The 72089-nt window shown below is 42.7% G+C and overlaps 2 protein-coding genes across 2 annotated transcripts in view; both read right to left on the bottom strand.

The window, feature by feature from the left end:
• Positions 1 to 20410: 20410 nt before the first annotated feature.
• On the bottom strand, positions 20411 to 49830 carry EDEM1 (ER degradation enhancing alpha-mannosidase like protein 1). The gene is given in 13 exon segments (XM_021695071.2): positions 20411 to 24354; positions 26945 to 27148; positions 29142 to 29238; positions 30083 to 30156; positions 31967 to 32137; positions 32603 to 32723; positions 34272 to 34446; positions 36282 to 36465; positions 37463 to 37634; positions 38893 to 38996; positions 41904 to 41976; positions 49155 to 49489; positions 49491 to 49830. Coding segments are annotated over 13 exon segments (1989 nt in total). The 5' UTR covers positions 49680 to 49830; the 3' UTR covers positions 20411 to 24264.
• Positions 49831 to 57721: 7891 nt separating this feature from the next.
• The window catches only part of ARL8B (ADP ribosylation factor like GTPase 8B), a 62842-nt gene continuing 48474 nt past the window's right edge, over positions 57722 to 72089 (bottom strand). The window contains exons 2-7 of the mRNA XM_021694913.2: positions 70088 to 70168; positions 69571 to 69644; positions 68941 to 69034; positions 65886 to 65953; positions 65211 to 65281; positions 57722 to 59988 (exon numbers count right to left, since the gene is read on the bottom strand). Of these exons, the coding sequence (XP_021550588.1) occupies positions 59939 to 59988; positions 65211 to 65281; positions 65886 to 65953; positions 68941 to 69034; positions 69571 to 69644; positions 70088 to 70168 (438 nt within the window). The 3' untranslated portion in view covers positions 57722 to 59938. The remainder of the gene's footprint in view (positions 59989 to 65210; positions 65282 to 65885; positions 65954 to 68940; positions 69035 to 69570; positions 69645 to 70087; positions 70169 to 72089) is intronic.

A 72089-nucleotide genomic window follows, 5' to 3' on the forward strand; every position in this document is an offset into this window, starting at 1 on the left:
GGCCGTGCGTGCGAACTGGGGGCAGCTGGCGGTTTTAGAAGTACAAAGGGCAGAGACGTGCCCCGACCTGAAGGAAAGGACTGGGAGTGCTGCTGAGGGGCGCAAAACCCAGGACGCTGCAATTTATAGCAGCACACACAGAAAAGAGACAGTGTGGCCTGGAGAGCTCACGGAAGAACAGACTGTAATCTCTCTGCTCTGAGGCAGAGGGTTGGATGTGGTCTCTTCTGCTCTGACTCTCAAAAGAGACATGGAAAGCTGCCAGGGAAAGCCGCCAAAGAACAAAATCCCCCCAAAAAACAGTTCCCGCTGAGCCCATCCCCCACCACAGGAGGGCACGGCAACTCTGCCCAAACAGGGTTGCCTGAGTAATAGTGTGGCAGGCCCCTCCCCCAGAAGACAGGCTGGGAAAACAAGAGGCCAGCAATTCTAAGGTCCCTAGAAAATAGGTGCATCTTGCTTGGGTTGTGGTCAATAATTTGGACTCTATACATTCCCTCAACCACCACTAACAGAATGACTAGGAGGAGGAACCCCCAAAATAGGAAAGATTCAGAGATTATGACTTATGCCGGAGATTTAAAAATGGATACAGATATAACCAAGTTGTCAGAGATGGAGTTCAGGGTAGCAATTGTGAAGACAATAGCTAGAATGGAGAAATCCATTAATGGCAACATAGAGTCTCTAAGGGCAGAAATGAAAGCTGAATTGGCAGAACTTAAAAATGCTATCAATGATATCCAATTTAATCTAGATAATCTAACAGCTAGGGTAAGCGAGGCAGAAAAATGAATTAGTGACCTGGAAGACTATTTAATAGATAAAAAGGGAAAAGAGGAGGCCAGGGAAAAACAACTCAGAATCCATGAAAATAGAATCAGAGAAATAAGTGACACCATGAAACGTTCCAATGTCAGAATTATTGGAATCCCGGAGGGGGTGGAGAGAGAGAGAGGACTAGAAGATGTATTTGAGCAAATCGTAACTGAGAACTTCCCTAATCTGGGGAATGAAACAAACATTCTTGTTCTAGAGGCAGAGAGGACCCCTCCCAAGATCAAGGAAAACAGGCCAATGCCCTGGCATGTAATAGTAAAACTCACAAATTTTAGAACCAAGGAAACCATCTTAAGGGCAGTTAGGGGGAAGAGATTCCTTACGTACAGAGGGAGGAACATCAGAATAACGTCAGACCTATCCACAGAGACCTGGCAAGCCAGAAAGGCCTGGCAAGACATTCAGGGTACTAAACAAGAAGAACATGCAGCCAAGAATACTTTATCCGGCAAGGCTGTCATTTAGAATGGATGGAGAGATGCAGAGCTTCCAAGACTGGCAGAAACTGAAAGAATATGTGACCACTAAGCCAGCCCTGTAAGAAATATTAAGGGGGGTTTTATAAAAGGAGAAAGACCCCAAGAGTGATATACAACATAAATTTACAGGGATAATCTATAAAAACAAGGTCTTCACAGGCAACATGATGATAATAAATTCATATCTTTCAATAATCATTCTCAATGTGAACAGCCTAAATGCTCCCATAACACGGCACAGGGTTGCAGATTGGATAAAAAGACAGGACCCATCCATATGCTGTCTACAAGAGACTCATTATGAACCTAAAGATACATCCAGACTGAAAGTGAAGGGATGGAGATCCATCTTCCATGCCAACGGACCTCAAAAGAAAGCTGGGGTAGCAATTCTTATATCAGACAAATTAGATTTTAAACTAAAGACTGTAGTTAGAGACACAGAAGGACACTATCATTCTTAAAGTGTCTATCCAACAAGAAGATCTAACAATTGTAAATATCTATGCCCCTAATATGGGAGCAGCCATCTACATAAGCCAGTTGTTAACCAAAATAAGAGTCATATTGATAACAATACATTAATTGTAGGAGACCTCAATACTCCACTCTCAGCAATAGACAGATCATCTAAGCAGAAAATCAACAAAGACACAAGAGCTTTGAATGACACACTGGGCCAGATAGACCTCATAAATATATACAGAACATTCCACCCTAAAACAACAGAATACTCATTCTTCTCAAGCACGCATGGAACTTTCTCCAGAATAGACCACATACTGGGTCACAAATCAGGTCTCAACCAATACCAAAAGATTGAGATGATTCCCTGCATATTCTCAGACCATAATGCTTTAAAACTGGAACTCAATCACAAGAAAAAATTTGGCAGAAATTCAAACACTTGAAAGCTAAAGACCACTCCGCTCAAGAATTTTGGGTCAACCAGGAAATCAAAAAAGAACTTAAACAATTCATGGAAACCAATGAGAATGAAAAAACATCGGTCCAAAACCTATGGGATACTGCAAAGGCAGTCTTAAGGGGGAATTAGGGAAATACATAGCCATCCAAGCCTCACTCAAAAAAATAGAAAATTCCTGAATTCACCAACTAACTCTACACCTTAAAGAACTGGAGAAAAAGCAACAAACAATGCCTAAGCTATGCATTAGAAGAGAAATAGTTAAGATTAGAGCAGAGATCAATGAATTAGAAACCAGAAACACAGTAGATCTGATCAACAAAACTAGAAGCTGGTTCTTTGAAAGAATTAATAAGATTGATAAACCACTGGCCAGACTTATCCAAAAGAAAAGGGAAAGAACCCAAATTAATAAAATTATGAATGAGGGGCGCCTGGGTGGCTCAGTTGGTTAAGCGACTGCCTTCGGCTCAGGTCATGATCCCAGGGTCCTGGGATCGAGTCCCACATCGGGCTCCCAGCTCGGCGGGGAGCCTGCTTCTCCCTCTGACTCTCTCCTCTCTCGTGCTGTTTCTCTCTCACTCGCTCTCTAATAAATAAATAAAATCTTAAAAAAAATAAAAAATAAAAAAATAAAATTATGAATGAAAGGGGAGAGATCACACCACAAAAATAGAAACAATTATTAGAAATTATTATCAACAACTATATGCCAATAAACTCAGCAATCTGGATGAAATGCAATGCCTTCCTAGAAACCTATAAACTGCTAAGACTGAAACAGGAAGAAATTGACAACCTGAATAGGCCAATAACCAGTAACAAGATTGAAGCAGTGATCAAAAACCTCCCAAAAAACAAGAGTCTAGGGCCTGATGGATTCCCTGGGGAATTCTACCAAACATTCAAAGAAGAAATAATACCTATTCTCCTGAAGCTATTTCAAAAAATAGAAGCTTCCAGGCTCATTCTATGAGGCCAGGATTACCTTAATCCCCAAACCAGGCAAAGACCCCATCAAAAAGGAGAATTTCAGACCAATATCCCTAATAAATATGGATTCCAAAATCCTCAATAAAATCCTAGCTAATAGAATCCAACAATACATTAAAAGGATCATCCACCATGACCAAGTGGGATTTATCCCCCGGATGCAAGGTGGTTCAACATTCACAAATCAATCAGTGTGATAGAATACATTAATAAGAGGAGAGATAAGAACCATATGGTCCTCTCAGTTGATGCAGAAAAAGCATTTGACAAAATACAGCATCCTTTCCTGATTAAAACTCTTCAGAGTATAGGGATAGAGGGAATATTCCTCAAGATCATAAAATCCATCTATGAAAAATCCACATCCAATATCATCCTCAATGGGGAAAAGCTGAGAGCCTTTCCCTTAAGATCAAGAATCTGTCAAGGATGCCCACTCTCACCACTATTGTTCAACATAGTACTAGAACTCCTAGCAACAGCAATCAGACAACAAAAAGAAATAAAAGGTATTCAAATTGTCAAAGAAGAAGTCAAACTCTCTCTCTTCACAGATGACATGATACTTTATGTGGAAAACCCAAAAGACTCCACCCCCAAATTCCTAGAACTCATACAGCAATTCAGTAATGTGGCAGGATACAAAATCAATGCACAGAAATCAGTTGCTTTCTTATACACTAACAACACAACCGTAGAAAGAGAAATTAGAGAAACGATTCCATTTACAATAGCACCAAAAACCATAAGATACCTCGGAATAAACCTAACCAAAGAGGTAAAGGATCTATACTCTAGGAACTACAGAACACTCATGAAAGAAATTGAAGAAGAGACAAAAGATGGAAAAATATTCCATGCTCATGGATCAGAAGAATAAACATTGTTAAAATGTCTATGCTACTCAGGCCAATCCATACCTTCAATACAATCCCGATCAAAATTCCAATGACATTTTTCAAAGTGCTAGAACAAACAATCCTAAAATTTGTATGGAATCAGAAAAGACCCCAAATTGCCGAGGAAATGTTGAAAAGAAAAACAAAGCTGGGGGCATCACGTTGCCTGATTTCAAGCTATATTACAAATCAGTGATCACCAAGATAGCATGGTACTGGCAGAAAAACAGACATATAGACCAATGGAAAAGAATAGAGAGCCCAGATATGGACCCTCAACTCTGTGGTCAAATAATCTTTGACAAAGCAGGAAAAAATATGCAATGGAAAAAAGACAGTATCTTCAATAAATGGTGCTGGGAAAATTGGACAGCCACATGCAGAAGATTGAAACTCAACCATTCTCTAACATCATACACAAAGATTAACTCAAAATGGATGAAAGAACTCAATGTGAGACAGGAATCCATCAAAATCCTAGAGGAGAACATAGGCAATAACCTCTTTGACATCAGCCACAGCAAATTCTTTCAAGATACATCTCCAAAAGCTAGTGAAACAAAAGCAAAAATGAACTTTTGGGACTTCATCAAGATAAAAAGCTTCTGCACAGCAAAGGAAACAGTCAACAAAACAAAGAGGCAACCCACAGAATGGGAGAAAAGACTTGCAAATGACATTACAGATAAAGGGCTGGTATCCAAGATCTATAAAGAACTTCTCAAACTCAACACCCAAAAAACACTCAAGTCAAAAATGGGCAGAAGACATGAACAGACACTTCTCTAAAGACATACAAATGGCTAACAGACACATGAAAAAATTTTCATCATCATTAGCCATCAGGGAAATCCAAATCAAAACCACATTGAGGGGTGCCTGGGTGGCTCAGTCATTAATCATCTGCCTTCTGCTCAGGTCATGATCCCAGGGTCCTGGGATTGATCCCCTCATTGGGCTCCCGGCTCCGCAGGAAGCCTCCTCCCTCTCCCACTCCCCCTGCTTGTGTTCCCTCTCTTGCTGTGTCTCTCTCTGTCAAATAAATAAAATCTTTAGAAAACAAAGAAAACAAAATAAACCACATTGAGATACCACCTTACACAAGTCAGAATGGCAAAAATTGACAGGGCAAGAAACAAATGTTGGAGAGGTTGTGGAGAAAGGGGAACCCTCTTACACTGTTGGTGAGAATGAAAGTTGGTACAGCCACTTTGGAAAACAGTGTGGCAGTGCCTCAAAAAGTAAAAAATAGAGCTACCCTATGACCCAGCAATTGCACTATTGGGTATTTACCCCAAAGACACAGATGTAGTGAAAAGAAGGGCCATATGCACCCCAATGTTCATAGCAGCAATGTCTGCAATAGCCAAACTGTGGAAAGAGCCGAGATGCCCTTCAACAGATTAATGCATAAAGAAGATGTGGTCCATATATACAATGGAATATTACTCAGCCATCAGAAAGGATGAATACCCAACTTTTACAACAACATGGATGGGACTGGAGGAGATTATGCTAAGTGAAATAAGTCAAGCAGAGAAAGTCAATTATCATATGGTTTCACTTATTTGTAGAACATAAGGAATAGCATGGAGGACATTAGGAGAAGGAAGGGAAAAACAAAAAGGGGGAAATCGGAGGGAGAGATGAACCATGAGAGACTATGGACTCTGAGAAACAAACCGAGGGATTTAGAGGGGAGGGAGGGGTGGGAGGATGGGTTAGCCCAGTGATGGGTATTAAGGAGGGCACATACTGCATGGAGCACTGGGTGTTTTATGAAAACAATGAGTCGTGGATCACCACATGAAAAACTAATGATGTATTGTATGGTGACTAACATAATAAAATAAAATTTTAAAAAGGGAAAAACAAAAAAACAAATCATGCCTTTGAACTTGAAAAGATCCACCTACTAATAAAAGACAGGCAACCAAGACTGGTGCTTGAGGCTGAGGCCATGTTTTATGGAAGACCACAGACCATATTAAAACCTGAAAAATAAAAACCCGACTAGTGAAGGCTACAGAGTGAGTGGCTATTTCCGTGTTTCTTGGGGGACACTTAGGTTTTTTTTTAATTTTTTTTTAATTTTTTTTATTAACATATAATGTATTATTTGTTTCAGGGGTACAGGTCTGTGATTCAACAGTCTTGCACAATTCACAGCACTCACCATAGCACATACCCTCCCCAATGTCCAGCACCCAACCACCCCATCCCTCCCACCCCCCCTCCACTCCAGCAACCTCACTTTGTTTCCTGAGATTAAAAGTCTCTTATGGTTTGTCTCCCTCTCTGGTTTCATCTTGTTTCATTTTTCCCTCCCTTCCCCTATGATCCTCTGTCTTGTTTCTCAAAATCCTCATATTAGTGAGATCATATGATACTTATTTTTCTCTGATTGACTTATTTCGCTTAGCATAATAGCCTCTAGTTCCATCCATGTCATTGCAAATGGCAAGATTTCATTTTTTTTTTGATGGCTGCATAATAGCCCATTGTACATATATGCCACAGCTTTTTTTTCTTCAGTTTTTTTTTTTTTGAATTTTATTTTGTTATGTTAGTCACCATACATTACATCCTTAGTTTTTGATGTACTGTTCCATGAGTCATTATTTGCGTATAACACCCAGTGCTCCATACAATATGTGCCCTCTTTAATACCTATCACTGGGCTAACCCATCCCCCTATCCCCCTCCCATCTAAAACCCTCAGGTTGTTTCTCAGAGTCCATAGTCTCTCATAGTCCATCCTGCCCTCCAATTCTGCCCCTCCTTTTTACCCGTCCTACTCTCTTATTTTTCTTTAACATATACTGTATTATTTGTTTCAGAGGTACAGGTCTGTGATTCATCAGACTTACACAATTCACAGTGCTTACCATAGCACATGCCCTCCCCAATGTCCATCATCCAGCGACCCCATCCCTCTTACCCCCCACCACTCCAGCAACCCTCAGTTTGTTTCCTGAGATTAAGAGTCTCTTGTGGTTTGTCTCCCTCTCTGGTTTCATCTTGTTTCATTTTTTCCCTCCCGTTCCCTATGATCCTCTGTCTTGTTTCTTAAATTACTCATATCAGTGAGATCATATGATACTTGTCTTTCTCTGACTGACTTATTATTTCGCTTAGCACAATAGCCTCTAGTTCCAACCACGTCATTGCAAATGGCAAGGTTTCATTTTTTGATGGCTGCATAGTATTCCATTGTGTATATATATATATATATATATATATATATATATATATATATATATATACCACATCTTCTTTATCCATTCATCTGTTAATGGACAGCTAGGCTCTTTCCATAGTTTGGCTATTGTGGACATTGCTGCTATAAACATTGGGGCGCATATGCCATTTTGGATCTCTACATTTGTATCTTTGATGTAAATACCCAGTAGTGCAATTGCTGGGTTGTAGAGTAGCTCTATTTTCAACTTTTTGAGGAACCTCCATATTGTTTTCCACAGTGGTTGCACCAGCTTGCATTCCCACCAACAGTATAGGAGGGTTCCCATTTCTGCACATCCTCGTGAACATCTGTCATTTCCTGACTTCTTAATTTTAGCCATTCTGACTCGTATGAGGTGGTATCTCACTGAGGTTTAGATATGCATTTTCCTGATGCTGAGCGATGTGGAGCACTTTTTCATGTGTCTCTTGGCCGTTTGGATGTCTTCTTTGCAGAAATGTCTGTTCATGTCTTCTGCCCATTTCTTGATTGGATTCTTTGTTCTCTGGGTGTTGAATTTGATAAGTTCTTTATAGATATTGGATACTAGCCCTTTACCTGATATGTCATTTCAAATATCTTTTCCCATTCTGTCAGTTGTCTTTTGGTTTTGTTGACTGTTTCCTTTGCTGTGCAAAAGCTTTTTACCTTCATGAAGTCCCAATAGTTCATTTTTGCCCTTGCTTCCCTTGCCTTTGGCGATATATCTAGGAAGAAGTTGCTGCGGCTGAGGTTGAAGAGGTTGCTGCCTGTGTTATCCTCAAGGATTTTGATGGACTCCTTCCTCACACTGAGGTCTTTCATCTATTTTGAGTCCGTTTTTGTGTGTGGTGTGAGAATGGTCCACTTTCATTCTTCTGCATGTGGCTGTCCAATTTTCCCAACACCATTTGTTGAAGAGACTGTCTTTTTTCCATTGGACATTCTTTCCTGCTTTGTTGAACATTAGTTGACCATAGACTTGAGGGTCCATTTCTGGGCTCTCTATTCTGTTCCACTGATCCATATGTCTGTTTTTCTGCCAGTACCATACTGTCTTGATGATGACAGCTTTGTAATAGAGCTTGAAGTCCAGAAGTGTGATGTCGCCAGCTTTGCTTTTCTTTTTCAACATTCCTCTGGCTATGCGGGGTCTTTTCTGGCTCCATACAAATTTTAGGATTATTTGTTCCATTTCTTTGAAAAAAGTGGATGGTATTTTGATGGGGATTGCATTGAACGTGTAGATTGTTCTAGGTAGCATTGACATCTTCACAAAATTTGTTCTTCCAATCCATGAGCATGGAACGTTTTCCCATTTCTTTGTGTCTTCCTCAATTTCTTTCATGAGTATTTTATAGTTTTATGAGTACAGATCCTTTGCCTCTTTGGTTAGATTTATTCCTAGGTATCTTATGGTTTTGGGTGCAATTGTAAATGGGATCAACTCCTTAATTTCTCTTTCTTCTGTCTTGTTGGTGGTGTATAGGAATGCCACTGACTTCTGTGCATTGATTTTATATCCTGCCACTTGACTGAATTCCTGTATGAGTTCTAGAAGTTTTGGGGTGGAGTCTTTTGGGTTTTCCACATAAAGTATCATATCATCCACAAAAAGTGAGAGTTTGACTTCTTCTTTGCTGATTCGGATGCCTCTTATTTCTTTTTGTTGTCTGATTGCTGAGGCTAGGACTTCTAGTACTATGTTGAATAGCAGTGGTGATAGTGGACATCCCTGCCGTGTTCCTGACCTGAGGGGAAAAGCTCTCAGTTTTTCCCCATTGAGTATGATATTCGCTGTGGGTTTTTTATAGAGGGCTTTTATGATATTGAGGTATGTACCCTCTATCCCTATACTGTGAAGAGTTTTAATCAAGAAAGGATGCTGTACTTTGTCAAATGCTTTTTCTGCATCTATTGAGAGGATCATATGGATCTTGTTCTTTATTTTTTTTTAAAGATTTTATTTATTTATTTGAGAGAGAGAATGAGATAGAGAGAGCATGAGAGGGGGGAGGGTCAGAGGGAGAAGCAGACCCCCCTCTGAGCAGGGAGCCCGATGCGGGACTCGATCCCGGGACTCCAGGATCATGACCTGAGCCGAAGGCAGTCGCTTAACCAACTGAGCCACCCAGGCGCCCTTGTTCTTTCTTTTATTAATGCATCACATTGATTGATTTGCAGATGTTGAACCAAACTTGCAGCCCAGGAATAAATCCCACTTGGTCGTGGTGAATAATCCGTTTAATGTACTGTTGGATCCTATTGGCTAGTATTTTGGTGAGAATTTATCATCCATGTTCATCAGGGATATCGGTCTATAGGTCTCCTCTTTGATGGGGTCTTTGTCTGGTTTTGGGATCAAGGTAATGCTGGCCTCATAAAATGAGTTTGGAAATTTTCCTGCCATTTCTATTTTTTTTGGAACAGTTTTAGAAGAATAGATATTAATTCTTCTTTAAATGTTTGGTAGAATTCCCCTGGGAAGCCATCTGGCCCTGGGCTTTTTTTGTGGGAGATTTTTGATGACTGCTTCAATTTCCTTAGTGGTTATGGGTCTGTTCAGGTTTTCTATTTCTTCCTGGTTCAGTTTTAGTAGTTTATACTTCTCTAGGAATGCATCCATTTCTTCCATACTGTCTAATTTGCTGGCAGATAGTTGCTCATAATATGTTCTTGTAATTGTTTGTATTTCATTGGTGTAGGTTGTGATCTCTCCCCTTTCATTCATGATTTTATTTATTGGGTCCTTTCTCTTTTGTTTTTGATAAGTGTGGCCAGGGTTTATCAATCTTATTCTTTCAAAGAAGCAGCTCCTAGTTTCGTTGATCTGTTCTACTGTTCTCTTGGTTTCTATTTCATTGATTTCTGCTCTGATCTTTGTCTTCTCCTGCTGGGTTTAGGTTTTATTTGTTGTTCTTTCTCCAGCTCCTTTAGTTGTAGGGTTAGGTTGTGTATTTGAGACGTTGCTCGTTTCTTGAGAAAGGCTTGTATTGCTATATACTTTCCTCTTAAGACCACCTTTGCTGCATCCCAAAGATTTTGAACAATTGTATTTTCATTTTCATTTGTTTCCATGAATTTTTTTATGTCTTCTTTAATTTCCTGGTTGACCCATTCATTCTTTAGTAGGATTCCCTTTAGCCTGCATGTATTTGAGTTCTTTCCAACTTTCCTCTTGTGATTGAGTTCTAGTTTCAAAGCACTGTGGCCTGAAAATATGCAGGGAATGATCCCAATCTTCTGGTACTAAGACCTGATTTGTGATCCAGGATGTGATCTGTTCTGGAGAATGTTCCATGGGCACTAGAGAAGAATGTGTATTCTGTTGCTTTGGGATGGAATGTTCTGAATACATCTGTGAAGTCCGTCTGGTCCAGTATGTCATTTAAAGCCTTTATTTCCTTGTTGATTTTTTGCTTAGATGATCTGTCCATTTCAGTGAGGGGCATGTTAAAGTCCCCTACTATTATTGTATTATTGTTGGTGTATTTCTTTGATTTTGTTATTAATTGGCTTATATAATTGGCTGCTCCCCTGTTAGGGGCATAGATATTTAAAACTGTTAGATCTTCTTGTTGGACAGACCCTTTAAGTATGATGCAGTGTCCTTCCTCATCTCTTATTATAGTCTTTGGTTTAAAATCTGATTTGTCGGGCGCCTGGGTGGCTCAGTTGGTTAAGCAACTGCCTTCAGCTCAGGTCATGATCCTGGAGTCCCGGGATCGAGTCCCACATGGGGCTCCCTGCTCGGCAGGGAGTCTGCTCCTCCCTCTCATGCTCTCTGTCTCTCATTCTCTCTGTCTCAAATAAATAAATAAAATCTTTAAAAAAAAAAATCTGATTTGTCTGATATAAGGATTGCCACCCCAGCTTTCTTTTGATGTCCATTAGCATAGTAAATGGTTTTCCACCCCCTCACTTTAAACCTGGAGGTGTCTTTGGGTCTAAAATGAGTCTCTTGCAGACAGCCTATCAATGGGTCTTGATTTTTTTTATCCAATCTGATACCCTGTGTCTTTTGATTGGGGCAATTAGCCCATTTACATTCAGGGTAACTATTGAAAATATGAATTTAACACCATTGTATTGCCTGTAAGGTGACTATTACTGTATATTGTCTCTGTTCCTTTCTGGTATATGTTACTTTTAGGCTCTTTCTTTGCTTAGAGGACCCTTTTCATTATTTCTTGTAGGGCTTGTTTTGTGTTTGCAAATTCCTTTAGTTTTTGTTTGTCCTGGAAGCTTTTTATCTCTCCTTCTATTTTCAATGACAGCCTAGCTGGATATAGTATTCTTGGCTGCATATTTTTCTCATTTAGTGCTCTGAAGATATCATGCCAGTCCTTTCTGGCCTGCCAGGTCTCTGTGGATCTGCTGCCAATCTAATGTTCCTACCATTGTAGGTTACAGACCTCTTGTCCCGAGCTGCTTTCAGGATTTTCTCTTTGTCTCTGAGACGTATGAGTTTTACTATTAGATGTCAGGGTGTTGACCTATTTTTATTGATTTTGAGGGGGGTTCTCTGTGCCTCCTGGATTTTGATGCTTCTTTCCTTCCCCAAATTAGGGGAGTTTTCTGCTATAATTTGCCCCAGTACACCTTCTGCCCCTCTCTCTCTTTCTTCTTCTTCTGTGATCCCAATTATTCTAATGTTGTTTCACTTTATGGTATCACTTATCTTTCAAATTCTCCCCTCGTGATCCAGTAGTTGTTTATCTATCTTTTTCTCAGCTCCTTTATTCTCCATCATTTGGTCTTCTATATCACTAATTCTCTCTTCTGCCTCATTTATCCTAGCAGTTAGAGCCTCCATTTTTTATTGCACCTCATTAATAGCCTTTTTGATTTCGACTTGGTTAGATTTTAGTTCTTTTATTTCTCCAGAAAGGTATTCTCTAGTATCTTCTATACTTTTTTCAAGCCCAGCTACTATCTTTATAATCGTCATTCTGAACTCTAGTTCTGACATCTTACTAATGTCTGTATTGATTAGGTCCCTGGCAGTCGGTACTGCCTCTTGTTCTTTTTTTTGAGGTGAGTTTTTCCATTTTGTCATTTTATCAAGAGGAGAATAGATGAATGAGAGAACAAAATGCTAAAGAAATGCTAAAAGGGTAACAATGACCCCAGAAAAATATACACTAAACAAATCAGAAGAGACCTGAAACCAGGAGGGGAAAGAAAGGGGAAAAAAAAAAAGGAAAAGAATATGATCAGGCTGGTGAATATAACAGAGCCACACACTAGATTTTGGGTGTATTTTGGTCTGGTAGAAGAAATTGCCTCCCAAAATTTTAAAGAAAGAAAAACTTATATATGTACAAAAATAAGGGTAAATACAATGAAGGGATGGAATATGACTGTAAAGATGAAAATTAAAAAAGATTTTAAAAAAGGAATTGATAAGAAGTTGGTTGAAAAAAGAATGAAAAAAAATTTTTTAAAAAGAGAATGTTATCAGGCAGGACAACATCATACACTAGATTTGGGGTATATTTTGGTCTGTTAGAAGAAACTGTATCCTGGGCGCCTGGGTGGCTCAGTTGTTAAGTATCTGCCTTTGGCTCAGGTCATGATCCCAGGGTTCTGGGATCGAGTCCCACATCAGGCTCCATGCTCAGTGGGAAACCTGCTTCTCCCTCTCCCACTACCCATGCTTGTGCTCCTGCTTTCACTATCTCTGTCTCTGTTAAGTAAATAAATAAAATCTTTAAAAAAAAGAAGAAACTATATCCCAAAATTTTAAAGAAAGAAAAACATATATACAAAAAAATAAGGTTAAATAAAATGAAATAGAATATGACTGTAAAAATGAAAAATTAAAAAACATTTTAACAAAGGAATTGGTAAGGGGTGCCTGGGTGGCTCAGTTGTTAAGCGTCTGCCTTCGGCTTAGGTCATGATGCCAGGGTCCTGGGATCGAGCCCTGCATCAGGCTCCCTGCTCGGCGGGAAGCCTGCTTCTCCCTCTCCCACTCCCCCTGCTTGTGTTCCCTTTCTCGCTGTGTCTCTCTCTGTCAAATAAATAAAAATCTTTAAAAAAAATTTAAAAATTTAAAAAAAGAATTGGTTAGATGTTGGTTGAGAAAGGAAAGAAGAAAACTTCAACTAAAAAAATAGAAAAAGAAAAAATAAAGAAACTTGTAAAATTAACTTTCAAAGACTAAAGAATCATGGGGAAAAAAAGTTATGGATTCTATGTGCATTGTTCCCCTAGTGCTGGAGTTCTGCCATTCTCATTGATCGGTAAACTTGGTTTTGGCTGGCTGTTCTCGCTGATCTTCTGGGGAGGGGCCTGTTGCTGTGGTTCCCAAATGTCTTTGCCGGAGGTGGAATTGCCCCGCCCTTGCCGGTCCGGGCTAAGTAATCTGCTCGGGTTTGCTCTCGGGAGCTTTTGTTCCCTGCCAGCTTTCTGTATAGCTTTGGAGGCCGAGAGTGAAAATGGCGGCCTCCCAATCTCCGCCCTGGAGGAGCCGAGAACTCGGGGCCCCGCTCCTCAGTGCGCCCCCAGAGAAAAGCAGTCAGTCACTCCCGTCTCCCCAGTCTCGAGCCGCACTCCGTGCTCACCCGGCCTGTGACCGAGCATTTCTATCTCTGGCCCCCGACCCTGTGTGGAGTCTCCAAACCCAGCAGATCCCTGCGGTGCACTCCCGCACTGCTCCTCCCTGGGGAGGAAGGGGAGTCTCCCTGGATCTGCCTCTTGTTGGGTCCCTGCTGGAGGAGCAGTGGCCCGACTGTGCCGCGGATCATGGTTTATGGCAACCCCGAGCTGAGAGCCCGCGCCTGGGCTCCGCCTCTGCAGCTGGCTTCCCTGCTCCGTTACCTGGGAGCTCTGCCACACTCAGGCACCCCCGGTCTTTCTGTGACCCGTGGGTCCTGAGACCACCCTGTCCCGGAGGGTTCCACCCCCCGCTTAGCCACCAGAGTGACGTCCCTCAGCGGAGCTGACTTTTAAAAGTTCCGATTTTGTGCTCCGCGGCTCTATCACTTGCCAGAAGCGGCCGCCGGAGGCCCCTCCCCCGCCGTCTATCCTCCCGAATATCGCCTCGGATTCACTTCTCCGCACGTCCTACCTTCCAGAAAGTGGTCGCTTTTCTGTTCAGAGAGCTACTTTTGTTCTTTTCTTCGATCTCCTGTTAAGTTAGTAGGTGTTCAGAATGGTTTGATCCCTATCCAGCTGAATTCCTGGGACCAGACAAAATCCAGGTCTCCTCCTCCTCCACCATCTTGCTCCGCCCCCATCCGGACGCTTAGTTCCTGTAAAGCAGAGCTGGGTGGAGGAGGTGGGAGGTTCAGGGTCCCCCAGTCCTTCCCATACTTAACCAGAGCTACAAGTTTGCAGTGTTGTTGTTGTTGTTTTTAATCTGTTTTATAAATTCAGCCACTACATAATATTTTATTTGAAGAATTTTATAAGCTCTTTAAAGAGGCTACAAACCACTGTTCAATATTAATTAACTTACAGAGAGCCAACACAAAAACTGCCCCACATGGAGCCTATATGATCCTGATATGATTTAGGTGCTGCAGGCAGATGTTCAAATCCTGGGCTCTGATTCTGACTCTCCCACTTACTGGCTGGTGATGCTGAGCTGATGCTACACTTCTCTGAATCTGTTTCCTCATGTGCAAAATGGGAGTAATGACTAAAACTCCCACCTCAGCTTAGTCCAAGTGTTAATAGAGGTAATGCCTGGGAAAGGCTTGCTATGGTACAGGCATGAAATTTAAGAAATGAACTCTAGCTATGGCGATCTTAGTTTTTTAAAAAGCTAATCAGGAATATAGTGGAATGTCCCTTCTGCAACTCTCCACAAACTCTTCAGGCTCAGAACCATTTGTCTTCTAGTGAAGAAGCAGGTTTGGTGTGGCTAGACAATGAGAGGCCAAGAACCCAGCTACTTTCTTTCTTTGCTGTCACTGCCAGAAGCTGAGGTTCCATAACCAGAGGGTTGAGGGTATATGTCAGGGAAGGGGCATACAAATGGGAGGCACAGAATATATAGATTCATAGGAGTATAGAGAATAATCAAAGCATATATAACCAAAAAAATGTAGGAAAAGAGTCAGGTAATTTTAACTAAACCATTATAATTTTTATGGAATGTGTGTTATTGTGGCATTTGTCAGCTTTTTAATATTTGTGATTTGTTGTGATTTTTTTCTCATCCTCCATATTTACTTTTGCATTTCTAATTTTGCATTCATAATTTTATTTTTCATAAAAACATCCCTCCAAAACCCAGATCACCCCCTACAAAACATGGAAAAGTTAAGAGTGTCCTTTGTACTGGAAGATGCTCCAAGGGGAAAGCTTTAAGCAAGATTTTCAAACTGTGGTCCCCAGATTGGCAGCAATCAGGCTCACGGAGTTTTGATGGCCAAGTAGTATCCCATTGTATATATATATACCACATCTTCTTTATCCATTCATCTGTCAATGAACATCTGGGCTTTTTCCACAGTTTGGCTATTCTGGACATTGCTGCTATGAACATTGGGGTGCAGGTGCCCCTTCTTTTCACTACATCTTTATCTTTGGGGTAAATACCCAGTAGTGCAATTGCTAGGTCATAGGGTAGCTCTATTTTCAACTTTTTGAGGAACCTCCATACTGTTTTCCAGAGTGGGTACAGCAGCTTGCATTCCTACCAGCAGTGTAAGAGGCTTCCCCTTTCTCTGCATCCCTGCCAACATCTTGCCATTTGCAACGACATGGATGGAACTAGAGGGTATTATGCTAAGTGAAATAAGTCAATCAGAGAAAGACAATTATCATATGATCTCACTCATACGTGGAATTTAAGAAACAATACAGAGGATCATAGGAGAAGGGAAGGAAAAATAAAACAAGACAAAATCAGAGAGGGAGTCGAACCATAAGAGACTCTTAATCATAGGGAACAAACTGAGAGTTGCTGGAGGGGAGGGGGGTGGGGGCATGGACTAACTGGGTGATAGACATTAAAGGAGGGCATGTGATGTAATGAGCACTGGCTATTATATAAGACTGATGAATCACTGAATTCTACCTATGAAACTAATAATACACTATATGTTAATTGAATTTAAGTTTTTAAAAAATGCTCTAAAAAAATAACCAGGCTCATCCAGGAACTGGTTAGCAATGCAATTCTCAAGCCCTGCCCCAGACCTGCTAAGTCAGAAGCTCTAGGGGGGAGCCCAGTGATTTTTGTTTCTACAAACACTCCAAGTGACTCCAAGGAACTTTAAAGTCTGAGAACCACTATCGTCAAAGGAATCAATTTCCAAATCCTCACCATACACAACATAAAAGTATGCATGTGTACTTTCATGGAAAATGGCTCAGCTTGAGGCTTGACCATGATCCCTCTCCATGATGGGAGGGCCTACCTCTCACAGACCCAGAATCTCACTGCTGTGTGTGTGCAGCCCTGGCATGTAGAAACCTCTGGAGCACCAAAGGATCCACGGGAAATATTTCTCAGGAAACAAACAGTCTCTTCCCTTCCCGGCTTGTTGGCAACAGTGCCTGGATCAGAGGCTCAAGTGCCTCCTTCTGTTCCTGTGGCAAACACAGCAAAACTTCGCGCTGCCTCGCTCCATGCTAGGATGCAGAAGAGAGAGGGCTCTCATGTTAATGAACACATTTATTAGGACTGAAAAATGAAATCAGACTTTTCCCATCAGCAAATAAGCCTGCTAGGGCTGAAAAGCTTGAAAACAAGGACTGGCTTAGCCAATTAGGTTACATGGTGGTTATTTCCTCCAAGTTGTGTTAAGATTACAGCTCCAGGGTCATGATGTAAATATATTTAAGGGAGGTGACAAGATGAAGGCATTTATTTTTTAAATGTATTATCAGAGATATGTCAAAGTTAATATGAATTTTATAGCACTTTCTGAGTATTTCAGTTTCTATCAGGTGCCTCTAAATTTAAAAATAATAGGTACGGGGCACCTGGGTGGCTCAGTCATTAAGCGTCTGCCTTCGGCTCAGGTCATGATCCCAGGGTCCTGGGATCGAGCCCCACATCGGGCTCCCTGCTCGGCGGGAAGCCTGCTTCTCCCTCTCCCGCTCCCCCTGCTTGTGTTCCTGCTCTCGCTGTGTCTCTCTCTGTCAAATAAATAAATAAAATCTTTAAAAAAAAAAAGTAATAGGTACAATGAATAATCATTTGATAAATGACTCTAACAACTGAATAACAAATCCTTTTTGCAAAGGGGCTTTCTATTGGTTGGAGGGAGGGCAGGCTCACTGCCTCTTTCACAGCCCCACACTGGCACAGAAAATATTCTGATTTGTGGAATGAGGTGCAGCTTCCAGAGGTCTTGATTCTCAGAAGCTGGGAGGGCCATGGTGCCTCAGGCTGGGGTCCCAGGAATCCAGAAGCAGGTTTCCTGCCCTGTCCCAACCCCCGACCTCTCCACCTGTGGAAGGGGCCACTGGGGTCTCAGACCAAGGATTGAGCAACATCCCTCTAGAAATGGCCCAGGGTATTCCCCACAGCAAAGACCCCCTTCTCTCCATCCTGGGACTAGAGCCAAACTATTCATTCTGGTACTTAAGAGAACTTGAGGTCACGGGTTCAGAGTGGTTCAACTGTGACCTAAGGCAGGGGGGCTTACCTCCCAGTGGCCTCAGCTGTAGAAATGGAATAATAGAACTGACCTCCCAGGATTTTGGTGAGGCTTAAATATGGTAGGCTTTAAGCCACATGTGCATGCACACGCACACACACACACACACACACACGCATGCTGGAGGCCTGTTTGTGTGATGTGCCAGTGAGGAGCAGACTGTGCCAGGCACTTGCCTACACCTCCCTGGGGATTGTGGGGCACAGACATCACTCCTAACCACCCTGCACCTCGTCCTGGCATCCTAAGAGGGACGGAACAGCAGTGTATTCTGTTGGTGGGAAGGCAAGCTGGTGCAGCCACTCTGGAAAACAGTATGGAGGTTCCTCAAAAAGTTGAAAATAGAACTACCATATGACCCAGCAATTGCATTACTGGTATTTAGCCCAAAGATACAAATGTAGTGATCCGAAGGGGTACGTGCACCCTGATGTTTATAGCAGCAATGTCCACAATAGCCAAACTGTGGAAAGAGCCCACATGTCCATTGACAGATGAATGGATAAAGAAGATGTGGTATATATCCATGTGGTATAATATTCCACTGTGTAATGGAATATATTACTCAGCCACCAAAAAAATGAAATCTTGCCATTTGCAACGATGTGGATGGAACTAGAGGGTATTATGCTAAGTGAAATAAGTCAGTCAGAGAAAGACAATTATCATGATTTCACTCATATGTGGAATTTAAGAAACAAAACAGAGGATCATAGGAGAAGAGAGGAAAAAATAAAACAAGACGAAATCAGAGAGGGAGACAAACCATAAGGGACTCTTAACCATAGGAAACAAACTGAGGGTTGCTGGAGGGGAGAGGGGTAACTGGGTGATGGGCACTAAGGAGGGCACTTGATGTTATGAGCACTGGGTGTGATATAAGACTGATGAATCACTGACCTCTACCTCTGAAACTATTAATTATTAACTATATTAATTTTAAAAAATTTAAAAAACAAATTAAAACAACAAAAAGAGGTAAGATACTACTTTAAAAAAAGGAGAAGAAAAAAGAACAGCAGTGTATTTCCCTGATTAAACTTTGATGTGAAGATATTCGCCAGCCGGCACCTAACGGGCTCCCTCTCCCACTCCCCCTGCTGTGTTCCTGTTCTCGCTCTCTCTCTGTCAAATAAATAAATAAAATCTTTAAAAATAAAAAAACAAAAAAACAAAAGGGGGAAAAATGTGAGACCCTGATCCAAGCTGCTGATCCAGAAGGGCAAGCCCTGGGTCCGGCCCAGGCCTCGTCGTGCCAGTCCAAGTTCTTATCCCTCCTCAGGGTCCCTGTGTAAAAATCCTACAGCTTATTCTAGGAATCAAATCCAACTTGATCCTAAGTATAGGAAATGTACCCACAGGGCTACTATGCACCAGGTGCCATTTTAAGCACTCTACACAGCTTAAGCCACTCCATCCACCCTATGCATATGGACTGCTGCTGTCATTCCATAGAATAGATGGGGAAAGTGAGGTCCCATGAGATTGTGTACCTTGTATAAACTGGCACAAGGCTCATCGGTGGAGTTAGGACTGTACCTCATACAGTGCGGGTCCAGAGTCCCCCTCTCAGCCCAGGCGCTCCCCTGCAATGTCTGGACAGGATGCTCCAGGACACTCGCCACGGCTGACCAAGGGCACTGGTGCTCCCACTCTCAAGGCTCTCCAGCTGACCCCATGGCACAAGGGCCCTGTGCCTACTTAAAAAAAAGCACACTGCCCCTCTGTAAGGGTTGGTGGCGGTTGTATCTATGAAGTCTCATGGGTTTGTAACCCTCTTGACAAGGCCAGGCTCATCGACTGAGCCACCCCGGTGCCCCAGGCCAGTGTGCTTTACGACCAGCAAGGTACTTCCGATCCCAGGGCTCCCTTCCTCTCCTTGTTGCAATTCACAGTTTTTTAAAAGCCCTGTCAGAATTGCCTAGAACACAAAGGTGGGACACCAAGGTGTCACAGGAGCAGAATCAGCCATCTCCTTCCAGACCCCATCATGACTCAGGTAGCAGTAGGGATGGAGGCCGTCCCGCTGAAACCCTCCTGGCTCATGCCTCCCCCAGACCAGTGCAACCCACACTGACCCCATGCGCTGTTACCCCTACCTTAGTCTGCAAGAGATCAGGAGAAATGAATCGCCTTGCTTAAGATAACGGAGAATGGGTCCCAGAACCTAGAGAGACTCAGATAAATGGCAACAACAACTGTGAATGAGTCAGTGCCCGGGAGAAAGGAGGCTGTTGCAGGGAGGAGGGCAGGGACAGGACAAAAACCGTTACATGTGGCTCTCAGCCACTTGCCGAGGACAGTTCAATGGAACATGTGACGGACAAAAATGGAGCAGTCTTACTCAGGGCTCAGCTGTAGAAAAAAACAAAAACAAAAACGCACAAGTTTTTATTTGTCTAGTTTTACAGTTTCCTTTAAAGAGTTTCCCCCCTTGCTTGTCCTGAATGTAATGTATATGTGTGAGTATATAAAGGAGAAACAAAATGACAATTCAAAAAAAAAGAATCTTTTAATAAAAATTACTCATAAAAATCCTAATAAATTTCAAAGAACAAGATATTTCTTAGTACATTTATAAAAGAACATTTGGTCCTTTTACAAAAAGCTCCCTCTTAATTTAAATACATTTCTTATTTACAGATTAAACATAAAATATCATCTATAGTTGCAAAGCATATTGCACATTACAGAGAGAGAAGCATGTGTATTATCTCAATAGGTTTTCCCAGAGTTTCCAACTCCAGATTTTTTTTTTGTAAAAACAGATTTACCTTTCTTGTGCATAATAAATAAAAATGCAGCTTGTGTTTTGCTATTTAAAACTAAAACAAAATACCTTTTAAAAATATTATTTCTCTGCCTCTCAGAAAGAGGGAAAGGGGGTAATGAATCAGGAAGGTCCACAGGTAGATTTTCCCGGATTCACATCCAAACTCCAGCAGGAACAGAATCCTAAGCCCTGCAAACCTGGGGACACACAGCCCAGCCAGCCCACCTTCCCTCTTTCACAAGGGTCCCTGCCCTGCAGGGAAGAGGCACTAGAGAAGGAGCTGGATGCCTGGGAATGGAAAAGGAAAGACCAAGATTTCCTTCAAAAGTCCCTGCTCAGGTACTCTGGTGAGAGCAATCATTCAGCCCTACCTTTTCACCAGCATTAAATTTGAAAGCCTCAAAAGAGGAAGACCTCTGGGGCCCTCCAGAGAGAAGAAAAAGATGCCTGATGTTCAGTCCACAAGATCTGAAGCCAAGGATTACAGTTTGCAATCACCCAGTAAACTGAGCTAAGGAAATAGCTAAGAGGGTATTTTTCTTGGGGGGGGGGGGGGGAGGGGAGAGAAGGAGGGGGAGCCACGTTCAGGCCCTCAGATTGCACACAGAGCCTCCTCTAAAATCCACCTGCACAGACACCACATAATCACTTTAGTGACCTGTGCATGCCCCCCGATCCGGGACAAGCTGGGAACCTGCGATTAGGAATTCGGGTAGAAGAGCTGGAACAAACTGCAGGCAAGATGTGAACACTGGAAGCTGGTTCTTCACAAAGGCCAGCACAGCTGGACGCCAGCCAACACTTCCCCTGTCACCTACTATTCCAGAAATGGAGCTCCTCGGTCACATCACCGAAGGCAGCAAAGCCTGCCCTGTACCGACTGAGAATTCTGTGGTAGGAGATTTACACTGCCTGGCCTAACTACAGGGCAGTTTTCTACAAGAGTTTTGCAAAACCACATTCCTCATGTCGACCAAAGCAGACTCCAGACACTAGCTATACAGGGGAACTAGAGGATGGCGCAGACTCACAGCTGTTCCAAAGGATGAGCTCTGTTCAGAATCAGGGCAGTCCTGGGGCAAAGCACTGAGCAAGGGAATCGCTTCAACACTCCCCTCCCTGACCCCTTCCTACCGGACATCCTGCAACACAGAATAGAAGAAAACAGCAAAAGCCCTGCAAGAGAGAACACAGTTGTTGACATTCTGATTTCCAAAAAGAAAACAAGCAAGCTTTGAACTTGGCTCTAAAGAACCTTCGTTTCATGACTGGCACTAGACGGTATTACTAGCCCCACAGATCACAGACTAGGCAGCATCGACTTTAGACCGGGGAGTCTGGAAGCTCAACCACCAGGATTGGTCTGCAGTAACGCCCTCACCTTCAGTCTCACCAACTGGTACAAGTCAGTGCCCACAAGTCAAGGGGGATTTGGACTTCATACAAAACACATCTCACGCCAGCCTGCGGCCCCTGGCGTGCGTCAGTGGCCCTGGGGCACAGGTCCTTATTCCTGAGCATGAGGGGGATGGAATGCCAGAGCAGGGGACAGGTTAAGGACCCAGACAAGAGGGTGGTGTTGGAATGCTACACATCGATGTTGTCCCAGAAGCTGGAGAGGGAACCCAGCAGGGCCACAAGACGGAACGGATGCCCGGAGGACCCATTTTCTTCCCTGACGTGCCTCATCCCCCAGATGGGACATTTATAGTCCCGCCTCGGCTTGCCTGGAGAAAAGGTATGGGGACTCTGCGCCTGGGTGCACATGCGTATGTCAAATGGAACATTTTGATTTTACCGAGTCGACGAAAACACCTAAAATATATTATATAGTGTTCTCAAAGGAAATGTTCTATTCAGGAGATGAGACAAGGTCGATAAAGAGAATGCTTCTGAAACGAAGAGAAAAGGTAAAACAGAAGCATTTGATTTTGTTTACTTAGAACAATTTGCATAGTAAATATTTAAAAGACAGAGGTGACACATTTATTACTGAAAATCCCTTTTTCAAAAATCTCCAAGAACTGAATTCTGTATCTATTTTTTAAAAAACAGTAACACTGAAATTTTCAAGAAGGAATAAAACTTCTCCCTTTGATTGGTATGCAATGGCTCAGACCACACTTCTGGTTTTAAAAAGATGAACAGGAAATCATTTGAAGTGTGCAAGCAGAGACAGGTGGGCAACAAGACAGGTAAGGTTGGAGGTTCTTAAGAGACTTCTACCCTTTGTACCAGGATTCATTTCAACCTCAGACGTTATACGGAAGTCAGGCTGAGGGTTCAAATCCACCTCTGCTCTGGAGGAATATTCAGCCTAAGTTCAAAGAGAGACGCTTCTGTTCTGGCTAAGAATATAACAACAAAGAAAGAAGGCAATGTAGCACAACTTCCTCCTAATGCAGGTTTGCTTAAAATACCATGCTGAAAGGCAAGGACTGGCCAAGAATTTTCCAGAATCTTATTAATACTCATCCCTTCCCCCTTTTCACTGTGGTCCCACCCTGTGACAATTCAAAACAAGGCTGCTAAAACCAGAGCAGCAGCTGTGACAAGCAGCGGCCCCAACCAAAATCCTCTAAGGCACTAAGCTAAAGCCTCTAGTACAGAGAAATGGCTCAGGGATGCCAGAGAGTCATCTGATCATTTCTTTCTCCCTGACTTAGCTAACTGGCACTAGACACAGAAAACAAAAACAAAACAAAATTCTAACCCAAACACGGTCAGAATTGAGAATCCTTGGTTAGTAAATATGAGATAGATGGAAGCTCAGACATTCTTAGGTATTTTTCTCTCCCTAAAAGGCACCTGGTTCTGGAACTATGGGAGTTCCTCAGGTAAGTTCAAATTAAATGTAATATACCATCCAAAAGATCTGTGTGACAATTTAAGAGACTGCCTTTTGAAATTCAGATAAAAATTATTCATAAGCAATTAACTTGTAACACTGTGAAGATTATGTGGGATGCAAATGAAAAACTGAATGATTATCCCCCCTGTGATCCAAAATCATGGGTGGGAGAGCCAATTATCTAATGAGAGAAAGGATAACAAAATGCAATAAATAGGGATGAACCTCAGGCCCTTTGCATGGAAATTTCATTCACAGTCCTCTAACAGAGAGGTAGCAATACTGCAGTCACGGCAAGTGCCGGAGACAGGAACACACTTGTCGGATTCCAAAGTGGGAAGCTATGAAGCTCCATCCAAAGATGCCCTATCCACACTGTGCTTATAAAATCAGCATGTCTTAAGAAGCCAACTTCTATGTACCTTCTTACTTCAAATTATATCCTTAAGAAAAATAGGGCATTTTATTGAACAGAAGAGAAACACTAATGTATGCAAGAATCTGCTAGATGTGTGTGAGGAGCTGGACAGGAATTCCTACACCATCACGGATGGCCAGACTTCCATCCTCTTCCGCTTCAGACTGGTCTCTGCACAGCATGGGTTCGGCTGTTTCCATCCGGTTTCAGATGAGGCCACACGGAGGAGAGTAGATCAAATCAAGCCAACCATCTGGTCAATCTGCCGCATGTAGATGCTCTTTAAGGGCAGGGAGTATCTCCTCTCGTCAGGAACACGATTGCACTAGAAAGAATACAAAGAGGAAAAATACAAACTTTGAATTAAAAATCCAAGTATTAATTGCTCAGGGAATAAATGGGGGTTTCTTCACCTGAGCACTGTTGACAGGTGGGGCCCTCCTGTGCACTGCAGGATGCTTAGCAGCATCCCTGGTCTCTCCCACTAGATGCCCCCTCAACCCCTACTCCCCCAGTCGTGACAACCAAGAGTGTTTCCACACATTGTTCAATGTTCTTTGAGGAGCAAACCACTCCCCCAGCTGAGGACCATTGACTTTTTTTTTACCACTGACATCATTTAATACCTTCACTTCACAGGTGAAGAAATGGAGACCCAGGCAGGCTAAAAGACATCCACTCAAGGGCAGAGTGATCAGGACAAGAAGCTCATCCTTCAGGTTCTTAACTTAATCCACCCGGAATTTCAGAAAACACCTTAGCTATTTGAAAATACAGCTGGCCTTTGAACAATGCAGGGGTTGGGGCACTGACCCCCAGTGCAGCTGAAAACCCACATATAATTCTGACTCCCTAAAAACTACTGATGGCCTGCTGCTGACCGGAACCCTTACCAAGAACATCAACAGCCGGTTAACTCGTATTTTGTATGCTGTATTTTTTTTTTTAAGGTTTTATTTATTTATTTGACAGAGAGAGAGATAGCGAGAGAGGGAACACAAGCAGGGGGAGTGGGAGAGAGAGAAAAGCAGGTTTCCCACTGAGCAGGAAGCCCAATGCGGGGCTCGATCCCAGGACCCTGGGATCATGACCTGAGCCGAAGGCAGATGCTTAACCGACTGAGCCACCCAGGCGCCCCTGTATGCTGTATGTATTATATACTGTATTCTTACAATAGAGTCAGCTAGAGAAAAGAAAATGTTATTAAGAAAATCATAAGGAAGAGAAAAATACATTTACAGGACTGCAATGTATTTATTAAAAAACATCCACATGCATCTCAGACCCGCATTGTTCAAGCGTCAACTATACTGTGGTTTTTCTGAGTTTATGGTTCTTTCCATCCACACCTAAAACCTAAATGCTTGACAGAGCTCTTTTTTTTTTTTTTTTTTTTTTAAAGAAAAGCCCCTTTCCCCCCTCAAGGGCTGCCCGAACGGCCTTTCCTGGGAAGCTCCTCCTCATCCCCTCACGCATCTTCTGAAAAGTGACCTTGGCAATGAAGCCCTTTATCTCCGCTGGCAGATTAACTCCTCGCTCCTCTGTGTTTCAGCAGCACTGCACGCAGCGCCTTACTAACAAATACCCGGCGAGGAGCCGGGTTCCCCACGAGACCCCTCTGATGGACCCACATCGCTAGAGCCCTAAGAGGAGTGTCTCCTTCCAGTCCACCTCCCGGCTTCAACACGGGACCGGAAGCTCTCTGCGCCTCCCTTTCCCCACGTGTAACATGAGGAGACCAAAGGCACCTACCCTCGCGGGGCCGCTGTGAGACGTTACTGCACATGACCAGTTGGAAAAGGGGCCTGGGCTGTGGGAGGTGTTATACACAAATGTTGACTGTAATTACTATTTCTCTGCCCCTAACTCTCCTCCTTCCCTTTTCATCTCAATTAGGCTGTGTTCACCTAGTCTACACTGCATGGCCTTATGGAGATTTGGGGGACCGATCTCTGCTCCGGTCTGTCAACGTAGTTCACAGACTGACGGTAAAGACCTTCAATGGGACACTGACAGTCAAGTACAGAAGCACAGCCGGGGACCACGGGGCGTCCCCTAGCCACGGCAGTTTGGAAGTGGGTGGCAGGCATCTCGACAACAGAGGCTTTTTCTGAGCAGAGAGATGGCATTCAATGCATGGTGGGATAACCCGGTTTAATATTTCAACTGATGCGGGGTCTCTTTCCCCATCCTCACTTCCAAACCGTCCTATTTGACTCAAATCAATACAACTACCTAGGACTCCTACCAGAAACCCCAGGACTTGTTTCTAAATCTTTCCCAGTGTTTATCAGGACAGTCGAGGTGTGCTCAGTGAACCCTGCCTTAAATGAAACTTCGTTCTTCTGCACTTTCAAGAGCATTTCATTAAAAATCACAATGACTGATGACTGCTCTTTTCTCCCTCTCCTGCTGCTGGGTGATTTGGCTGGATCTCTTCCATTTGTTCCTCCAGATCCACTCTCTGCCCTTCCCCATCCTGCTCTGGCCCCAGAGGCCAACTCGACAGATTATACCAAAAGGTCCCCGTGGCCTCTGACCCCTGGTGAGCATCGCCAGTGAGAAGCTCCAGCAGAGGAGAAGGTAGAAGGACGGTCGAGTGTTTACTCTGCTGGTTCCCTTCCGCAAGCTCACTGGAGCTGGCTCAGAACAAGGCTTCTGCCAGGAGCCCCCCGCTCCAGCACGCCTCTCCCCACCCAGGTTCCTGTGACAAGCCCCTGCAGCTAGGACGGACAGTGGCACTGCTCCCGTGGGTCCCCACACCCTGACGATATCCACGTCGATGGTCTTTTGTGAAACCTTCTCCAATGACCCAGTCTGGATGCCACCAATTTTCTGTCAGGGACTCTGGATGACAAGTTTGTATTATTTTCTCCTCGTCCACATGCCAACCACCCCTGAAGAAAGCAACTTACGTTGGAGCTGGAGTTGATGACTTTTAACTCGGGTGATTTAGGCCTGTGCATAGACTTCCCCTCTTGTTCCTGCCCTCCCTCTTCAGAAAAGAATTCCTTCCAGGGTGATTCCCGAAGATGTTTATCCACAGATACAATGTGTCCCTCAGTGGTAAACATGTATTTGGTTCCAGATTTGTGGACTGGATTCTCCTCATCAAATAGCTAGTAGGAAAAGAAAAAAAAGAAAAGAAAAAAGATACAACTGGTAACTGTAGCACATTTGGAACAAACTCGGTCGAGTATGTCCCAGACTATTCAGGAAGTAGAATTTGCTGGGTCCGCAGGCTTTTCAGTGACAAATGGGTGAAAAGATGGTTCCCAACTCTGGCTGCAAAGCAGAATCACCAATTTTGTTTAAATCCAAATGCCTGAATTTCCCCCATCCCAACCCACCCCGCTTGGACCTAAAGAGTCAGAAATCCCAGGGCTGAGCCCAAACTTGCATAGTCTATAAAAGCTCTTCCCTGAGAGTTGTGGCACTAGAATTCTAGAACTATCCCCTCCTCGCACACACCTAGGTCCTACACTGGAAAATGCTGGAAGGAAAGAAGCAAACGCTTTCTCCTTCACCATATCCAGGGCCTGGCACAGAGCATACTGTGCCATCATCCCATTGACTCCTGTCAGAACACAGGCAGGGCTCTGAGGACAGAGGGCAGTCCTTTCCTTCAACAGGAGGAATGTGGCAGGAGCATCCAGAAAGAACACCTAACTGAATACAGGACAGGTTGGTTAGGGGAGGAGCCAGGGGTCTAGTAAATGTTAAATGAGCAAACATTCAGAACAGAAATCTCAGTGATGGAAGAAACCTTACAGCCACCTGAAGTACTGTACAGATGAGGAAAAACGTGACTCAGCACAACTTGTGTTAACAGGAGGTCTAGGTTTTCTCGCCCCAGACACTATGGTCTCTCCTCTAGAACAGCCTAGGACATCTCCTTCACTCGCTCTAGAATTCACCCTGCGAACACCCCAGGCGCCACGGGCTGCTGAACGGGGATTCACGCCAGGCTCCTATCAGCCTGCAGCGGCCACCCTGGCCCGGAGGCACACACCGAGAGGGAGGCCTAGGCCCCCACGGGGACCTGACGGCAGGCCGGCCAGCTTCCCGTGGGCTGGACTAGGTGCGCGGCTGGTGGGCTCGCCTCCTCTGCAGTGTCCTGTGAAGAGTCACACCAGATTGGACTGGTAATTCCAAACCCTGGCTCTGTAGAGAATCACAAGTCACTTGTCAGAATTACAGATTCCTGAACCCACTTTCTGTCGATTCTGATTCAAGAGGGCTGTAATTTTAACAAGGGCCCTAGGGTGATTCTGATCCAGCTGGCCCCCGGGCCTGGGAACCAGGAACCTCAATAACGCAGCCTATCACTACTCCCCTCTTGCCTTTGAACCTCAGCTTCCACACTGCTTTCCCACCAGGAAGCCCTGCCCCGGTGTGCCTGGGAAGCATCCTGTTGTACATAGCCATACCGAGTACAGCCGTAGAGAAGGTAGGAGAGTAGCTGCGTGCACAAGCCACGGACACGATGTGTGCACGCTGCACAGCAGGGGAGTGGAAAGAGCATTGCAGAAGGAATCAGGACCAGGACTGAAGCCTCAGCTCTGCCCTGCAGTCACCCTGAAAACCCAGGTTAAGTCACCTGACATCTCCATGTAGACAGCAGCTCCCACAAGGGGAAGAATGAATGCTGACAAACAATCCCTTAAAGGTTTCCTCCAGGTTCCGTGACTCTCTCTCTCTCCACACACCTGGGAATGTGTGCGTGGACAGAGAGCCAAACGGGCTGGGGTCTCGGCCAAACTCACATGCATCAGAAGACATAAGAGCTGCAGACACTGCTCTCTTCCTCAGAGACGCCTTCCCCGACCACCACAACTCATGTGCACAGGTCCTCCAGGAACCGTGACCAGCACTTCAGACCGGTTGTAACTGTTAAGTTCCTTTGTTTGTTTACTTGACGACGCCTCCCCCACGAGGTTAGAAACCTCGGCAGACGACAGCAATACACTCTTGTTTTGATAGCACTGTGTCCCTGGGCCAGCACATGTCCAGCACAGAGCCGTGCTGGACATGTGCTAGACAGAAGACCGAATGAATGCATGCTCCGAGCACTAATCAACATTTCTTGGGTTAGCCTTCTAACACACATACCAGATACAAGTATTTACAGGTCTCACTGAGAAAGAAGCTCTCCATCCGGTCCTCTTTGGATTTATCTATGACGTGATGCAACGTCGCATATCCACACCTACAAAACAAGTTTCAGGTTAGTCCTGCCTCCGCGCCTTCCTACCTGCTTATTAATTTAAGAAGCGGAAATAGTCTATTAACAGAATAATTAGCCAAATTATCAAATGCCATATGAAAAACAAATTAGTTTAGGTTTAAGAGCTATCCTTTTTCAGCCTAGATTATTTGCAAATTTATGAAAAAGTGGTTTGGCTGCTAAATCATCAGGTTAGTTATAGGGGGAAAGAAGAGGGGGCTGGTGGAAGGTATTTGCCAAGCACTTAACATGACACCAAGAAAATGACTGGCAACAAATTTAGGACAGAAATTTTTTGTCCAAATATCTGTAGAAGTGACTTATCATTGGATAGCCTAAAATACTATTTTGTAAGAAAATACTTAAGATACACTGCTAGGTGAAAAAAGCAGGTCACAAAATTGAAATATAATTTTTTTAACATATATGTATATACACACATTATATATACAAATATATGAAAATGATCATAAGTATATAAACTTAAATGTTGACTGTGGTTATCTACACATGGAGATTACAATGATAATATTCTATCTCCATATCCTCTGTACTCCCTAAACTTTTTTAGTACATGTATTATTTGTACAACTAGGAAAAATAAGTTACTTAAAAAAAAATACACAGGAAACAAAGGTGAAAAAAAATAAATAGCAATCCCCACTATAAGGGACTGGTCCTGCTCTACAAAAAGTAAGCAATTTCCCCACAGAACTAACATTAATGACCTGTTCTATAAATTAAAGTGCAAAACAGAATATTTCCCCAGAACTAAAAATAAATCAAAAGTGGCCAACAGAAAAAGGAAGGAACTTAGGAAACTAACTTGACTTTTGTGTACTTTTCCAGACTCTGCAGAATATCCATTCCTACATGGAGGTAGAAGGGATTCTTGGTTGCCTAGAGAGAACATGAGAGAACATGATCCAGCAAGGGCCTGGAAAACATGCCGTCAACGAACATCACGGTGACTGCAGGAATCCCCCGAGGAGGAGAGTCACTGGCCAAAGGCAGGCCAGTGCCCAGCTCACGTTACCCTGGAGGGGCACAAATGTTAAAGAACTACGGTGTTCTGTTGGTTCACGTCAAAGTACCTGTACCGTCTGTTTAACCGTAACCAGGGCTGAGACAATCCACTCCAGGGCAGAACGATAACCTGCTCTGGCTCTCCTGATCCCCGTCATGATCAGAAGCGAAATAACAGTACCGTGTGTGAGAACAAATCTAGTTTCTCTCTCGCCTTCGAACTCTCTAGAAACTTAAGATGCAGGCCCAAGGACGCAGGACATTGCCCCCATTCCACTTACAGAGCCTTTCGAGGAAAAGCTAAGAGGAACAGGAAGACTTTCAAACAGGAGGCCCCCACACTTTCCTCTCGAACTGCCCTATGAACTCAGTCCTTAGGGTTGCTTACTCTGCTGTCACGTGCTCTTACACAGTTTCACTAGGAAACCAATTCTCTGCAAAGATGAGACCAGTACTCCACAAACAATTTAAAAGCTGGGGATCATCTTGAAGTCACGCCTAGTGCCCGCCTGCAGCGGCAAATGCAAACTCCTATGTCTGAGGGCAGCGATCTGTGTGGGAAGAGAGCACAGGGAGTGGCCTCCGAAGGTGGGGCCAGGAAGCTCTAAGAAAATAGTCAACGGGAAGCAGCAGCTGAAAATAGGAAAGAAGAAGTGACAGAAATGAAGAGGTATGAACCCAAAGACAACAGATCTAAGCTTAAGAGGAGACTCAGCAGCACCCAGGTGTGGCCTCCTTGGAGCGCCTGGAGCCGGGCTGTCCATCCAGCTCAGAGAAGCAAACTCGGAGGCTATCTGTGCCCTCTTCTGAGAGGTTATCTAAAACTCACAAGGTCTCTCTTTGCACGTGAGGACTAGGACCAGTTTCATAGGATTTCTCCCTTTTTCATCTAGAAGCAAATGGCACAATTCAGCGTTAACTTTTTCTTTAATAAATCCTAACCACAGTACTAATCCTACTACGAGAACTCATAAAAGTGTATCTTCTTGTGCAGGCTTGCCCCCTGCAGGCATTTGTCACAGGTCCACTGAGGTGCACTGAAGGCCGGCTTTGCAGAAAGCTGCTGTATTTGTGAATGGATGCAGACTCTCCATGTGTATAGATGGAGGGCACGCCCAGAGGTAAAAATATCTGCCTTAGACTGCGGGGGAGACTTCACAGTTAAAGTGACAATCCCTCTGGCATTAAATTTCATGGGAAAATGAACACTGTACTTTTTTTTTTTTTTAAGCGTTAAACAGAAATAGACATTCAGATAAATTCCAGATGATTTCCTTTACCCAGAAAAAGAATTCCTTTGGTCTGAATGATGATTACACAGACCAGGGTTCCACAGTGCATAAGAACAGAACTGTAACTCAAAAAGAGTTCTTTGGCCAAACACATCTGGAAAATATGGAGTAGTAAGTCCTCTTTCATGGTTAAGGATGTGAGAGAGAAAAGCCCTATGGTGCAGGCACGATGGGCTTTGCAGAAGGTTAGGTTCAACACCTCCATGTGTGACCGCAGATGCCTTCTCTCTTCTGTGGAACCAGGAATCACACTCAACACCAACAAGCCTATGGTTAGGCAGCATCCACCTCCTAGTCACTAGCAAACACCACAGTTCTACCCCAATCAGCTAATGTCTGCTAAAAACCAACCACTACAGGTCCTGCTAGCATTGAAACACAAAGTCTAGCACCTGGTAAAGGAGATATGTAGACTCCACTAACTCCGGTCTCAGCGGGTAGAAGAGCACGTCGGGGGCCTGGAGCTGCCAGTTATACCTCTCAGGGAGGGCCCCGTAGCGTTTCCAGATGGCGTAGTAAAAGGCATGGAGGCAGATGGCATCTTCCACATCTCCGATCAGAACCTAAGGAGAAGACGCTTTTCTCAGAGTGGTAAGACGTGACACAAAGGCCCTGGGCTCTCCCTCTGCCCCCCAGTTCTTATCTGACCTGGTTGGAGATAAAACCAACCCGGAAGTAGCAAGCCAGAAAAAAGGATGCCCTCCCTAACAGACTGTCCATGCCAAACTCATGTGAACTGCATAGGACAAGAGGTTAACTACACTTAGGAGCGAAGAATAAACAAGAAACAGATGATCCAAAAATCACATATGGTCACTTTTCAACCATGCTTTTACCCTTATTTAGTATGGCTCTGTTCCAGATCCTGAGGACTAATGTCACAAACAGAATAATCAAGACATACTGTGCTACCAACCTCCCAAATCCGGAGGAGCCAGAGAATGCTCTGGTATCACAAAAAGAAAAGAGAAAACACACAAACCCTTGGCAATGATTGCGTTTTCTTGGCAAACATGGCTGCTGAATACCTGCAGTCCAGGGAAGAAGGCCTGCAGAGAGTCAATCCAAGTGTTCATTAGCTGCCCGCTGAACATGTTCACGTTCACGTACAGTGGAGGGTCTCCTTCTCCTTCGTTACAGGCTTCCCGACTAACGGGTGAGCAGAGCAGGCAAAGGTGAGAAGAAAGATCGCTGACAGCGCTCCAGCCCTACTCCTCCCGCAGCCCCTGGTCCTTTAACTTCAATGGCATCAACATTAACATTTTCCCCTAACTCATTCTTTCCAACCTTTGGAGATAAACTGCCTCTACCTGTGGATACCAGACTCTAGCATAAGGACACATCTGCCATAGAATAAAAGTTCTGAACTTAGCCGTCGTAACTGATCAGGGCTTTCACTGTGTTTTGCAGAAGGCACTTGGACATTCCAAATGGCTTACAAATACTGCCACGTAATGCGGTATGTAGCAGGGTCTTTGTTGGATTTGACCTGAGTGGAAAAGCCTGGTTTCTTCTATACAAAAAAAGAATCTCTTTTAAGGTCCTACACCAGGGGCCTGAAGGAATACATCAGAGCAGGATGCTTAGGGATTATTGCTCAATTTAGATTGGGACTTTAAAAAGCAAAAATGACTGAACCCTGGACAAACGGCCTCTACTAAAACACAGCACTCACATAAAGGGTTCCTACAACAGCTACCATAGAAATGGGTCCAAGAAAATCCCAACATGCAGAAACTCAGTAGTTATCACCTGCATTGGACATTTAATATACAAAAGCATACAAAGAAAGACCTAAGGAAGTGAGGTGACATCGAGGTAGAAGCCACTGTAGCTCTGAATGGCACTTCTCCCCTGCCCTCCTGATTGTACAACTGGGTAGTAGCAAATAATGCTGTTTTAAACTACAGCGCGGGGAAATGTGGTAACTGTCCTTTCTCTCATGAGGTATAAAGACCAATCCGAACGATTCTTTGGAAAGTAAAAGAACCGAAATAACTCAGTAATGGTCCCGTATTACAACTCTATATGCGATGAAAGCCACAGTGAAACACAGGCACGTGTCACTCCTTGTGGCAACCAGTGTCCACCATGGCCCCCGAAGATCCCTGACTCTTGGCAGTCACAAAGGCTGTGATATGTACGGCCCCCTCCCACACCGGACCGCGGCTGATCTGTGGGACCTACAGAGCCGGGCAGAAATGTTGGTTCATCATTCCAAACTTGGGTCATGAAAGCACACTTTTGGCCTCTCTTTCTATCTCTCTCAGATCACTCACTCTGGGGGAAGCCGGCTGCCATGACCTGCCTACAAAGGGGTCCACGTGGCGAGGAACTGAAACCCGCCAACCACCACAGGAGTGAGCTTAGAAGGGGGTCCTCCAGCCCTGACCAAGCCTTGACACAGCTATAGTCCCTGCCAATAGCCTGGTGACAACCTTGCGAGACCCTGGGTCCACTCAGTGGCTCTTGGCTTACTGACCCTCAGAAACTGTGGAAGATAATGTTTGTTGTTTTAAGCCACTAAGTGCTAGGGTAATTTGCTATGCTGCAGTAGAAGGCTAAAACAGATCTTCACCCCCAAATGTCTGCCCAACAACTAGGAAGTGGGAAGATGAATGCAGAGACCACAAGACGCTGTGGATTCATGTTGAGAACACACCCTACTTGTTTTACAGGGCAAGAGAGGAGACACACCCTCTTCTTAAGTAGTTCTGAATACTCCGGTACGCAGCATTAAACATCTCGAGGTCTTCCTTTTCTCCAAAGAGAATATAAGATTTCAAGAGGTATTCATAGAAGGAGTCCAGGCCAGCGCCCAAGCCGCTCTGCTTTCCAACCCAGCGGCCTGTCTGAATGTTCACCACATTGCCTGCAAAAACAAAGTCTATCAGGCCCCAGGTATCTGGGGACGGCTCCTCCTCCAGGGTGCCCTCCAACTCTGGCCCCACCGATCTCCCACACCCTGGGCCTTGGCAGAAAAGGAATGAATGCTTGGCCCTCGTGTTTTTATCAGTCCCATCAGCAGCACAGAGAGGCAGGAAATCTTTCTCAATATACGGTGCTTAAACACTGGGACAAAACTGGGGAAAACACTTGAGGCAAGGGAAAAGTAAATTTGTCATTTTGCCTTTCCAGATTAACAGTGCATTTCAAATGCCAAAGGAGTGTTCAAACCTTTGATTCAGTAATGCCATTCCTGGAAATTTATCCTTGATGAAAAAAAACGTTTTTAAGAAAAAGTATTGTGTTGTTCATCAAGAATTATGAACTGTATGATTTATATTATCTGTAAAATGGGGGGAGAAAAGAAAAAACAGAAATAATGCAGGTGTCCAACACTGGAAGAGTTAATGGACTCTATGTAGATTTTAAAGACGGTAGCTATGAAAACAAGATAACAACCTGAAAAACCTGAACTGCCAAATGCAAGGCAGAGTAAAAACGCTTATTTATATTATAAGTTGAAGGTATATAAAAAAAATAAATAAAATAAGTTGAAGGTATATAAACATTGCACATGCCAGACTGAAAGGGCCTATGGGAAATTTAAAAGGTGACAATTTGTGGTGACCCTGGCAAACCATTTGGTGGTGGGGTGGCAATTTGGGCAACTTGTTTATTTCTACCAGTGTTGCAAAACACAACAAATATGTAAATAAATTTAATAATTTAAGGAATAATCAAAAATCACTTGTGCGGCGCCTGGCTGGCTCAGTCAGTGGAGCACGAAACTCCTGATCTTGGGGTTGCAAGTTTGAGCCCCATGCTGGGCACAGAGATTACTTATTAAAAAAAAAAAAAAAATCACCTTTAAAAAGCAGTGTTCTTGCAGTGATACTCCACAGCTCTAGGACAACTAATCAAGGTACTTCTCAATGACAAAAAAAATTTTTCTGGGGCACCTGGGTGGCTCAGTCGGTTAAGCATCTGCCTTTGGCTCAGGTCAGGATCCCAGGGTCCTGGGATCGAGCCCCACGTCTGGCTCCCTGCTCAGCAGGGAGTCTGCCCCTCCCCCCTTGCTCATGCTCTCCCGAAGGAATAAATTTAAAAAAATTTTTTTTAATTTTTCTCAGTGTAAGACAGTTTAAAATAGTATCTTGAATTAGCAAAAAACTAGTAATTATTAAAGATGAATGATGAGTACACAGAGATTCATTATTCATTATACTTTCTCCCTACTTCTATAGGTTTGAAATGTTCCATAATAATTTTTTTAATAACATCTTGACCAAACATTCTCAAGAGGAAAAAAAAAAAAATCCCTCCTAATATAGGTTTAACCTGGCCTTTCAACCTACTACCACATGCCTAGAGTTTTTTTAAAGGAAAAAGCCACTCCACCAGTAACTCCAAATGCCTTATATTGAAACAATATAATCTGCCTCAGAGGCGGTTCTTTTTATAGCATTTCCATTAACAATTATTTTCAAGTGGAATATGCCAAGGGATTCAAATCAGAAGGGAACCCTCAAACAGCAAAAGCATTATTCTTTCCCATCAGACATTACAGTCTCACTCTAGGCAGAAAGTCCCGCAGAGAAATTAGACATGGCAGACACGAAGGGCCATTCTCCCCGAGTTGTCCATTGTCAGGTTCAGGGGTACAGACAGAAGGAGTGGTGAGCAGGGAGAGCCCCAGAGAAAAGCAAAGGAAAGGGGGCCAGATGTACCCAGTACCAGTGGCCTGAGAAGGTGCGACCACACCTAATAATCCCGTATCATTGCTCCGCAGGTTCCAAAGGGCTTTCACAGCACGTCTGGCCACCCACTCAAATGTAGAATCCCCCAGGAGTCGGCTCAGAATCCCAAATTCCACCAGGAGGGAACCAGCGCCTGCTGTGCATGTCTCATTATTGCTGTCAGGAGGAACGCCTGTCTTTAGATTCACCTGGGGACAGGAAGAGACAAAGGATTTGTGGCAAGACTAGTGAGGAACCCTCGGGGCTAGAAGGCCAGGTCACAGCCACTAGACTCAACTACTGAACCAAACTTAACTGCAGTGTGACTCAGCTCACCGCCTTCCATGTCACACCTGAGATAGATATGGGAGTTAAGCTTAAGCGACATAAAGAAGACAATAAGAACACCACACCTTGTTTTAATAAGAGCAAGTCTTAGGGGGATGGTTACAATGCTGTGCTCTAATCCACCTCTTTCCAGCACTAGGCTTTGGCATTAGAAACAAAGGCCAGCTGTGGAATGCCTTATCAGTTTTAAGTGAGCTGCTAGGAACTCACCCCTGCTCAGCGAACATAAACAAATCACAGACAAGGGAGACACAGGAAGAATGTGACAGCCTGTTTCATCACTGAGGCTCTGTGGGCTGGCAATTCTCTGCTGGTTACCTAAAAGGCTGACTCAATTCCCAAGGGAGTTCTGAGCTCAGCAAATCGGGTGCCACAAAGACAGAATCGCATTCCAGATCTTGCAGTTAAATCAGCAGCTCACTGGCTGGGCTGGGCAGGCTTTTATTTGAAAGATCCACGTGAAGCACTCCCAAGAACAGTCGCCAGGATCCTACAGTACACACATGAGGGTCTTTGGGGGAATGTACTCGAGTCAGAAATAAAGACAAATTCCCCATGCTATTTGGTAGCAGGGGATACAAATCTCACATGCAGAAGAACTTCAGGATACTGAGCACAGGAACCTAGTAAGTTCCTTAAGGGGAAGAATCAAATGTGTCAACCGTATGCCTGGCACACAGTAGGTGCTTGGTAAATGCTGAATGAATTAAAAAAACATCCTGCATCACATTTTGGGACAAATTCTCTCAAGGACACAGCTTTCCTCTTTCACATCACCTCCCCACTTGCCCCAAATAAATGAATCAAAAAAGAGTTTTAATTCAGGAAGATGCTGACATGTCCAACTAGTCTACCTACCCGAGGATAGGGGATCCCTGTCTTGGTGTTTTCAAAGGCCGGCAGGAGCCGCACAGCCAGGTCGTGGGCCATGTGCAACAATTCGTTATCATAATCCTTAATTGTCATGTCACCAAAGGGCTGCTTGGAGTCAGTTATTATTCTGTGGGCAGAGAGGAGACTTCCTAGGACCCTAAAAGACAGGATGACAAGAAGAACACACAAAAACAATACAATCATGTTGCTTGTCAATGCATACAATCCGGTTCAGACTGAAAGAAGCAGCCTCAAATCCCTTGAACTCAGAGCTGCCTGGAATCAGAGCGACTGAGCTTAATGGCTTCTCGAAGTTCCTTCCAGCCCTGATAAATGACTGATACTTTATTAACCACATCACTGAAGAGTGGGGAAGAGAACCATTCACCTGAGGCCGCCAAGAATAATCTCACTTAAAGTAGTTAACTAATGGCCGGCAGTCTCAATCATCTCATCGGAAGGGAGGGTACTAGCCAGTCTCAGAATAAACATTACCTTTCAGTATTAATAAATGACTCTTGCTTTCTCTCACATGGGGAAAACACTTAACCATATCAGAAACAGGAAACGGCAAGACAACAAACACTAAGTAGCTTTCCTAGTCTGGGCTGCCAAACAGCTGAGAAATTCTCCACGTTCTGGTGAGGAGGCAAGGTGAGGATGAGGAGAAGGTGAGGAGGAGGAAAAGACCTGCTCAGAGGCAGAAGGCCACGAGCTCAGATCTACGAACCTACCGAGCCAGGAATCATGCACCACTCCAATGACCTCAAGCTGACTGCGATGTTTGTCGGCACAAATGTTTTCATAGCTTTAATTTTAAATAAATAAATGATACATCTGGAATGGTATGCAGTAACACAGTTTTCAAAAAGTTTAAATAGTAAAATAGTCACAACATATCAACTAGAGAGGCAAGATACAAAACTGTGTATGGAACATACACCCAATACCTTGGTGGGGGGAGGCGGGGAGGGGGGCATCAGGCACGGGTGGAGGGTGGGGAGAGAAGAGAGAGTCGCACATGAGGGGGAAATAGACCCAAATGGTAAGCAGTCAGTGGTAGGTAAGATGGGAAACTTTCATTTCCTTCAGAAATGTGTAGGGGTTTTCCTAGGACACAGTGAAGGAAGGAAATGAGACCAGACACCAAGTGACAGTGAAAATCTGCATTAAAAGGACACCCATCTCCAACCTTCATTAAAGCTCAAGTGAGTCTTTTCAGCAATGTAATTACTCTGAAATGTCAATTGTTCCACTGTTGATAAAGCCCAAAAGGGAGAGGAAAAATGGACACAGCGCCCATTAGGTCCCCCACAGACTCTCTATCTGGATCTTGCAGCTGGGAGAGCCTCACAGGAATTTTGCTGCTCACACACACAAAAGAAGGCTTCAATCCATTTCATGTACTATTTTACCTTATTGTGGCCTCAAAGACTTGGACGGTGGAATCTTTGTCAAATGAAACTGTGTCGATCACTAACTTGACTGCTTTCTGGAACTCAGATGAATTTCCCATTATCTTTAAAAAGAGGAACACAAACCATTACAACAGCTTGAAATGACACTGAGGGACCACTTAATCTAAATGTCTGTACGAGGTTTTGCCACCCATGGGAGGAGCGGAAACACAAAAGGTAGAAAAGCACAGTTATCTCTTAGAATATATTCCAGGACAGATGGCAAGCCCATCTCCCGCAACTCAAGAATCCTATCTCCAAATAGTCAAACTGTGAAATAATTCCTCATGAATCATTAGTACCCCTCACCTTCCCACTAGACTCTCCCTCAAACTTCAGTCTGATCTGATTTAGCATGCAAGGCACTAGAGTTCCTAAAATTCTTGAAATGAGTAAAAATAAATCCAAAAACCAAAGAAACAAAAATATAACTTCCCCTATGCTCCTCAAATAAATCGACAGCTTGGGTGCTTGGCTCCCAGGAGACCAAAACATCTGGAAAATGGACTTGCTGCTGGTTATCCAGATGTCTAAACACTTTGAGAAATAGTAGCATTTTCTTTTGGAGCACAGCATAAAACCAGTGGCATTCAAATCAAACAAGACATACAAATAATCAGCTCCGTGTCCTTTTTTAAAGAGTGATCTAAAATTATAATTCCTATTTTGGGTGCATGAATATGATCTCATACTAAGCTGCTCTCTCCTATAAGAAGTGCAAATTGGGAATAAAATTTTACAGATTAACCGAACCAAAATGCTTTCATTCTGTTCAAAAATTTAGGACAATCCTGGGACTTTAAGGACATCATAATGATACACACACAAAGGAAAAACAAATAATTTCATCCAGACACTATTTCTTTCAAGTGTGCCTTATTTCCTAGTATTTATTGGTCTAGCGCATCTTTTTATTCCCCTCTTCGTTGTTACTATTCCTAAGTACAGACGTTTCTTTCCTGGCCTTTAGTTCTTTGTTTTTAAAAGATTACGCAATAATGCTACAAGTTGCAGCCAATGGTCAGGGGACTGTTATCTTCTCAGTTTCCACAGCACATCTGTTAGAGCCTGTTTAAAATGTTAGCAAGAGAACAAGAAAACCTCAACTGAAATAACACCTGAAAAATAAGCCTGAAGTGCTAGCACACCGAAGACCGGATATTCTACAATGAAAACCACAGAAGTGGCTTTGTTTCCTTACAGATGCTCACCAGCAACAATATCTGTTAGCAGCTGCAGAGGCTGATATAATCTCAGATCAAGTGGAGGATGGTGAAGGAAGCTAGCAACTTTCAATTACATATTCTAATTTACCATTTTAGTCACACAGCTACAGCCAGAGTAAGCAGGCTGTAAATCATTCACTCAGGCTTAAGAAAACCTGGACTGAACAAAAGAGTTAAATTGGTTTCTTTACTGCAGGACTTCTCAGAGTCAGGGTACGTTGTAGCTCTCCAATAATGGGACGGGCATGCAGAATTTCTCAAGGTTCACTTGGGAACAGAATTCTTCTTTTGGGGAATATACCCTTGGAAACGGTGCTGGGAAATGCCGAATTTGGAGAAATTCATTTTTTGAACACATATTTGCACTCCTACTATGTGTGAGACACCATTAGGTGGAGAGTGCAATGAGTAATAGAAATGAGGTCTCTGTACTTACTGAGCATGGGGGAGGGATAAAAAGATACAATGAAGGCCAAAAAAGAGAGGTCAGGTGCGAGAGAGGTGCTCCTTCATAATGTATATGAGTCTGGGGAGACTCTTTAATCAACACCTATAAGGCTGAGTCAGCCTCCGGTATCTTCAACAAGCTAACTCTAATTAGGCTGAGCAGACTTGTCCAGGTACATTGTGATCGCCCATGATGGATGACTGAAGTGGAGCAGCAAGAACCCCAGAAGGAGAAATTGGGCCACTAAAATGCTGTGCAGCCACAGGCTGGCAGAATGAAAGCCCGGGGCCCCCGCAGACCCTGGGCCCAGGAGGGCACAGAGAGATGAGAGAGAGGGCACACAGAGTCCTAGTGAGTCTTCGACCAGTGGGCTCCTGGGCAGCTGCAATACTAACTTAGCTAGCATTACCCACTTCCAACCCCTGACAGTTTTAAACTCTTCTCAGCGAAGTTAAAACAGACCAGAGGACATTATTAAATGCAGGATCTGGGCTCGACTACAGGAAGAATTCTCTAATGGTAAAGGCATGCTGGATAATGAAGCGGAGCAAAGAGGTTGTGCAATCACCTTCACGAGGGAGGATCTAACGTGCTACGCTGAAATACAGTGCCTTGGAAGCCAAGTGCCGAGAGGCAGACTGCGCGCATGGCGCGCACGGCGTGATGGTAAGTACCACACCACAGTGGCGTCCTGCTTGCAGTGTGCTTCTTCATACCCGTTCAGAGGTCTCCAGCTCCCAGACTCCACGAGGGAAACCACGGGGCGCTGGGGGAAAAAGGCAGCACCCAAGCTGGCAGCCCCAGTGGGGACAAAACATGGAGTGGCACGCAGAAAGGAGTGAAGAGAAGCTCTTCTCTTCTAGAAAAGAGCTTGCGCGATGGCCCGGGACCAGGGCTCAGGACACACTTTGGGGAGCACGTAGCCAGATGCTATTTCAGGAGCTTGTCTTTTACTTCTCAGATCTTAACTACAGTAACTGTCAACTTGAATGGAATGCTCCACTGATTCCTTTACCGAATAAAATAGTGGGAAACTGAGAGAAAAATAGGTTTCCCCCAAAACAATCATACTTTCTTCTCCATTTTATTTAGGGGAATCACATTTCCACTCCTTTAACCTTGAATGCTTTTCTCGCCCTCAGCATTAAGGTCATTGAAATAAACAATGGCTATCAAAGCTATGAATACATTTTGAGTATCAGTTTTCCTGGAACTCCCAACCCTGGTGGAAACTAGGGATAATCAACCCCAAAATATCTTAATTAATGAAAAAAATAATAAGGCTAAACACTTACTGCAAGTGTATCCAACGCATCAACAAGAGTCAATGAGTAATTCCCGAGCACATCATTGATGTTCAGATTTGAACTGAAAAAGAAACAAAATTAAAATTAAAGAAAGGTACTTTATTTTAAAAGAGAAAAGGACAATAAAACTAAACACCCATCAGAAACTAAAACTGTTGGCAACTCTTATTGATTCAGGGATGATTATAGGTGGGTCAGTATGGCAGTGGTCTTTCTATCTCCTAAGTGACCATTTCTAAAGTGTCTGCAAGTGGACTCAAGTCACCCAACATCAGAGACACACTGATGACGCTATTGTGGGAAGAACATGCAACAGGAAGTCTGGAGATGGTGAACCAGAGTTGTGCGCCCTCCCTGAGGTACAGTTTTATCACCACAAATCACCTCTCTGGTCAGCTTCAAAGAGCTCTGATTTCAAAATCATTAGGAATGGAAAAAAGAAAGACCCTGTCATGTGACCTGCCCATGACCCTTTATTTTATTTTTTTTTAAGATTTTATTTATTTGTTTGAGAGAGAGAGATAAAGAGTGCATGCACAAGCAGGGGGGAGGGCCAGAGGGAGCTGGAGAAGCAGACTCCCCACTAAGCAGGACTCCATCCCAGGACCCTGAGACCATGACCTGAGCCCACGGCAGATGCTTAACTGACTGCACCACCCAGGCGCGCCGCCCCACCCCCATCACCATGACCCTTTAATACAGAAATCAGCCGCTCCAGCAGGTTACACACAACAAAAAGCAAATACCTTCTGTGACGGCCTGATTACCACTCACTTGTGCTTTGGTTGGGGGAATAAATTAACCTCTTGATCTCATTTTCTCATTCACATCTCAATCAAAGAATGCCCATCCCCTCCACCAACTCTGAGGAGCTGAGCCAGGGCAGGACTGCTCTGCACTGGAGCTGCACCCTCGTTTCTGCCCACTGTCCCCACAGTCAACACGGATTTCCCTTCCTGAAGCAACCTTAAGACACCGACTTCAGGCCTGCAATGAGGAGAAAGCTCCCCAGTCACTGGGACAGCTCCTTACAACACTAAAACCGATGCCGAGGACAAGGAATAGGTCCGGGAAGGGCAGGGATGAAGCAATTGTGCAGCTTGCCAAACTGCGGGGACTTCAGTTATTCCCCGGTCTCATTCCCACAAGCCCAGAAAGGAAAGGGCAAAAGCCTGAAAAGACGGAAGTAAGGAGAGAAATAGGACACCTGTTTACTTTTATTAAAGACCAAAGTGAGAAGCCCCAACTTTATCTTCGACAGCAGATTCGCTGAAATGATGGCACCTTTCAGCACATCCGCAGACCACTGTAGCCAGTCCTTGAGTCACCCGAATGGGGCCTCGTCTTGCTTCCCCTGTTCTGGATGGCCCGCTCTGCTCTCTGAAAGCGTACCCTCCAATGTGCCTCGGTCGGGTGAATAGCCTTACATTACGCAGGCACACACAGCTTCAACACCTCACAGCTGATCCTGCGCGAGCCTTCCTATTGCTTTGTTGTGTGCTGTGTTACCCCCACTAAATCTAGGACAAAGAATTTAGAGCTAACTTTGAGATACATTGCCTCAAACAAGCTATATAGAAGGGGTTATCTAGGAACCAGGGTTATCTCGCCCCTCACAAGCCATGAGGCCAGCACACTGCATGGCTGAAAACTTTGCACCTGCTTCTTCTATTTGTAGATTCTTTCTAAATAAAGTTATATAATTGCAGAAGGTCCTCTAAAGATGAGAGTCATGGGTTAAAATAAGCACTTCAAGGGCAGTGCCAGCCAGAAAGAATACAGGAAATGCCGGAAGTTGGAGGAGAAGGTCAGAGTAGACAGGGAGATCCTCGTACTCAGTTCTGCCAACTCCAGAATATTCTGTCGGGTTTAAATATTTAACTGCATTGCTCTGTGGCTCAGAAACAAAGAGTGGGTTCCCACATCCCACCTCATTAGAAAATGGCTCCCTTGCCACTTAGCATCCAAGCTGGATGATGGATAAAACACCCCAACTGCCCTCTCCTGAACTGTACCCTCACCCTCTCCACCTGCACAGGCCTGTGGAAGGTAGTACGAATTCTGACCACTACACTCCTTCACCTGTTTTATAGTACTTTCCTGTTAGGCTATAACTAAAAAGGACCCAATTTTACACTACCTCTCAATACAGTGCCCAAGCAGTCACTCAGAATGAACAGTTGTAAGAAATGCCACAGTAAGGGCACCTGCGTGGCTCAGTCAGTTAAGCAGCTGCCTTCAGCTCAGGTTATTATCCCAGGGTCCTGGGATCGAGTCCCACATCGGGCTCCCTGCTCAGCGGGAAGCCTGCTTCTCCCTCTGCCTGCTGCTCCCCCTGCTTGTGTTCCCACTCTCGCTGTGTCTCTGTCAAATAAATAAATAAAATCTTAAAAAAAAAAAAAAAAGAAAAGAAAAAAGAAATGCCACAGTAAAAAAATAAAAATTTGGAATAACTGGGTGGGTTCCTTCTCTCTACTCAGACAAATCCCCTGAAAAATCTAAAGTGTGCATTAAAACACTTTTAATTATTTTCTACCAAGTAACTGCTATACACTCTTTCAAAATGTGCCATAATAGAAAGAAAAGAAAGAGGGGTGTGAAGGGAAATGTAGATTCCATAAAACCCTCTTGGCCTAACAGCACCATATTACTGTGATTCCATTTATGCCAGCCCACGATGTAGGTATAAGACTGTGGCCTTGTTCTTTGCAGATTGATCAATGGCCAGCCTGACTTACCTGCTAAGTGCCTCAAGCCAAAAGAACTCAATCTCCCAGTACAGGGCTAGGCCCACAAGTACACATCTTTCCACATCACCAGCTGGCTGAACCACGATGACCCAGAATTAAACTCTCCACTTAATTTACCACGTGTGCCTGTCCATGACATTCGCCCCAGTGTGAATTTATAAGGTTCTTATCACCCCAAAACACAGTTGAAAAAACTACAACCTTTGGCAGGCAATTTTTGACTACGTAACTAACAAAATCAAACATATGGTTTAAAAAAAAAAAATCTCCCACATATACTTAACCTGTACCAGCTGTTCAGAAATCTACCCGGTGCTGGGTAGGCACAGAGGTAATACAAGAAACAGTCTCTGTGTGAAGGGACGGATAATCCGGGGAGACACGACAAAGGGAAAGGAAGGTGAACACACAACAGTACTCAATTCTGAAGTGATGTGGAACAGCAGACCAAAGAAAGGAACTGAAAGGAGAACCAAGTAAAGCAAGGAAAATCGTCTTCAAATAGAAAAAGACTTAGGGGGGGCGCCTGGGTGGCTCAGTGGTTAAGCGTCTGCCTTCAGCTCAGGTCAGGATCCCAGGGTCCTGGGATCGAGCCCCGCATCAGGCTCCCTGCTCAGCGGGAAGCCTGCTTCTCCCTCTCCCACTCCCCCTGCTTGTGTTCCCTCTCTCACTGTCTCTCTCTCTGTCAAATAAATAAAATCTTTAAAAAAAAAGAAAAAGAAACAGACTTAGGTCTGACTCTGAAGTGGGACAGGAGGTTAGAAAGAAAGAAGAATGCACAGGAGGCCATCTTAGGCTAGGGGTGCCTAGGACTGGGTCGGTTTGGTGGCCAATATCGGTTGGGGTTGTTCATAGATTTGCTTTTTTACTTGAACAGCAAAATGGCTGGGGAGGAAGCAAAGAAGGATCATGTGCCCAAGGCCTGAACTACTGTTATCATTCACAAGATTACAAAAAATATAATATCCAAATTTATTTGAAGAAACTTTTGAATTCGGGGTGCCTGGGTGGCTCAGTTGGTTAAGCGACTGCCTTCGGCTCAGATCATGATCCCGGAGTCCCAGGATCGAGTCCCACGTCAGGCTCCCTGCTCAGCAGGGAGTCTGCTTCTCCCTCTGACCCTACCCCCTCCTGGGCGCTCTGTCTCAAATAAATAAATAAAATCTTTAAAAAAAAAAAAAAAAAAGGGAAAGAAAAGAAACTTTTGAATTCAGATCCTCCAATCCAAATTGAGGATATTATTATTATTATTAATATTAACCTGTAGCTAGGCCAAAAGATTTGCTACTATCAAGTATTCAGGTTTCATTTACTTCATGTTAACTCCTCACCCTACCTACAGTCAAACAAGACAGGCAAGACAAGCCTCAAGTAAATGTGACTAAAAAGAAAAGATACACAGGTTGAGTGCCCATATTTTGTTTCTGTACTTCCTACATAATATTCTAATGGTTTTGTCCTCTATATTTTAAATGCATCATTAGAATACACTTGACAACTATCATTAGAATACATTTGATTTTTTAAAATCTGAAAAATTTGGGGGGTCCTGGGTGGCTCCGTCAGTTAAGCATCTGCCTTCAGCTCAGGTCAGGATCTCAGGGTCGTGGGATGGACCCCACGTCAGGCTGCTCAGCTCCCTCTCCCTCTGTGTTCTCTCACTCTCACTCTTGCTCTCTCTCAAGTAAATAAATAAAATCTTTACCCCCAAAAAAAGATATTAAAAAAATAAAATCTGAGAAGTTTTTATTGCAGGTTATCTATTTTGGGGATGTAAACATATCCTATTGTTTCACAGCCAGAATGACAAAGCTCTGGTTCTAAACTATTCCTTGAAAATACTAGTCTGAAAGGAGTTAAGTTAAAGAAAGGAGAGTAAAAAAAAATTAACCTTTCCACTCTTTGGAAGCAGCCAGTGTGAGGATCTACTCAAGGCCATCATAACCCCAGAGTTCTTTCACCTCCTCAAAGACACCAAAGGTTTATCAACCGAAAGGTTTATTAACCTCTGGGCACAACCCTTCCCAAATGCCATCCCCCCAATATTTCAAACTCCATCTTTCCAACAGCAATACACCTGTCTCAAAGCAACCTGACCTCAGTTTACCCACACCGCCACTGTACAATCAAACCAAGACACTCATCAGCAGACCTCGTCCTGAAACAAAAGCCTACGGCACCAGGAACTACCACAGGGACCAGCAAGTTAACCAAGTGCCACGTCACCTTGCTGGAGAGGGGCTCCAACTCACCAAAGGGTTCCTAAGGTTCATTAAGAAAAGCATCAAAATGTCATCAACTCACTCTCCTGATTATCATATTCCCAACTGAAAGCGTTATCACAAGTCCTCATGAAACAGCTTTCCTTAGGTCCACACCATAAAAGGAAATCTGAGGAAAAAGTCTGTGACAGAGAATAGGGCACTTAACTCAAAGTATTCTCTCCCTCTTTATAATACCATGAGCATTAGTGAGAAAATACAAGTAAGATCCAAAATATGTACACACACTTTGGTTTCAACAATGTAAAATATGTGTAGGCATATGGGCGGGAGCTGGCAGGAAAAATAAATTAAGAATAACTGTCTGGGGGCGCCTGGGTGGCTCAGTCGTTAAGCGTCTGCCTTCGGCTGGGGTCATGATCCCAGGGTCCTGGGATCAAGCCCCGCATTGGGCTCACTGCTCGGCGGGAAGCCTGCTTCTCCCTCTCCCACTCCCCCTGCTTCTCCCTCTCCCACTTCCCTCCCTCGCTCTCTCTCTGTCAAATAAATAAATAAAATCTTCAAAAAAAAAAAAAAAACTGGTGGGGTTTAGGTTTTTTTATTTTTTTTCAAATTTTAATCTTTTTTCCTCCAATAACAAACAACAAAAAATGAGATCCAAAGAAAATACATAGGTATAAAGTCTATACAGTTAAGGACTAACAATTAACTCATTAATTTCCTAATATCTGGAAAGGCCACAGTAATTTGTAATCAAAACTTAATAGAAATTTTTCTCAAAAAAAAAAAAGTGAGATAGAAAATATTTATATGCATAAAGCCTGACATAATGAAGCAAGAAAAATAACTCATCAGTTTCCTATAATTTTTTTTAAAGATTTATTTATTTATTTGAGAGAGCGAGAATGAGAGAGAGAGAGAGAGTACATGAGAGGGGGGAGGGTTAGAGGGAGAAGCAGGCTCCTCGCCGAGCAGGGAGCCCGATGCAGGACTCGATCCCGCGACTCCAGGATCATGACCTGAGCCGAAGGCAGTCGCTTAACCAACTGAGCCACCCAGGCGCCCCCAGTTTCCTATAATTTTAAAAAGGCCCAGTCCTTTGAAACTAGCTTGGACTGTGCCCCTTGCTTCACTAAAACTCATGCTCCTCAAATTGTCATTTAAGAAAAGACTTTGTAGATAACCAAACCACTTCAAGCCCCTTTGATATAGGGGCTTCCTTTTCATAAGTTAAGGACTGGACTCTTCCTTTTACCAGATGAAGGACGATACATCCCCCTAAAGTCCAAAAGCACCCATAGAATGTGGGGCCAAGGCAATGGGCAGCCCATCTCCTCCACTCCCACCACCCAGAGGAAGGTAGTCACCTACCCGGTCCAACAGGGTCCGTGGCAAAACACACCCATTCCCTCCAGCTATAAGGTCTTTAGCTGGGTGTGCTGTCCTCTTGGACTCTGATGTCAACAGCAGTGACCCTGGAAGCTTGGCCTCCACAGACAAGGCTGGTGGAAGGGGAGGACGGGCTGACCTTACTGGACAGTCCTGCCACCAGAGTGGAGGAATTTATGGGACAGATAAAGGTGACAGTCAATTCAGCAGCCAAGGAATCAAACCCTGAGTATCAAGACCCCAAATCAGAGCCAGATATAGTCTGTGTGTGTGTCTCTCTCTCTCCTGTAAGTTTCCTCAGCCTAAAAAGCAGCCCCTGTAAATGAAGGAGAAATGTAGCCCCGCTCTGCCTCATGATGACGGGCTGGCTTTGGAGAAGTCCTTACCCGGAATCAACTCCTGAATTTTTATATGGGGCTGTGGGGCGCGGGGATGAGGGCTTCTTTTGAAGCTGCGTTTACAAGGGATTTCATTTTGATTATATATATATATATACATCTATATATATATATATATATTCATCTGGAGAAGGGGTTGTTGGAGATGAGTCTAAGGCCCCGGAAGCTACCCTTTGGTACTGCTACCATCCCTTCCTGTCTCTGAGCCTCAGTTTCCCCATCTGTAAAAGAGACTGCGCTGGACAGCTGTCGTGTAACTCAGAGATATCGGAAGAATCAAGAAAGAGAACAGCCACAGGCCCATCTACACACTCCGCAAGCCCAGGGGGACCCCCAGGGGGTAGGGCCAAGGCACTGCGCGGGAGGATGTGGTCCCAGGCCCCTAAACGCCGTGGCATCCCTTGGGGGACCCGGAGGTCAGAAGGCTGCATCCTGACCGGGAGGACGGAAGGAAGCGCGTGGGGCGCGCCGGCTACTCACGGGTCCCCGCGGTCAGGCCCTCGGCCGCGGCAGTGGATGGGGTTGAGCTCGTCCTGGGGAAAGGCGTGCGCCATGTAGTTGTCGTAGCCGAAGACGAACATGCCCCGCGCTAGGTCGCGCATCTGGGCGCGCAGCTGCGGCGGGAAGGCGCCGCTGTAGCGCTTCTCGTACTCGTCCGGGCCGCGGCCCCGGCCGCCCAGCACGTAGCCCCAGTGGGCCGGGCCGCACACGCCCGGCTCCGGCCGCCGCGGAGCTCGCCGCCGTCCAGCTGCTGCCGCCGCCCCGGGGCCCGGAGGCTGCAGCCACGACGGCCCCGACGGCCCCCCCGGGCGTCCCGGGCCGGCCCGCGGGCCCCGACGCAGGAGATTCGGGGCCGTCGGGGGCCCTCAGGCGCTGGAAGCCGAAGCTGAGCGGAAAACGCTGGTAGAAGCCCATGCTGGGCCCCAGCCCGAAGACGAGCCACAGCACTCCATGGAGGCCAAGCCGGAGGAGCACCAGCCCCAGGACGAGCGCTCGCCATTGCATGGTCGCGCGGGCGCCGCGGGCATTATTTTAAAGCGCGGGGGACCTCCCCCGCGGACCACCGCACCCCACACCCGCCCCGTAGCCCCGCTCACTTCCCCTTTAAGGAACTCCCCCGTGACGCACCAGGAACCGGCCCATTGTCCCCCACCCGCCGTCCCTCGGGCCGGGCGGCCCGGCCCCGCGTTCGCCCGCCCAGTCGCCCGGGATTGGCCCGGCCCGGCCCGGCCTCGTGGGGCGCGGCCGGGGACTCCCTCCCGCGCCATAGGCCGTCCGGACTTCCGCAGCGCCGCGAGGCCCGCCCCATCCCCCGCCCCGCCCTCGGGGCCCCGCCCCATCCTCTCGCCCCGCCCCCTGGGCGGTCGGAGTCCAGATGGGCTGGCGTGGCGAGTAGGGGCCGCTCGGGCTACTTGCGGAGGAAACTTCCAGCCAATGGGAGCGCAGCACGGGAGCACCAGTTGGACGCCGGACAGAGTCGTGGCCCCCAACCCGCCCGGCTTTGGGTAGAGCCTGTCTCCAGCCTAGCTGGGACCGCCAATCCAGATCTAGGTTAGGGATGGTGCCAGTTAAAAGACGTAAGGAAGAGGGAAACGGGCATTTCCTTACAAAAAGAGCTACTTTTGCATTGCAGGGGCAGGATTTTTAACAAGATCGTTGTTTACGGTGGGGGGTGGGATACTACCTCGTAGCTCCAGACAGCACAAAAAAAGGTATCCTGAATTCTACTTTTTATCAGAACACCATAATTTTAAGAATCGCTTACTGCGATTGTAAAACACATATTCCCGTATCTTGTACTAGACCTAGCAAATGCCATTGGAGGGTCCTGGGAATGTGTGTATAACAAGTGCTCCTGGGTGATTCTTAGCATCTGGCAATTTCAGAAATGCTGAATTAGGTTATACTGGCTTTGTCTCGGAAATAAGAGCTTTAAAAAAAAAAAAAAGGGGAAAAGTTAAGGTGGCTGCTACCACCGAATTATTTTTGCCAAATCTATTTAACCAGGTCCCCTCCCGCCTCTACTACTCCCACCATATCTTCTGTGCACCACAGTAGTGACCTAACCTTTGGGTTGTAGGACAGATTCCTGGTCAAAGCACTTTATCCATTCTGTATCTACTTTCTATAATTAAGAAGGTTGCAAATACCAGCTCTAAAGGGCTATGGCTCTCATGTAACAATTCAACAGTTTAGAGGTTTTGTTTTCGTTTGCTACATTTGTAGATGTCTGTTAAGGTGTTCCTCAAAGTTAGACCATGTGCTTGTTACACTAAGGTTTCTGAAAAGCGTGGGAAGCAAAGCCTGATGGATGGCCCAAATCAGAGATTGGCTGACTGACCAAAGGAGTGACTAAGAGGATGATAAATTTGTCATGTGGCACAATCATCCCATTTTCAGAGTCAGGGGACTTTTTTTTTTTAAGAGTTTATTTGACAGAGAGAAACAGTGAGAGAGGGAACACAAGCAGGGGGAGTGGGAGAGGGAGAAGCAGCCTTCCCGCTAAGCAGGGAGCCCGATGCCGGGCTAGATCCCAGGACCTTCAGGAGCCTTTTTGCAACACAGAGGAGGTGTATGTAATGGGGACGCAAGAGCCCAAAGAAACATTTTATTACAACTCAAGGTAACTGGCACCTGGTAAGACCCCCCTTTTTTTTTGGCTGAGTCTTATTCCTCCCCCCAAAATCCTGAGAGAGAGGCCTGCCCAAGCATCAGAGTATAAAGAGAGCTTGAACCAAGGTCTTTTGCCTACTTCGTTTACTCCTCTGTGAAAGGCAGCTGGGAACCCTGCTAGAAATCCAATCTTAGGGCTTGATCCTGGACTTTCAGGTCTGCCTTCCAAGGACTTGAAAACTGAATGTGAACATTAAGGTATGTGTTGTTCCCTTCGTAATCTATTTTATTGCAAATTTTAAAAGTTTTAAATTTGATCTTGCACCATGGTCAAGTGCAGTCCACATTAATGACAGCTCCTGTCCTCACATTTGGAGACAAGCTCTAATAAAAACAAAAACAAATTTCTTCTCATAACCAGAGAAAACCAACTTCTGAGAGATGCTTTTCCTGGTAAAACTGACAGTAGCTGCCAGTCGTGTAAGTCCTACGGTTTTTAAAATGTGTTCTTGTGGGGCACCTGGGTGGCTCAGTTGGTTAAACCTCTGCCTTCGGCTCGGGTCATGATCTCAGGGTCCGGGATTGAGCCCCACATCGGGCTCCCTGCTCGGCGGGAAGCCTGCTTCTCCCTCTCCTGCTCCCCCCGCTCATGTTCCCTCTCTCGCTCTCTGCCAAATAAATTAAAAATAAAATAAAATGTGTTTTTGTTTAATCTTCACAGAAAGCACTGTTAGGCCTATTCCACAAGCCCTAAGGGAAGAAATCGGTTGGAAGGTTCAAGTTCTCTGAGCTACTTACTGTAGGCAGAAAAAGGGCTACCACCCAGGTCTCCTGAACTTTAGCGGAATATACCAAAACTAGCTGGCCCTCAAAGCAACTGGTTTTTCTACTCTTCCCAAGCCACCCCACAGGCAACATTGTTGACATTAGAGCCCTGCAAGCACAGCCAAAGATTTGGGGGCCAGGTTCAGAAAGTGTTTTGTCTTGAATTAAATTGAACCAAAAGAACACGGAATATCTTGTGCTAGTCTTTTGGATTAGCCTAGGACTCCCCTCAAGGTAAATGCGGCTGTTAAGATTGGGACAACACCCCTATCCATTCAGAAAACCTCAACCTTAAAAATCAACTTTATGAAACTGTTTTCTGATAGGCTTTTCTGCACAGTCTCACAAGAGCATCAGGGGACTGATAAAAAAAGAATGAAATGTACTATGGTAAAAATGGCTTCACTCTGGGGGACGCCAAAGAGATGACAGCTAAGAACCCAGACTCAGAAGCTGATTGCCAGATGTTCAAATCATAGCTCTGGCCTCTCAGTGACCTTGGGAAGTTACTTAACTTTTCTGGACCTGGTTTTCCCATCTGTAAAATGAGGGTAATAAGAACAGTACTTAGAGCATATGGCAGTTGTGAGAACTAAATTATTGAATGTATTACCTACAACAGTGTTCCATAGTAAGCCCTTTTACTACTCATGAACTATGTGAACTGACCAGCATTTAGTAAAAGTACCTGGTTCATATGACCTGAGGTCTGTTGGATGAATTAAACAAGTAAGCCGCCTATTTTCAAAGCACTATTTTAGGAGAAAAATGTGTCTAAGGAAACCAAGTATGAGACTGGACAAGGACTAAAAACTCACCACAGTCCAAGATCAGCTGAAAGAGCTTTGAATCCTCACGTCTAATTCCAGTTCTACCTAACCTGTTCTAGCTTCTATACCTCATGGTCCTAAATCTCTGTAATTTGAAATTATATCCCACAAGGTGATCCCAATTCAATCTCCCTCTTAGATAGCTGAAAGAAGTGACCTAGGAGGTGTATTTTGGTGTTTAAAGATATCCGCCATTGTAAATAAATAGGTGGACATTCCAGTTTTCAGAATCAATCTTGTGAGTCTGAGTGAATCAGTGCACTAAGTTCCTAAAACTGCAAAGCCAGAAAATAGCTCTGGCCCTATAATGACCGCAAAGGGTATAAGGATACTTCCAGAGATTCCTATGTTAAATATCAGGGTTAAAATAGTCTCTTAAAAGGAGGATCTTTCTGCTCTAAGGAATTAAAAGGGATTTATTATCCAAAGCAACAATGTAAAACAAAACAAGTGACAAAATGATGACATTTAAAACTGAGTACTGCTTCTTTTTGAAGCAATATATACTTACTTTGTAAAAGGTGGGGGGGCAGACTTAAGGGGGACAAGGAGGAAATTACCTACAATCACATTAATTTGGGGCACCTGGGTGGCTCAGTGGTTAAGCATCTGCCTTCGGCTCAGGTCATGATCCCAGGGTCCTGGGATTGAGCCCCGCATCGGGCTCCCTGCTCGGGGGGAAGCCTGCTTCTCCCTCTCCCACTCCCCCTGCTTGTGTTCCCTCTCTCACTGTGTCGCTGTCAAATAAATCTTTGAAAAAAAAAAAAATCACATTAATTTGGTGGAAATCCAACTCCAGAATTAAGGTAATACTGTCTCTTCAGCAGGGTAAGAAAAGCTAAATTTCACGTTTAAAATTGTATGTAATTATCATTCCCACTTATTTGATGGGCAGATATCCAGAAGTTTGTCAACACACTCTGCTGACAAGACATGGGGGACAGGAACTGGTAGAAATAAAAACTGGCATATCCTCTGTGAAGGGAAGTTTGGCAACTCCTAGCCGAAGTACAAACCCATTTACCCTTTGACACAGATATGCTTCTGTGAATTGCTGCATACATACATGATTCACTGCAGTACTGGTCACAAAAGCAAAAGGTTATAAACAACCCAAATATCTATCAAAAGGAGACCAGTTAGGTAAACTATGGAATCTGGACCAGTGAAAACCACATACATAATGAAATGGGAACCATGCTGCTATGAAGGAGAATGAGGAACTCTCTATATATTGATATGGAAAGATTGCTAAGACAGTAATTGGATAAAGTCATGTTCAAATCAGTATACTACTTTCTGTGTAAGAAAGTGATTAAAAATATATATATTTCTATTGGCTTTTTGTATTTTGTATAAGGAAAACACTAGGAAAAAAAATAAGTGATGTAAGGATTACCTGTAAGACCAGAGTGGTGGTGGAAGGAAGGGTGGTTACTCAGTCATGGGTCAGACCGACTGGCATGTTTCTTTGGGTATTTTCAATTTTTGAATCATATGACTTACCTATTAAAAATCATTCAAAAAATAAATGGAACCTAGAAAAAAAAAGTGGTAAGTTTCCTTTCCCCACCTGGTCTACTAAACCACTAAGTCAAATGCGGTGATTATCCATCAAGAATTGATATTCACCATTCATATGCCATGCCCACCCTTTAGGTTATTGATGTTTCCAAAGAAAGTAGGTATCATAAAAATTCTTAACCTTCTTTGAAGGGTGAAGAGAGCTTGTGCTTTCATACATCAATTAGCGATATGATAAATATTAACAATTTCTTTTTCCTTAGAAAATGATACAAATAGAAAAAGGAGTTATTTAATTCAAATATTGGGTAACTGGTAGATAGAAATGGTGGACTTTTAATATGTAGAAACAAGATAGCACATTGTGTGATACAGACTGTACAAAAGAGTAGGCCAAAGCTGTATATAAAAGCTGGTTGGAGGAGATACCATAATTGGCAATCTATTGATGTTCTATATTCCATGTTCAAAAGGGATTACATTGATTTTGTTGGGGGTTTTTTTCCCCTCTCATTACTTTGAAAAGAAGTATTTTCTAACTGCTCCAGTTTTCTCCAAGCTCCAAATAAATTCTAGCAGAACCCAGTAACACGGCAGTTTATATAAAGTGTTAAACATTAGCTCTAAAATAGTTTGCCTCCAAATTGGTAGTAGGTATGTCTTTTTCCACACTGTATACCAGAATAAACATTTTTCTGCAGTCTGGGAGAGATACTCTAAATTTTTTAAATGGCTTTCAAATTATAGGCCTGTATGTTTTATAGCATTTCCCTCAAACAAAATATAAGTTATTGTATTATTCTGTAAAATGTCTGTGACCTCCAGCTTTTAACTGTGTTAAAGTGATAAAATGTAAATGTGCTTTTGGATTATTTCCAAGATGAAAAACATGCAAAGTTAACATAGTCACCAGGCCAAGTGGGCCTTGTCTCTGCTGCTAGAACAGTAGTCTGTTAGGAGAAATTATATTAGAAATCCTCTACTCTTCATTTTACAGATAGGGAAACTACAGAGCCAGAGGGAATTCAGCAACTCACCAATCAGTTAATAACAAAGAAAGGAACCCATTTTCTCAAATGTCAATCCAGCACTCAACAGAGCCAAACTACATTAGCATTTTAAACGGACAAATTATCTTCCTACATGGAGTGCCTGGGTGGCTCAGTTGTTAAGCGTCTGCCTTGGGCTCAGGTCGTGACCCCTGGGTCTTGGGATCGAGCCCCGCATCGGGCTCCCTGCTCGGCGGGAAGCCTGCTACTCCCTCTCCCACTCCCCCTGCTTGTGTTCCCTCTCACTGTGTCTGTCAAATAAATAAAATCTTTAAAAATATATACATATATATTTTCCTACCACATCCCTTTTATAAATGCAAGACCTGCAAACCCCAATAAAATGAAGTTAAAGGATCTTTTCCCCTCTGATTCCTGCTAGGAAATCTGCATTAACTAAGTTACCAGCTGCCTTGCAGTTTTTTTGTTTTTTTTAAAAGATTTTATTTATTTATTTGACAGAGAGAGACACAAGCAGGGGGAGGGGAGAGGGAGAAGCAGGCTTCCCTCAGAGCAGGGAGCCCGATGTGGGGCTCGATCCCAGGACCCTGAGATCATGACCTAAGCCGAAGGCAGACGCTTAACGACTGAGCCACCCAGACGCCCTGCCTTGCAGTTTTAAAATAGGAATTACTTTACTGAAGAGAGGGCTTGTTAATGAAATGGAATAATGAATGACTACTGCTATTGCTTAGATTAAGAAACTTCCCACTGCAATCTATCTAACATGTCAATGACTTGCTTCTCTTTCCCTAAGAACAGTCAAGCAGCAGCAATTACAAAAGCACCCATTTTTATTAATAGCTGCGTTTTAAACAGTAATTGCATGGAGGCTATTTACTAATCAACAGGAAACACCTGCAGCGGGCCACACGTTGTAGAACTGCAAGCTTAAGGGAAGTTGGCAAGGCTAGTGTTTGCTTTACTGTTTTCCTTTTCAAGCATCTTCACAAGCATATACGTTATTGAGGGCACAACAGTTAAAGTTTGTAAGGGAAAAAAATATTTCAAACACTCAACATGATGGTTTCCCCGCGATGGCATTTTTTAAGTATCTGGCCAAGTGGATGTTACATTATAATGCTGGCTACAGTAAATTCAGACTTCCACTCCAGTTCTCAATCTACCAGACAATGAGGCTGAAATTACCAAATCAACAGGATTTCAGTGTAACTGGATCCTGTATGGATAGAATTACACAAGGCAATTAGATCTTCAGTTAAAACAATGAGGACTAAAGTAGCCACAGTCCAACACATCCAATTTACTTGACAGAATCAAAGGAACCAATTTCAGAAGTCTCAATTTTTGAAAGCAAAGCAGTTATAAGCTTAAAATCAAGGATACAGTAAACTAACCTTATATCCTCCCCACCCCTTCCCCAGACATCACATTCCTCCTTCAAAAATCACTTTGGTAGGAAGGTGATAAGAAGACCAAGTTAACTGCTTGACTAAATGTCTCCACCAATTCCATACAAGAAATGAAACTGGATATCCTAGGGACTTCTGTCCTAGAAATGCTAAATCACACATCCAATTGGCCAACATGGTTTGGCTGTACAGAATAACCATACTGATACAGAGGAAAAGCCAAGTTGAACTTTTCTTGAGTAAAACTACATAAAGATCATTTCTGCAATAGCTTTGATGAGATAAATGTTCACTTTTATAATGCAAAATTTAACACACTAGCGAAGTAGGCCAAATGGCTTTACTTTAAAAATATGCTTCTTGGGGCACCTGGGTGGCTCAGTCTGTTAAGCATCTGCCTTCCGCTCAGGTCATGATCCCAGGGTCCTGGGATCAAGGCCCACACATTGGGCTCCCTGCTCCGCAGGAAGCCTGCTTCTCCCTCTCCCTCTCCCTCTCCCCCTGGCTTGTGTTCCCTCTCTTGCTGTGTCTCTGTCAAATAAAATCTTTAAAAGAATAAATAAAAATTAAAAATGTGCTTCTTAGGGAAAACCTAAGTATCAAACCATGTTTGATACTTAAAATCTTTTCATTCTGGAACTGAAGTAAGTAGGCCTGCCTTGCAATTTCAGTTTAATAGTACATTTGTTATAATTTTTAAAACAAATAGATTATAAAATGCCTAACCAACTAGCTCTTGCCACTTACAAAAGTCCTAAATTTGGTATATCAGCACAGTTTACAAGTCATACCATCTCCTCCACCCTATCCCCCCCAAAAAATCGCAGCATCAATCCTGTGGATATTTTAAAAGTTTATTTCTATTTTAACTAGCCCGCAGACCCAATTCTTTGAGAAGTGAGCTGATTTCTTTCTAGCACATTGTCTATGGACCTTGCTCATGGTAACTTTCCTCCCATCCCCTTCCAAAAAAGTCAGCACCTTCCATCATGATGCACATTTTAAGTTAAAATTGTCAATACAACCCTCAAAATGCAAGTTTATTGAATAAAGCTGAGAAGAGCAGTAAACAGACAAAAAAATGCATCACCTAAATAAAAAAATTCACGTATTTACAAAGTTCAGTAACTGTTTTCACATGCAGAAGTTAATGCACAGGAAAATGTTGGTAGTAGAGTTTGGATGTCTTGAAATGCTGAAAGCAATGAACAGACACACAAACACATTAAGTTTTAGCTATAGGGTCAATTAACGAACCAACACAGTCCCCACACAGTCACACACTTTAGTTCCAATTCCTTTTAGGCACAAGCAAATTGCCACACTCTTTGTAATGGTTCACAGTAACCATTAATGGTGTTGAGCTACAGTAGCAAGTTTAAATATCCCTTCATTTACAGAACCATCCATCCCACCAGGGAAGTATGCAACATGCTTCAAAGAATAAGAACAGAATTTTAAAAGCTGAGATTCTACTCATAAAAATGTGAATGGAGGAAAACAAGTAGTATCTGTGCAACACAGTGCAGTATTTTGTACAGAATATTGTTAAGGCCATGGCAGTCTATAAATTAAAACTGGTATTCATTAAAACAACTGTTGACTGCACTTTTGAGTGCTCAACATGTATGGAAACGCACTGTCTACATGAGTGCTGCTTAACAAAAGAAACAAAATCACACACAGTGTGAGGCAACACATAAGCAGGTGTAGCATAAAGTTTTATCTACTACAGTGGTTTATGTGAATAACAATTTACAAGTGAACCAGTATTAATGTGTCCCTTTATGTATATGGACATCACTAAACTACAAAACATGTTTGTTTTAAGTTTTTATACATCTCCGTATCGTAGAAGCAAACAATACACAGCATCAGTTCCTCAGTTCTCTGTGTGATTGATTATTAAACAACCTGTAGACGTTGCGCATGATTACACTAGACAGAGCAGGCAGGTCTAGAGTTGTCACAATAATCAAGATGTCTAATGGCACCAGACAAAAGAGTGCCAAACCTTACATCAGTAAGAGAGAAAAATAAGAATTTGTATTTGTTTCTAAGTATCTATTGTGCTGAACGTCTATGACTGGATATAAAAAGTCAAGAGTTAGAGTGTCATGCAGCAGCACTGATTTAATGACTAGAGATAGAAAGAACAAACAGGTGTTTGAACAAAGTCTGACATTCTTAACACATTTTATTATATTGGCTGGAATGCTCTAAATTCATGAAAGCCTTTGAGAAAATCTTCAATTCCCAACCCTTTAAAAAAGTGTGTTGAACCCCACCCTCTCCAAAAAAGAGAAAAAGAAAAAGAAAAAATAGAGAAGTAATGATCTGGACAGATACACAACAGCATGCCTTAGTTCCTCCCATATCCCCAACTGCTATCTGGTGATGAAGAATTCTTAGAAAGCAGTATTTTTAGAATTCATATACAATCTCACCAGTATAAAGAACCAATAACAACACTGATCTGGTGCCTCTGCTCACTCTTTGCAGACCATTTTTTAAATTCCTAAGGTGTAATTATACATTTCACATGCATTTGTGAGATATGTAAACATTATGTTTATATCCCACATGAATCAGGCTAAAGGTTTTCTAAATACTGTGTGTGGCACTAGAAACTTCATGCTGTATCAAGTCAGTATCAGTATTAAGCTAATGGACTCTATAAGGAAATATCTAGACATTTACTGAAAACCAATATAAAAATCTGGCCCAGAAAGACTAGAACAGAAATATGCAATTTTCTTGATTTAAGATGGTCAAGTGTGTGTTTAAAAAAAAAAAAGCTCTACACACTGTTTAAGACAAGTATGTATAAGAAGCTTTTTTTGTGTGTGCTGACTTTATCATGACAACTCTAGCTGATTCTTTATGAAGGATTAGGGATACACATCTTCAGCAGTGCACAAGAGAAATAAACTCTGAAAAAGGCAATTTCTCGGGTTTAGGAAGGACCGTATTCTGGGAAGTACTTCAGAGGAACGGACAATAATTCTAGGATTATAGCCAGGAAGGACTGGAAGACTTCAGGAGATGCTTCAGCTTCTTCTAGATTTTGAATGTTGAATAAGCCACTGAAGTGTGATATCTAAAGATGGAGGGAAAAAAATTGAAGGCATTAAGATATCAAAGTTAAGATACTAAACATGAGAGACAGCATTTAAAATGCAGCTAATTCAAAATACATGCTGTGCCTGCCCTCTTCTGCTTTTTGCATCTATATTATTCTCCATTACCTAAACTTCAAGAGGACATTCTAAGGAATTATGAAAGACTCAGCAGTCTCTGATTTAAAAGTTAAATTATGCTCAGGACAGCCTGTGCCATCTTTTATTTAAAAAAAAAAAAAAAAATTTACTGGCTGCCTGTTAAGATAAGTACTGTATGTGAAGTGCCAGGAATGCAAAGATATGGGAGAACCCCTCTCTCCCCTCAAGGAGCTTTTAGTATCAAACTTGGAAAACATAGAAGAACTCATTTCGGACTAGGAGGAGGGCTGCCCCATAGAATTCCAGGCAAAGGAGTATGGGGATTAACATAAGAATTAAAAAAAAAAAAAGAATTTCAACTAGTCAATAAAAGTCACTGAGATGTTTGGTTAACAAAAAAAAAAAAAAAAAAAAAAAAAGAATTCCAAGCAAAGGAAACAACAAAAGCAAAAGAATAAACAAAGGCATGAACAGTGTGGAGATCTGGATGGATTATATGTGGTAAGTTGTGGATGAAGCACAGGAATGGGGGAAGGTGCTGCCACTCATCGCTAAGGCTACAGCAGGGGTTCTCAACTTCACCTTTCTGACCTTTTGAACTGGGTAAATCTTTGCTGGGACAGGACCAAGGCCTTTCCTGTGCATGGCAGACTATTTTGCGGCATCCATGACCTCTACCCTAGATGCCATTATCACTTCCCCTACACACCCACAGTTGTGACAACCAATAATGTCTCCAGGGATTGCCAAATGTCCCCTGGGGAGCAAAAATGTCCTCAAGTGAGAACCACGGGCTAGAAGGAGCCAGATAACCTTGTATACCACTCTAAGATGCTCCTAAGTTTGGGTTTTATTCTCAAGTCAACTGGAAATTACTGGAGAATTTTAAGCAAGGAAATTATATTAGCTTATTTTAGGATGATCAATGGCAACAGAAGAGGACAACTTGGAGTTGTGAGTACAGACAGTGACTATCACAGCAGGAATAGGAAATGTGAAGGCACGAAGCAAACAAGTGCTGTAGGGATGGAAGAAGGAAAATGTGGAGTTGACCAAGATACGAACAGAGAAAGAATCTTCTGGCCTCAGTGAGTTGTGTTTGTCATGGAGCTGTTGACACAGTGGTTAAAGTAAGAACAGACTTAAGGAAAAAAAAAAAAAAGATAAAGAATTTAGTTATAGAGCACATCAGATTTGAGGTGCAGAAGGTAACAGACATGGAGATGTCCAGCAGATAGCTTTAGCTATACTGATCTCAGAAAGGGATGGGAACTGGTAAGATGTCACCATAGAGGTGGCAGCTGAAGCTATCACAGCTGAGATTAGCCAAAAAAAAGCACTTAGACTGACAAGAGATGGCAGCTAAGTCAAAACAGTGAATTACTGTCCTTGAGTTCTTTAAAAATGTGTCATCCATATGAAGAGTGTGTGAGCATCTATTAGAAGCAGCACTCAATTCTCCAAACCTGAAGATGAGTGCAAATTCAATTTCCAAGCTAATATGCGTTACAGAAACTGTAAGCCACACATATAAAGAATAGCCTAGAGCTGAGATGGAACCTGTTCAGAGTTGTGGAAAAAATGATTTAACCTGATTGTTGAACCAGATCATGTGCACTTTAAAAGGAGGACAGCAGTATGTAGTAAGAGCAAAGCCACATTCATTAGAATTGAATGGGGAGAAAGGTAAATCTGAGTGTGAAATGCCCAGGCTTAAATATTTAAGAAATTCACTTAAAAAAAACAAAGCTTGTGGACAGTGGACAGATGTTATATCCCAAAGACAAATGAATCCTTAAGACTAGATAAAAAAGCAGAAAAGAAATAAGATACTCAGATGGAGTCATCTTCCATGACAAAAAGGGCCACAAGTATGAGTCATCTTTGCAAAGATCATGTTCACAGAAGTAATCTGTTCTATGTGTGATTTGAGGACACATTACTAAAATATTTCATATACCACACTGGGAAGGTGGAAGGAGAATATACAACCCATGTGCACTGAGATACTTTTGGAACAATTTAGTAAATTCATAAATTTGGTTCTAAAATATGTTGTAAAAGGTGAAATTAGGGAGGATGTTCTGATTTGACTACCCAACAAGTCTAATCTACTTGGCCCTAAGTTGTATTTCTTGCTCCAAATAAACAGGCATTCTCATTTACAAACTACTTGTTTTGAATCTAGTTAGAGTGGATCCATTTCCTTGGGCTTGATACTACTACGTGAAGCAGGAGTTCTACAATCACAAACTGTGACTATGGAACTCTATGACAGACTATGAGGTCAGCCTCAAATAACAAAAGAAGTTCTCACCAACTCTCCCGCATTTACTTCTTAAATGAGCTCACAAGATTTTTTTCCAGGAAAGTATCCAGCTAGTTTGTCAAGGTAGTAAAACAAAGAATTTTTTTTTCTCCTTTCAGTAACTTTTTTCCCCTATTTTATGAAATACTAGAGAGAATATAAGGGAGTAAAATGGATTTACAGAATAGCATAATGCCCTACAATTATGGTTAATGTATGCAGAACAGGGTTTTTCAACCTCACCACTACTGATACTTTAGGCTGGACAATTCTTAGCTGTGGGGACTGTACCATGTTTAGAACATCCCTGGTCTTTACCCACTAAATGCCAGCAGCACACTCTTTGTTATGACAACATTTGGCAGTGTCTCCAAATATTGCCAAATGTATCCTGGGGGAAGATCCTTCAATGAGAACCAGTGGTGTATAAGTAAATGCTCTCTTGGGAACACAAGAATTCCTCCTAACATGGGGGTGGGGGGGGGATTTTTTTTTTTTAATGAACTCTAAGTAACCCTAAGTGCTTGAAGAGTCTGTTCTCAAATTAACTAAATGCTCACAATATAGCAAGTCACTTAGTCTACACCTTTAATAGAGGACAGTTTGTGTCCACCAGCAAAGTATTAGGCTCAGATTGCTTTTGGGTGCTCTTTAAAGGAAGCCCAGGAGTGCCTAACTGGTTCAGTGGGCAGAGCACGTGACTCCTGATCTCAGGGTTGTTAAGTTCAAGCCCCACATTGGGTGTAGTGTTACTTAAAAATAAAATAATAAAAATGAAAAATAAATAAAGGAAGCCCAGAATTAGCCAGAAAACTATCAACACTTTGAGCTCATCAGAGCATGTTTGAGGAGGGGTGAGGAAAGAGTTGATAGACTAGAACTGACTTGGGAAAAAAGTTAACTACGATGAGAACCAATACATATTGAATGAAAGCTAAAGGAAAAAAGATAACAGAATACCTTTTAAACACACTGTGTTGACACTATGTATTACATTCTACTCCAATACAAGTTTTTGGTCTGTTTGTTTCTTTCTTTTTAATTGGAGGTGTGACTATGGGAGAATGGTCAGAGATACCATGTTTTTGGCTTTGAAGATGGAGGAAGGAGCCATGCGCCAAGAATGCAGGTAGTATCTAAAAGCTGGAAAAGATAAGGAAATGGAGTCTCTCCTAGAGTCTCCAAAAAGAGTACAACCTGTCATTTTAGTCCTTGATTTCTAGCTCAGTGAGAACTATGACAGGCTTCTAACTGACAGCAGCAATAGAAAACTAATACACCCACATAACATCCACCATATGTCAAATGCTGCAATGCATTTTCACATTCCCTCTCACAAGAGAATTTCTAAATTGCTGCCATTATCACCATTTTATAGATGAGTAAAAAGTGGAGATTAGGGAGGTTACATGCTTTGTGCAAGGCCAGTCAGAAAATAAATTAGGACCAAGTGTTCTGGCCTGAGGCTGCCTGACTCCAAAGCCCATGCTGTTTGCAGCCCATTATGCGGCAATGATAGACAGCCTCATTTTTCTGTAGTGGCCCACAGAGTGATTTTTTTTCACCAGTGACCACCAAACTAGAAGAGGTGAAGGTGCCATGAAAATCTCTAGGCTCCTACCCAGCTGCTTCAAGGTACATGCATTAAACTCTCCTCTCACACTTTGGTTGAACCTGTCATGCCAGACAAGAACTGTGTGACTTAGCCTGAGTAGCTTTTTGTCATGAAGGTATACTTTACCAGTGAGTATGTTTTATTGCACTGTTAAAGGTCTTTTCACTCAAACAGCTAACAGGTTGAATAGTCTTTCATCTTGTCAAACGTTTCTATTCATCTTTCCTTTTTACCTTTTGATCCTTTTCACCCATTCCAATCCACTTTTATTAAATAACCTCTCACAAATTAGTTAAACTAAAGTTCAGCCAGATATACTTAAATTCTTTAAGGACACTGTGTTGGACTAACAGTGTCCCCCTAAAAATTCACACCTACCTAAAACCTCATAATTTATTCAAAAATTGTCTTTACAGATATGAGGTCATACTGAATGAAGGTAGGCCCTAATCCAATGATATGTATCTTTATAAGAGAAAATACACACAGAGACACACACACAGGAGAAGGCTATGTGAAGCCAGAGGCAAAAACCGGAGTAAGCATAGATATGTCAAAGAATGCCAAAGGCAGCCGGCAACCACAAGCTAAGAAAAGGCAAGGAAGGATATTCCCCAACAGCTTTCATGGCCCTGCTGACACCTTGTTTTTGGACGCCTAGCCTCCTGAACTTGAGAAATAAATTTCTGCTGTTTTAAACCACCCAGTTTGTGGTACTTTGCTATGGCAGTTCTAGGAAATTAATACGGACACTGAATAGATAAAGAATACTTTTGGCTTATATTTCCAATAGAGTACTAACATTACAGTAATATACTGGTTCAATAAATGAACAATTGTTTCAGTGCCTATAGACCAATTTTTGTAAAGTCTTATTTCAAAAACATTTTGTTATAAAGCACAGCTGGATACTAGCTCTGCCAAAATTAATACAATAAATTGATATCACATCATGTTTTAACTTCATGTCTATTTCATTTACTTCTTTAAAGAGCATAGAGCACATTCAGGATGTTGTATTTGCTGTCAAAAGATATAATGTCTATTCTTTTTCCTGAGGCAAAAAAACCAGTCCTCTATAAAGGAAGTCACTTAAACAGAAACGGAGATAATAAAGAATAAGATGCATTAAGACATCCCTTCCAGTGATACCCATTTCTTCCACAGTCATTTCTTACCTATATTATCCTTTTCTTTGCAAGAAATTGAATAGCAGCAAATTTCTCTATCCTGAATAGCAGACAGGTTCCTATAAGAAGCAGAATTAAGCCAATTAAGTCTGTGCTTAAAATAACTATCATACCTATCACACTCTGTTCAATTTTCTTATCTTTTTATACTGAAGAAATTATTTTACTACTACTAAAATTTTAGAAATTCACTTCTCTGGTAGGCCAAATTTACCATGTTTACCTAAAAACACGGCTATAATCATTACTAAATAACAGGAGGGCCAGGCTGGCTCAGTCGGAAGAGCATATGACTCTTGATCTCAGGGTTTTAAGTTCAAGCCCCACGCTGGGTGTAGAGATTAGTTAAAATCTTTAAAAAATAATAATATAATGATGCTAAACAAAGCAGTGGGCAAAACAGTATAATTTAGGGTTGCCTAGGTGGCTCAGTCGTTAAGCGTCTGCCTTCGGCTCAGGTCATGATCCCAGGGTCCTGGGACTGAGCGCCACATCGGGCTCCCTGCTCTGCGAGAAGCCTGCTTCTCTGTCTCCCTCTGCCCCTACTTGTGTTCCTTCGCTCGCTGTTTCTCTGTCAAATAAATAAAGTATTAAAAAAAAAAAAAACCAGTATAATTTAGAACTAATTTCTTTTAAACACCATCATTCATTCTTAAGACATACATTTTTTCAATTAGCTGTTTCTCATCCAAGGCATTAGGAAGATCTCTCTTGTTTCCAAGTACGAGCACCTTTAAAAAAGAAAAGATATTAACAATAAACTTTTATGTAAGAAAAGGTCACAGAAGCATATGATAGTCATATCTGTAGACATTAAAATTGGAATGCTACCACATGCCATAATATTGAGGCGTATTTGTATAACTGGTGGCCTATCTCATTTATTTAGTAATTCAAATTAGCATTCATTTCAACTTCTACCGCATAGATGCCCCTAATTCAATATGTGGCTGCCAATTTCTACTACAATGTTCTTAAGTCTATGGTATGTATTCTGCAATTTCTAAATAAATCTCTACCATATGTGAATATGATCTTAATACAACCAAGGGGGGGGGAGGGGAACAATTTTTTAACCACTTTTTATGTTAGCCATTAATCATATGAACACATAAATTTGCTTTTAAAATTCCTGATCCATCCTACAGAATATCATGTATAAATATTCTAAGACAATGGTTAAGTCTGGAAATCAGGATAAATATAGCAGTCATAAGCTCTACGAATAAACGGTATCATCTGGTTGCTAGATGTGCTTTGAAAAGGAAGAAGAGACAGGCTTTTCAATCACCACTCTACCTTTTCTCAGATAATATCGTTCTTTCTGCCTTAGAGAAAGCAAAGAATATGAGTACATATAACAAAATTTGAGAATATCCATACTCTCAATCAGTGTTCTCTAAGAACATGTAATCTTTGACCCATCTCAACAAAGTACATGCCATGTCTACCTTGCCATACCTATTTTCTTTCACTTAATACACCCCCACCCCCACCCTACCACATACACTTTGACCACTTATACTCATAGGACCTAGATTCTTACTTCGCACAAAGGACAAAGAGACAAGGACAGAGGCACAGAAGAGTCAGGGACACCGGGAGCTCACAGGACAATGTTAAACCAAAGCCTATCTCCCGTTCCCCAACTTTTACCCCTCTCCATATTCTTATTTAAATCATACTAGGTTCTGAAGCTGGACCTGCCTGAATTTCTAAAAATAATATCATGGCCATTTGTGATCAGCTGTCAGTTTGGGGGTTGCCTGGCATTTTAGTCCTCTTACTACATTTAAGAACTCTCCTCCTACCTTATGAACCTGCCTCCCAATAAGCTACTTGCTTCTATGGATAATTTTTTCCCCAGCTTTCCTTTCTGCTAGAGCATGGACACTTAATCTAGGATGAACCAAACCTTTCAATGCAGAGGCAATGATGCAAGAAAGCGGGAGAGAGAACCCATTCTGATAGAGAAAGGGAATCAGCTAGATGACTTTCCAATCAGAACAATTGTGTCTAGTGTTCAGAAACTGCATGTGGTCACCAGACTTACTCTGTGGTGTGAGTCTGGATGTGATCCTGGCAGCTGCTTAGCTTCCTTGTTCCAGCCTATTTCCTGAGCCTACTTATGTGCAGCCTTCTTCGGAGACTCTGTGAGCTACCCAATATCCTTTCATTGAATTCCTTTCTACTTATGTCAGCTTTCTATTGCTTGCAACTAAGAAGACTTATGGTGACCTTAAGGTAAGACTGATTTTTACCTATGGCAGGTATACAGAACTAAGTTTTAACACAGGAGACAAAGAATAGGCTTTGAAGACATGGATTCGAAACCTGGTTGCACAACAGGTAATGTTACCATGTAACCCTGAAGAACAACTGTTATAAAGGAGGGATAACCATGAACCTCATTATGTTGTAAGGAATACCTGAGATAATATACCTCAAGTATGACATTCATGAACTTGTGACGAGGCTAAAGCATGGTCCTTTTCCAACATTTGTCAGCTCAACAAATGGTACCCCTTCCACCTAACTTCATGAACCAGGAACTAGGAATTATATTCTTTACATCTCCTCTTCCAACCCATTACCAAGTCTGGTTGACAGCATTCCTAAATATCACTAAAATCGGTTTCCTTCTCACCATCTTGTCTACTACCACCCTAATCCAAGGTACTGTAATTTGCCAAGACAATTTCAAGAGCTTCCTAAAACTGCCCTCCTTATTTAAGGATTAAATTTAATCTTGCCAATTTAATCCATTGTCAAATTGAAATCAGAATAACTTAAATAATAAATCTGACACTTAAAACACTACAACAGTCAGTGCGTGGGTGGCTCAGTCAATTGAGCATCTGATTCTTGATTTTTGGCTCAGGTCATGCGGTCGTGCCCCCCCCACCCACCCACCCAGCGTGGATCTCTGCACTCAGGGCAGTCTGCTTCTGCCCCCTCTCCCCCCACCCCCACATACTCGCTCTAATAAATTAAATATTTAAAAAAAAAAAAAAAGGAAAGGAAAGAAAAAAGAAACACTTCAGAAATAAAGTTTTAAAACACTAGCAACAGCTTCCCACACAGTCCAGCCCAGCCTCCTCTAGTATCCTAGCCGCCGCATGGCTCACCACTCTCCCCACCCTCTCACTTTGCTTTTGCTCTAGGGAGACTGGCCTCCTCTTAGTGCCTTGCTTCCTCCTACCAAAAGGCCTTTGTCTACAACTCTCTTTTCCTCCAATCATCCCATCCCTCACATGTCTACATATCCCTCATAATTCAGCTCAAGCATCACTTCCTCAGGGAATCCTCCTTTCTTCCCTCAAACTAGGTCAAATCTCCCCTCTAATTTATAACTCTCATGGCCCCTGGTACCTCTCCTTCATAGCACTTATCGGAGCTGTATTATTCCAGTGATTTCATGGCATCTACCTTTCCTACTAAACCATAAGCTCCATGATGGCAGCATACTTCTATTCACTTTGTATCCCTAGGACTGAGCACTGCCCCTATTGTATATAGTTTAATAAATAGCTGGTTAAGAAATGAATAAATAGCACAGTGCCCAGTATACGGCTAGTATTCAGTAAAGATAAGCCTCTGAGGATTTTAAGACATTTAACTGATTTCAAACATAATAAATCATATAATTATAATTTTAATAATATAATTATAAATCTTATAATCATATAATATAAAATAACAAGAACTCCATACTTACCGGAATTCCTTGTAACTGTGGTTTATCTAGAAGATTATGTAGTTCATTTCGAGAGGCTTCTATCTTTTCACGATCGGCAGCATCTATCATGTAACTTAAAAAAAAAAAGCGATTTCAATATCTCGTCTCCGAATTCTCTGATAGTCACAATTAGGGATAAAGATTTTTAATTTTCAGATTTACACTACTAAGGGGCACCTGGTTGGCTCAATGGGAAGAGCATGCGACTCTTGGTGTTGGGGTCGTGAGTTTGGGCCCCACACTGGGTGTAGAGATTACTTAAATAAATAAATAAGCAAATAAATAAACTAAAAAAAGATTCACATCACTGAAATTGTTAATCAAAATAAAGACCTAAAGAAAAGCTCAGTACCCAAAAATACTTTTAAGTAGACTATTTAGATGCTAACACATGATAGTAAAACATTTACATCCCTTAGCTCTTAGCTGCTTAATAAAAAAAAATAAATAACTAATCTTTCATTTATGATTAAATTTGTTAAAGTTTCATATTAATGGGATTACACTAATAAAGACCGTTACTGGCGAAATAAAAATTGAGCCTTTGGAAGTATTAAAAACAACTTTTTTCCTGGAAACCTAAACTGACTTTTTTTAAGCAGCACTTACACAATGGCATTGACTCCTCTGCAGTACCGCTCCCACATGCTCCGGAACCGGGGTTGTCCTCCTATGTCCCAAATCTTTAAATCAAGACAGACAATTCTTAATGAAGGTATTTTAAGTAATATATTGAAAGAAAAAGTAGAAAAAGCAGAGAAAGATCAGGCAGATATGCCCATTTCCACAATGTTAGAGCCAAATTACTTCTGAAAAACTTGAGCTGAAACAAGTTCTTAATCTAGAAGCTCCTGGGTCCACTTCTAAACTTGAAATTCATATTTAATATGTTTACACTGTATCTAGTCAGTTCTACTAAAGAAAATTTTGTGCAATACTTTCTTTGCTTGTTAACCAATAAACTTCCGTACTGAAAATGTATCTTTAAGAGAAGTTTCAGCATGTACTGAATCACGCATCATCCAGATCTGAATGCCAAAAGAGAAAGAAACAGAAAAATTTGTATCTGTATATGCTAACAATTTAAATCAAGTATGGTAAAAAGATCACGTAAAAGATCACGTACCTTTATTGTGACGTTACCTTTAGTTACTTTCCTCATGTTGAAGCCCACCGTGGGTATCATATCTTCACTGAATTGACCTGACTGAACAAAAGAAAACACCTGAAGTTAGAATAATCAATATTTATTAAGACATATAACACGGCATAAACTTCAGGCATCAACAATGCTTTTATAACCATTTTAGTGTATTATATAACTAATTTTTTAGTGGCCGTAACAACCTGTCTTAAGAAAACATTCTTTATAGGTGCGCCTGGGTGGCTCAGTCAGTTAAGCGTCCACTCTTGATTTTGGCTCAGGTCATGATCTCAGGGTTGTGAGATCAAGCCCCTCTGCACTGGGCGTGGAGCCTGCTTAAGATTCTCTCTCTCCCTCTCCCCTTGCTCCTACCCACCCTCCTTTAAATAAAAAAAAAAAGAAAACATTCCTTTTAGCCACAGTTCTTGAAGAGATACATTATTTCCTTCATCCAAACACATTCCATTTTTTAAAAAAAGGATACTTTTAATAAGATTATAACTTTTTACATATTTCCTCCCTCTCCCTTTGCTGATCCCCCTGCTTGTGCTCTCACTCTGTCAAACACATAAAGTCTTAAAAATAAATTAAAAAGAAATATTATACTATAAATGAAAATTTATTAATTTCCCCACCTATACATAAATGTTCACACAAAGTAGGAAATCAGAAGTAAAACTTCAAAGTTTTCCCATTTTAGCATTTAAATTATTTTGACAATTTCAACTCACTGCTAAACAGCTTTTCCAAGTTTGTCTTTTAACAAGACTTATATTTTGTCATTGTACAGGTTTTCCTTTTATGTAATCCTGTTCTTTTTTAGCTTATGACCTTCTCATAAGACTAAAATATTTTCTAATAATATTTGAATGCCCTTTAAAATTTAAAATGTTCATCCATCTGGAATTTGATTTTACAGTGCAAGAAAGTTCCTTTTCTCAATCATCTCACTCCTCATTTAAAAATCTACACATTCCTAACTAATTTGAAGTGATATGCCAAATGCCATAAGAGACACTTCTATATCTGAGCCAATACTTTTCCATTAGTCTGTTTATTCCTAAATTAGGATTAAATGAATTACTGCAGCTTGTACAATTTCTTATTCTATAGAGAAGATCAAGAATTTGGAATGTTTTCAAAACTGTCTTAGTTCATCACTCACATTCCAAATAAACTTTAGAAATTCATATTTCAGTTAAAAATTGACTGGAATTATATTAACTGTATTAATTTGAGAAGGATTGTCCTATATCAATTCTTTATATTTAACCACGATCAAGTTTCTCCATCCAGGCACATGGTTTGTTCATTTAAACATTCAAATCTTTTATATCCTTCACTAAAGTATCATAATTCTCAGAAGCCTGGATGGCTCAGTCATTAAGCGTCTGCCTTCGGCTGGGGTCATGATCCCAGGTTCCTAGGATGGAGCCCCACATCAGTCTCCCTGCTCAGCGGGAAGCCTGCTTCTCCCTCCCCCACTCCCCCTGCTTGTGTTCCTCCTCCTCTCACTGTCGTCGTCTCTCTCTCTCTCTCTCTCTCTCTCTCTAATAAATAAATCTTAAAAAAAACAAAGTTTCATAATTCTCATAATAGCTCTCACATTTCTTATCATATTCTTTATTTTTTTTTAAGATTTTATTTATTTGAGAGAGAGAGAGCACAAGCAGGGAGCGTGGGAGAGGGGTGTGGGGGGTAGAGAGAGAACCTCAAGCAGACTCCACGCTGAGCACAGAATCTAGTGCAGGGCTCAATCACATGACCCTGAGATCATGATGTGAGCAGAAACCAAGAGTTGGACACCCAACCGACTTAGCCACCCAGGTGCCCCTCATATTCTTAATTCTGACTACAATTACAAAGTACATCTAATGAGTCACAGCTAATACTGACTTTATATATTTACATATTTATAAATTTTATTTACCAAATATTAATTTCTCAGTTGACCTGACTCTTATTTTTAGGTAAACAGCCCAGG

This window comes from Neomonachus schauinslandi, chromosome 1 (assembly GCF_002201575.2).
Source record: "Neomonachus schauinslandi chromosome 1, ASM220157v2, whole genome shotgun sequence".
Taxonomy (NCBI): Eukaryota; Metazoa; Chordata; class Mammalia; order Carnivora; family Phocidae; genus Neomonachus; species Neomonachus schauinslandi.